Raw genomic sequence first — 72,089 nt, 5'->3', positions numbered from 1 at the left:
CTGATCTGGCTGCAATGCCGTCTGCATATCCCAATAAGTACGGTCTTAGACTTCACCCCTTTTCCGTCTTTTTTCATTTGTCAAATTTACTTTTTCCAGGACCAAACTATAAATAATTAGAAGGCAGCGGTGAAATGGCATCCCTTGGTCTGACACCTGTCCTGATGCTGAATTCCTTGAATAACTCCCCTGGTATGTTACCATGCCTTTTGTCTTTGCTGAATACACCTTCATCAAGTTAATTAACTTCCTTGGTATGCGAAGCCCGCTAAGGACGTTGTACATACTTTACTGTGTATGTTATAATACGCCCTCTAAAAATTTACAAACCTTACCAGGAACCGATGGCTGAATTTCCAGAAGTTGTCCCAGATTTGTCACATAGTGCATATTTGATCCATGGTTGATCGTGCTGCCCAAACATCACCGTGGAACTCTCCAACAATATCTTCACCAAAATTCTTTAGCTTTTCAAGAATTATTAATGATAACACATTATATGGCACGCATAACAGAGCAATACTTCTATCATTACAACAGTTCTTTTTACTGTAAGTTTTGGGCAGTGGGATAATGGTAGCTGAATTCCACTCTTCTGGGATCTCTTCCTTTTTCCATAATTATGATATCATATATCTCTTTCTGATGTGTGCCACCTCCTGCTTACAACAGCTCTCCCGTTGCCCTGTCTTCTCCTGGTGCCTTATTATTCGCCAGTTTCTTAATTGCTCTATCTCTATCATGTTGATGTACCTCAATTTCTTCTTCCTTCTGGGAAGATATTTTCAGGATCCCAGCATTCGCCAAATGCTCAAAATATTGTGTACACCTGTCCACCTGTCGTGAATTATTTGACTGCCCGTTAGCATGCCTCGTTACAGGGCCCAAAAAATTCCAAGCCTGGCGACGGAAGACGTAGTTCAAAACTGGTTGGGGCACATCAGCAGAAGGAAATTCATATCCTTATACTTACAGAATGAAAACAGAAACGTGAATCCACAGCATCGCTATGTTATTTTATTAAGTAATATATCCCTCGTAAACGGTTATTTTATTCTGTAATATATCTCTTATAAAGAGTTATTCATGACCACGAAAGGGAGTTGTGTCTTGGAACAAATTTCAGACGTCTGCCTCTAGACAGCCCTGTAGCAGAAATTCAAACGTCTAGGTTTGTTGCTTACGGACAGAAAATGGTTCCACTCTCCTTACTCTGATCTTCTTCTCTTCCACAGCTCACACGCCTGCCGTGTTACAAAACAAATAACTTTCCCCGACTGGACAATGTGAAGCAGAACAAGCCGCACTACACGTACCTAAACGGCGCATCAAATATTTTCTTCTTCCAAGTTTAACTTGTTATTAAATGCCATGAAGTCTAAGTATGAATATAGGCGTAAGCTTCCGCGGCCATTAGCACATTCAGTATTGTCAATATATGTAAAACTACAGAAGTTTCGATCCCTGTTGCAAGCGGCGTTATTCCTTCTTCACGGTGTCTTTACCTTATTTAGAGTGTTTTTGTTTACATTAAACAAAAACACTCTGAAGAAGATCGCTTGCAACAGGGATCGAAACGTCAGTAGTTTTATATACAGGGTGAGTCACTTAACGTTACCACTGGATATATTTCGTAAACCACATCAAATACTGACGAACCGATTCCACAGACTGAACTTGACGAGAGGGGCTAGTGTAATTGTTTAATGCAAACCATACAAAAATGCACGGAAGTAAATTTTTTAACACAAACCTACGTTTTTTTAAATGGAGCCCCGTTAGTTTTGTTAGCACATCTGAACATATAAACAAATACGTAATCAGTGCCGTTTGTTGCATTGTAAAATGTTAATTACATCCGGAGATATTGTAACCTAAAGTTGACGCTTGAGTACCACTCCTCCGCTGTTCGATCGTGTGTATCGGAGGGCATCGAATTACGTAGGAATCCAAAGGGAACGGTGATGGACCTTAGGTACAGAAGAGACTGGAACAGCACATTACGTCCACATGCTAACACCTTTTTATTGGCCTTTTTCACTGATGCACATGTACATTACCATGAGGGGTGAGGTACACGTACACACGTGGTTTCCGTATGATAGTGACATCTGTTAGCTGGTGCCGTAACTGATAGCACGTAGCAGGGTCGTAACATCACACATCTGTCACGAGGTAACTTTAAACACGTCGTCTGTATGATGTTACTGGAAATCGTCCGACTTCAATACGAGTGATGTATGGCGCTCCACCATGGACTTTAATATATTTTCATATTTATCTCTGAAATGACGGCATTCACTTTATGTGCGCTGCAGTATTTTTTTCTGAAATTACAGAAATTATTCCAGAAAGAAGGTCGTGCAAGACCGAAGAAGTATGGCTTCACCTCCCACATGTTCTGTAACTAGTTTTAACAGAACCCAGACTTTTACACACCGTACAACTCTGTTGCTGAAGAATTAACAATAACTTTCGAATAGATCGCAGAAATTAATCATGCGCGAGACCATAACTGTCTCTTCCGGGTTGGACATTTCCTAAGATTGCTACAGGATGTATGCTTTCAGATGTTTCACGCCGTACACCCAGAAATTCACCTGTCATCTGAGAAGTCCACTTGGCGCCACCCAGTAGATGTCCAGTTGAAGTAATGGCGTCAAAATTCCAGCCTGCAACGGCGATGAACAACTGTGCATGCATGATCCAGGTGCCTGCTGCGGAGGGCCGCACACACCAACATTCGCTGAACGGTCTTCGTGCAGTCACTGTTGGTAGTCCCTGGCTTCATCTAGACGGTCATTTACTCAACTTTTGCACCGCTATTCTCCACTACACATCTCCGCAACCGTCGAATACCCCAGTTATCTATGGCCTGTGGTGCATTACAGTTTCTCAAATCACGTTTTTGATTCCCCCCCCCCCTCCTCGACACGCTTTATACACTGAAGAACCAAAGAAAGTGCTACATCTCACTCATAGCGTGTAGGGCCCCGCGAGCACGCAGAAGTGCAACAACACGACGTAGCATACACTCGACTAATGTCTGAAGTAGTGCTGGAGAGAATTGCCACCAAGAATCCTGCAGGGCTGTCCATAAATCCGTAAGAGTGCGAGGGGGTGGCCATCTCTTCTGAACAGCACGTTACAAGGCATCCCAGATATGCTCAATGACGTTCTTTTCTGGGGAGCCTGGTTGGCAGTGGAAGTGTTTAATGTTCCTGGAACCATTCTGTAGCAATTCCGTACGTTCAGGGTGCCGCATTGTCCTGCCTCAAGTGCTCATGTCCGTAGAAATGCGCAATGGATATGAATGGGTGCAGTTGATCAGACAGGGTGCTTACGTGTATGTCAACTGTCAGAGCCATATTTAGACGTATCAGGGATCCTATATTACTCCAACTGCACACGCCCCACGTCATTACAGAGACGCCACTAGGTTGAATAGTTCCCTGCTGACATGCAGGATCCATGAATTCATGAGGTTGTCTCCATACCCGTACACGTTCATACACTCGATACAGTTTGAAACGAGACTCGTCCAACGAGACTACATGTTTCCAGTCATCAATAGTACAATGTCGATGTTGACGGGCCCAGGCGAGGCGTAAAGCATAGTGTCATGCAGTCCTCATGGGTACAAGAGTGGGCCTTAGGCTCCGAAAGCCCATGTCGGGGATGTTTTGTTCAATGATTCTCACGCTGACATTTTCCGATGGCCCAGTATTTACGAGGTGCATTCAAGTTCTAAGGCCTCCGATTTTTTCTCTCCGGACTGGAAAGAGATATAAACACGCGCATTGTTTTAAAATGAGGCCACGTTCATTGTCAATACGTTCCAGAGATGGCAGCATCGTACGGCAGATGGAATTTTACCGCCAGCGGCGAGAATGAGAACTGTTTTAAATACTTAAAATGGCGACGTTTCCCTTACTTGAACAGCGTGCAATCATTCGTTTTCTGAATTTGCGTGGTGTGAAACCAATTGAAATTCATCGACAGTTGAAGGAGACATGTGGTTATGGAGTTATGTATGTGTCGAAAGTGCGTTCGTGGGTGCGACAGTTTAATGAAGGCAGAACATCGTGTGACAACAAAACGAAACAACCTCGGGCTTGCACAAGCCGGTCTGACGACATGATCGAGAAAGTGGAGAGAATTGTTTTGGCGGATCGCCGAATGACTGTTGAACAGATCGCCTCCAGAGTTGGCATTTCTGTGGGTTTTGTGCACATAATCCTGCATGACGACCTGAAAATGCGAAAAGTGTCATCCAGGTGGGCGCCACGAATGCTGACAGACGACCACATGGCTGCCCGTGTGGCATGTTGCCAAGCAATGTTGACGCGCAACGACAGCATGAATGGGACTTTCTTATCGTCGGTTGTGACAATGGATGAGACGTGGATGCCATTTTTCAATCCAGAAACAAAGCGCCAGTCAGCTCAATGGAAGCACACAGATTCACCGCCACCAAAAATATTTCGGGTAACCGCCAGTGCTGAAGAAATGATGGTGTCCATGTTCTGGGACAGCGAGGGCGTAATCCTTACCCATTGCGTTCCAAAGGGCACTACGGTAACAGGTGCATCCTACGAAAATGTTTTGAAGAACAAATTCCTTCCTGCACTGAAACAAAAACGACCGGGAAGGGCTGCGCGTGTGCTGTTTCACCAAGACAACGCACCCGCACATCGAGCTAACGTTACGCAACAGTTTCTTCGTGATAACATCTTTGAAGTGATTCCTCATGCTCCTACTCACCTGACCTGGCTCCTAGTGACTTTTGGCTTTTTCCAACAATGAAAGACACTCTCTGTGGTCGCACATTCACCAGCCGTGCTGCTATTGCCTCAGCGATTTTCCAGTGGTCAAAACAGACTCCTAAATAAGCCTTCGCCGCTGCCATGGGATCATGGCGTCAGCGTTGTGAAACATGTGTACATCTGCAGGGCGATTACGTCGAGAAGTAACGCCAGTTTCATCGATTTTTGGTGAGTAGTTAATTAGAAAATAAATCAGAGGCCTTAGAACTTGAATGCACCTCGTAAATCTGCAGCAGTTGGCGGAAGGATTGCATTTCTGTCACGTTGAACGATTCTCTTCAGTCGTCATTGGTACCGTTCTTGCAGGATCATTTTCCGGCCACAGCGATGTCGAAGATTTGATGTTTTACCAGATTCCTGATACTCAATGTACACTCATGAAATGGTCCTGGGAAAAACCCACACTTCATCGCTACCTCGGAGATCCTGTGTTCCATCGCACGTGCGCCGACTATAACGAAACGTTCAAACTCACTTAAATCTTGATAACCTGCCATTGTAGTAGCAATAACAGATCTCACACCTGCGCCAGACACTTGTTGTCTGACATACAAGTTGCCGACAGCAGCGCCGTATACTTTTTATGTATCCCAGTATTTGGATATGTATGCCTATATCAGTTTCTTTGGCGTTTCGGTGTATAGCATCCACTACTAATGCTGCCAGAGACCATCTGTGAATGGATATTGCACATTGATATCGCAGATAGACCGTGGTCACAATTAATGTGACTTAACAGTGTATTTATGAACACTGCGCAATCTTTCATTTGCTAACTATGCCTATCAGTAGTTAGTGCCTTCAGTAGTTTGAATCTTTTATTTAGCTGGCAGTAGTGGCGCTCGCTGTATTGCAGTAGTTCGAGTAACGAAGATTTTTGGTGAGGTAAGTGATTTGTGAAAGGTATAGGTTAATGTTAGTCAGGGCCATTCTTTTGTAGGGATTTTTGAAAGTCAGATTGCGTTGCGCTAAAAATATTGTGTGTCAGTTTAAGCATAGTCTTGTATAATTGTTCAAAGGGGACGTTTCAGTTGTTTATCATGTAAGCATTTTACCTATTCTTTATGCTTTATATGGGAGTGTTTTCATTTTATTTTTGGGTTTTATGCTTCTCTGCATTGGTTTGTTTATATGAATTTTAATTACTAGTTTTAGACTTTTCTTTTTCGAAAATGTGCCTTAAGCCGATCATTCGCGCCAACTGGGTACTTCTTGCCGCACTATATGCGGCTCCTGTTTCTCCGTTTGCCACACTAATTTTTGTGTGCGCGCCAATACACACTCTGTGCCGTGTGCGGTTCATACCACTGTTTTGCAGCCGTGGCCCTACTTGTACTGCCACGGCGGAGCCGACTGGTGCGCTCAAGGTAACATACATTCCCTACCTTAGTAGTCTAACTGATTTTCAAAGTTGTTCTACGGCATCACATCTTAAATGCTTCGATTCTGTCACAGTTTTCCCACAGTCCATGTTTAACTACCATATTTTGTTGTGCTACGGCCTCGCCACAGTGGTAACACTTGTTCCAAGTTAAGCGCTGTCGAGCTGGGCTAACGCTTGGATGGGTGACCATCCGGTCTGCCGAACGCTGTTGGCAAGCGTGGTGCACTCAGCCCTTGTGAGGCAAACTGAGGAGCTACTTGACTGAGAAGTGGCGGCTGCGGTCTCGTAATCCTACATACGACCAGGAGAGCGGTGTGCTGGCCACATGCCCTCCTTATCGGTATCAAGTGACCTGTGGATTGAGGATTGAGGATTGAGGATGACGCGACTGCCGGTCGGTACCGTCAGTACCGTTTGACCGTCATGGCCTATTCAGGGGGGCGGGAGGGTTAGTTTTATGTTTTTGTGCTCCAGACGTACATCCTCAGAAATTTCTTCCTCAACTTAAGACCTATAATACTAGTAGAATTCCGTAGACCAGGAATGCCTCCTTTTTCAGTGTTATTCTGCTTTTGATGCCCCCCTTGCTCCGTCCATCAAGCCTAAGTAGCAGCAATCATTAACGTCATCCACTTCGTGAACACCAATCCTGATGTTAAGTTTCTATCATTACGTCTTTCTTCGGTTTACTCTCAATCCATATTCTGTACTCATTAGACTCTTCATTCCATTGAGCAGACCCTGTAATTATTCTTCATATTCACTGAGCACAACAACAAAAACAGCGTAATATGCAGGAAGCTCATTTTGGCCGTTTACAATATGCGTTCCTTGATGTGATGCCACCGACAAGGAAGCGTCATATGTTCTTAGATTCACTAGCATCCATGTACAACAGTTTTTCCTGCCTGCGAGGCACCAGAAGACTCAGATAGAGCCTCTTACTCCAAGTTTCGATTCGTAACACTCGCCGTGGCGTAGTTGCACTAGGTGGGAGGAGTGTCAGGACGTGTAGGTGAATCTTCCACTCGGTCCTGTCGCGTCGAATTGGTTCGCCTGTACTGGCAGACAACACAGTCAACGGATTTTGAAAGTGGGTTAACTGTCGCACCTTGCCGGGCATTTCATGTCACAGACGTCAATGAATTTCATGCACGTTTTGACGCATAGTGCGTCAGAAACTGTAGCTGTATCTGGCACCTGTAACGCGAGTGAAAAAAGTAGGGAAAAGCTATAGGGAAAGGCGAACAATACACAACGAAGAGGCAAAATATATGCACAGTGGTAGTAATGGGATGGTCGTCTTTGACGGTCAACAACGCAGGTAAAGCACGTGTCGCGTTGGACAGTGCGTGTTCAATACGGACTGGGCATCAGTGCAGGTTGTTTACGAGTAGTGCATACTTCGTATATGCATTCAGACGAAGAGGTCAACGTGAAACGAAAGACCTAATACCATTCCAAAGGGAGCTGACTGTGGGGGCCCGATTAGCTGTATGAGCAGTAACCAAGACAGCCAACTTATTGGATGCTTCAAGAGCAACTGTTTCAACAGTCAGGCCAGCCTACACAAGACATGGAAAGACATAATCATGTAAACGTAATTGTTCGCCGCAAATCAAAACTAAGTGGGAGAGATCGTCGTACGCTAACATGCATTGTGTCAAAAAACACAAAACTACGGCGGCTAAAGTGACTGTAGAGCTCAATAGCCATCTATGAGACCCCCTATCTATCGGCACTGTCCGCCGAGAACTCCATAAAGTGAATATTCATGGACGACCTGCTATACCGAAACCACAGTGAGGACAACCGACGCAAAGGAGAGTAAAATTTGGTGTCAGAAGCATAAATCGTAGACGGCTGATTATTGGAAACACGTCTCACCGTCTGACGACTCAACGTTTTAGTTGTTTCCAAATCGGGCAGGGTTTACGTCTGGAGAACGCCAAAAGAAGCCTACGATTCTGAGTGCTTGATTACAACGCTTAAGCATGGAGGAGGAAGTGTGACGGTGTCCCGGCCGGGGTGGCCGAGCGGTTCTAGGCGTTACAGTCTGGAACCGCGCGACCGCTACGGTCGCAGGTTTAAATCCCGCCTCGGGCGTGGATGTGTGTGATACCCTTAGGTTAGTTATGTTTAAGTAGTTCTAAGTTCTAGGGGACTGATGACCTCAGGTGTTAAGTCCCATAGTCCTCAGAGCCAATTTTTCGTGATGGTATGGGCAACCATATCGTGGTATTCTGCTGGTCCCACCATTACTCTCAGTGGCCGTGTTACAGCCGACGATTATGTGAACATTTTAGGTGTACAGGTGAACCCCATGATTCAAATGCTGTTCCCCAACAATGATGCCATATTTCAGGACGAGAATGCACCCATTCACACAGCCAGGACAATACAGTATTAGGAGCATGCAACATGCTTCTTCCCTGGCTATCACAGTCCCACTGGACTTGAATATTATCGAACCTTTGTGGGCGGTATTGGAGAGCAGACTCCGGAGCAGATTTCCGCATCCCTCGTCACTACAGGAGTTAGAATAGGTTCTGATCGAAGAAGGGGATAACACTCCACCGAGACTATACAATCATTGTATGCCAGTATTTCAAAAAGAATCGCAGTTATATTACGGGCAAGTGGCGGTCCGACGCCTTATTAATAAACCGTTCCCAATTAAGTGCAGGTGTTCACATCATTTTGACTGTCCCTGTACAATATGTATAAGCGCCAAGAGATAACCATAAGAGTGGAAGACCATTACAGAAGTGCTCGGATTAAAAAGGATGTAAGACAGTCATGTAGTCTTTCGCCCCTACTGTTAGATCTGTGTATCGAGGAGGGAATGACGAAATAAAAGAAAGTTTCATCACTGGAATTAAATTTCAAGGTGAAAGGATATCAATGACAAGATTCACTGATGACATTGCTATCCTTAGTGAATATGAAGAATAATTACAGGGTCTGCTCAATGGAATGAAGAGTCTAATGAGTACAGAGTGTAGATTGAGAGTAAATCGAAGAAAGACGTAATGAGAAGCAGCAGAAACGAGCACTGCGAGAAACTTAACATCATGATTGGTGTTCACGAAGTGGATGAAGTTAATGATTGGTGCTACTTAGGCATGATGGACGGAGCAAGGGGGGCATCAAAAGCAGAATAACACTGAAAAAGGAGGCATTCCTGGTCTACGGAATTCTACTAGTATTATAGGTCTTAAGTTGAGGAAGAAATTTCTGAGGATGTACGTCTGGAGCACAAAAACATAAAACTAACCCTCCCGCCCCCCTGAATAGGCCATGAAGGTCAAACGGTACTGACGGTACCGACCGGCAGTCGCGTCATCCTCAAACCACAGGCGTCACTTGATACAGATAAGGAGGGCATGTGGCCAGCACACCTCTCTCCTGGTCGTATGTAGGATTACGAGACCGCAGCCGCCACTTCTCAGTCAAGTAGCTCCTCAGTTTGCCTCACAAGGGCTGAGTGCACCACGCTTGCCAACAGCGTTCGGCAGACGGGATGGTCACCCATCCAAGCGTTAGCCCAGCTCGACAGCGCTTAACTTGGAACAAGTGTTACCACTGCGGCGAGGCAGTCGTCGTTGGTCCCGTCCTTGCAGGATTTTTTTCTAGCCTCCATCCGTTATGAAACGTCTGAACCATAAAGTGGATCTAGTGAAAGGAGAGAAACAGCCAGAACAACACAGAGAAAGTACAAATATGTGGCGGGAAAATTTTGCATGATTATGGTAAGTCTACATTTTATAACTTATGTTTCTTTATTTTAACGATTAGGAATATGTCTTTCTCTTGTTGGCGATGCGTAAGACTGCCGCAGATCCAGATACCTTGAAGTTTTATCGATTCAGCACGCATACGCTATGGATGTAGTACAAAAATTAGCTGTTTTACTCCGTGTCTTAATGACATATTGTTTTTCGAAGTGAAAAAAATGATGAACTTTCACATGTAAAAAAATTTATTTTGTTATTTTTTTTGAACTTCCACTGCTATGATTGTGAATCCTTAATTCTTCTTGGTCATGCTGACAAAGTTTTATGAATTTATTCGTAAAAGTATAGACAGTGGAAATTAAAATGACCTGTGGTGTCTCTCTTGCTCCAAGACGGTCCGTTTGACATCGTACCCCCCTTTTATTACTCTTAGTTCACATTGTCTGCTTAGCCGTGCAAGATAGGAGCATCCTCTTTTCCCCCATTTGTATGTAACTGGTTTTTTTTCTTTTTTTTATGGACAATCTGATGATGCGCCAAAATAGTGGAACGCCTCATTGACATTGATTTCGCAACCGAGACTGTTTTTGTTCTTAAACATTTTATATTCTGTTGATTGCTACGTGAACCGATTATGCCTACAAAGAAAAAGTATAGTACCTTTTTTTAGGCATTTTAATGTAGTTAAATTTTGTCCTGTCATAAGTTTTCCCTAGAAGCTACAGATTTAAAGTTATTCAAGAAAAAACGTACAAAAAGGACATTCAAACGCACCTTCACCCCACACTCATCCCTCACTACTTAGGATTTCTGCTACGTTGTTCGTGGGACCTACCACTGTACAAAAATTTTCGACTACACAAACTTCCCGATATCCGACCGTTTGTTATCTCTATTGATTGGGCTATTATGCTACCAGTATTGTTGGACAATTCGTTAACGTGACCGTTAGAGCAGCTGAAGAAAAATGACTTTTTTAAACTTTGCTCTAAAGCTAATGACTCTAACAATTCGGTTCAATCTTACACCTTACGAGCAAAGTAGTTTTGTACTACGAAGATCTGACGAATACAACTGTGTAATTGCTTATCGTATACTATTAGAATCCACGAAAGTATTAGGTAAAACCTAGGCAAACTTCAGTTTTACAATTTTAAGCGCATGACTAAGCCAGTAGGGTAATGATGCCAACCAATTAAGACCAAAATAGGTGATGAAATGTGGTAAATAATCCGTGCAATCGCAAATATTCGTGCAGTGGTATGAAGGAGTATCGTAAACAGCAAACTAGAAATCTTCACCAGTTGAGACGGAGTGCGTTTGGAGGTCACTTTTGTACGTTTCCCTCGAATAACTCGTAAACTTCGGCCTCTGGCGAAAACACTGAATTTCCTACAGAAAGGTTTTGTTTATTTTTCCATAGAGCTAATAATTTTCGAGCAGCGAGCGAGAAAATATGAAAATCTCACTCGTGGTTTACGAAGGCCACCTATAACGTTTCGGGTTGCATAAAATAACAGTGGTTGGGGCAGCTGAATCACACTGTATATTTTTTAGTGTCAATATATGAACGAGCAAAAGAAGAAGGCAACAAGTGTTAATCATCTTCAAGCTTTTACTCAGGGCAAGTGGCCCAGGCCAGGTAATCCGCCGTCACGTTAAAGCAATAATTATTGACAACAAACAGTATCACGCTACTGCTGCTCGCGTTGGTCGAGATCCAATGACTGTTAGCAGAATATGTAATCGGTGGGTTCAGGAAGGTAATACGGAATGCCGTGCTGTATCCCAACGGCCTCGTATCACTAGCAGTCGAAATGACAGGCATCTTATCCGCATGGCTGTAACGGATCGTGCAGCCACGTCTCGATCCCTGAGTCAACAGATGTGGACGTTTGCAAGACAACAACCGTCTGCACGAACAGTTCAACGACGTTGGCAGCAGCATGGACTATCAGCTCGGAGACCATGGCTGCGGTTACGCTTGACGCTGCATCACAGACAGGAGTGACTATGATGGTGTACTCAGCGACGAACCTGGGCGCACGAATGGCAAAACGTCATTTTTTCGGATGAATCCAGGTTCTGTTTACAGCATCATGATGGTCGCATCCATGTTTTGCGACATCACGGTGAACGCACACTGGAAGCGTGTATTCGTCATCGTCATACTGGCGTATCACCCGGCGTGATGGTACGGGGTGCCACTGGTTATACCTCTCGGTCACCTCTTGTTCGCATTGACGGCACTTTTAATAGTGGACGTTACATTTAAGATGTGTTACGAGCCGAGGCTCTACCCTTCATTCGATCCCTGCGAAACCCTACATTTCAGCAGGATAATGCACGACCCCATGTTGCAGGTCCGTTATGGGCCTTTCTGGATACAGAAAATGTTCGACTGCTGCCCTGGCCAGCACGTTCTCCAGATCTCTCACCAACAGAAAACGTCTGGTCAATGGTGGCCGAGCAACAGGCTCGTCACAATACGCCAGTCACTACTCTTGACGAACTGTGGTATCGTGTTGAAGCTGCATGGGCAGCTGTACTTGTACACGCCATCCAAGCTCTGTTTGACTCAATGCCCAGGCGTATCAAGGCCGCTATTACGGCCAGAGGTGGTTGTTGCGGGTACTGATTTCTCAGGATCTATGCACCCAAATTGCGTGAAAATGTAATCACATGTCAGTTCTAGTATAATATATTTGTCCAATGAGTACCCGTTTATCATCTGCATTTCTTCTTGGTGTAGCAATTTTAATGGCCAGTAGTGTATAACGGAATGGACCTGATCAGCCAAAATGGTCTGACAATCCTCGGCAGTAATGCGACCCCGTAAAGGAACCACGGTGCCAGTGAAATACCAGGATATGGCAGACCAAATCCTCACCGGACTACCGCTGTGTTTCAGTTTTGGGACATAGACTCGCTCAGAAATTGGAAACAGCTTTGGGAGGAAAACTGATCCTAAAACTTCCTACAGTATTAAAACTGCGTGCCGGACCGAGACTCGGGCTCAGGACCTTGTCTTTCACGGGCAAGTGCTCTGCCATCTGAGCTACTCAAGCACAAACAACGCCCGTTCTCACAGCTTCATTTCTGCCAGTACCTCGTCTCCTACCTTCCAGACTTCACAGAAACTCTCACGCGGACCTGACAAAACTAGCAAATTTCGAAGCAAGAATATATGCGGAGACATGGCTTAGCCACAGCCTGGGAAATGTACGAGTCAGTCCGGCATTCAGTTTTAATCTGCCAGGAAGTTTCATATCAGCACACACTCCGCTGCAAAGGGAAAACTTCATTCTGAAAACTAATCCTACCAAGTGGCTTACTTCCATTCCACCATTTTTTCAGGTTATATGGTCTCGGTAATACGTTTTCCTTTTATGGGCTTCCTGTTTTTTGCAACAAGTCCGCAGTTCGTGGTCGTGCGGTAGCGTTCTCGGGTTCCCGGGTTCGATTCCCGGCGGGGTCAGGGATTTTCTCTGCCTCCTTATGACTGCGTGTTCTGTGATGTCCTTAGGTTAGTTAGTTTTAAGTAGTTCTACGTTCTAGGGGACTGATGACCACAGACGTAAAGTCCCATAGTGCTCAGAGCCAGTTGAACCATTTGTTGGCAGGTTTCACAATGATAATGAAATTCAGTTCTAAAGTGACATTTTCAGCCCTCATCCTCTTACTTTTCGTCGCAATCCTCTTCAATGGGCGTCTGTTACGGTCACTCGACATACACTTTCATCAGCATTGACTTAGCGGATGACCTTTTGCCGCTTTCCGTATATGTAGTATAAATCTTTGATACGACGCCTCTTCAGACATCAAATATTTGATACACCATATTTACAGAAGCATCCACCATCAGAGGACCAACAAACCTCCCTATTTGCAATTCACTTATCTCCGACATAATGCACTCAAAAATACACTGAACACCGTGGTGAAACACAACAGTGCAACGTGCAGGCTAGGCTAGCACCCGAATTTATGACCAAGCACTCATTGGTCTAGTGGTTTTTCCCCCTCGTACGTACTTTGTGCTTCTAAGCATCAACGCACCATGTTTTCACTTTTATTGTAGTTTAATAATTTTCTCCCTGTGTCTTATCCTATTTGCAGGTCAAGTGGCAGAAGGAGGAGCTAGGTTTCCACCACGCCTTCATCTACAAGACGGTGAACTTGGACAAGGCACTGAAGGAGGCTGCTCCAGATGGCGTTGACGTCTACTTCGACAACGTGGGAGGCGAACAGAGTATTGCGGTGATCAGCAACATGCGTCAGCGCGGCCACATCTCCGTGTGTAGCTGCATCTCCGTCTGCAACGAGAGGAAGGTGGTCATGGCGCCCGTCGTCCAGATGCACATGGTCGGGAAGGAACTCGTAATGGAGGGTTTCATGGTGACCAGGTGGCTGGATCCGTGGAATAAGGCCTTCCTCGAGATGGCACAGTGGATCAGGGAGGGAAAGCTCAAATACAGGGAGACCGTCACGGAGGGCTTCGAAAACACGCCGAAAGCTTCCATCGGTATGCTCAGGGGTGAAAATTTGGGGAAAGCTGTCGTCAAGGTGTGACGTCATTCGTATGTTTGGCTGGAATTCGAGGATTAAATGGCTCTGAGCACTATACGACTTAACGTCTGAGGTCATGAGTCGCCTAGAACTTAAAACTAATTAAACCAAACTAACCTAAGGACATCACACACATCCATGCTTGAGGCAAGATTCGAACCTGCGACCGTAGCGGTCGCTCGGTTCCGGACTGTAGCGCCCAGAACCGCACGGCCACTCCGGCCGTCCGCCGCTCGTGGTCTCGCGGTAGCGTTCTCGCTTCCCGAGCACGGGGTCCCGGGTTCGATTCCCGGCGGGGTCAGGGATTTTCATCTGCCTCGAGATGACAGGATGTTTGTGTTGTTCTCATCATTTCATCATCATCCAGGACAGTTGCGAAATTGGACTGAGCAAAGATTGGATAATTTTACGGGCGCTGATAACCACGCAGTTGAGCGCCCCACAAACCAAACATCATCATCATCATCATCATCACTCCGGCCGGCAATTCGAGGATTACATCACTGATTTAAGGTAACTGGGAGGAAATACTTGTGCAAAATTAGGCGCATACTACAAATGTAAACACAGTCGCCAGGTAATATTACTGTGGGTTTTCAGCAATACTATGATTTTTGTAAGTAAGCAGTATAGTTGATTACATTAGTCCTTTGTGTGAATGTAAATTTGTTATTTCTCCCTTAGAATAAAGAATAACTTTGTAATGACAAGTGAGTCATTTCCAATTTACTCCACACATTATTTTGACCTTCCGTTCTCCCTATCCTAAAATTATTTACTTCTTTGCTCCTCATTTTTTTGCTCTTATTTTGGAACGACGTTTTCAGTCAAAGTGGAGAGTTATTATTTTTAAAATTAATCATTGCTTACTCTTGGTTTAAAAATTATGAAAGAAGATTTTATGTGTAGAAGAGACCTGGTTACACTGGAATGTTTTATGGTCAAATGGTTCAAATGACTCTGAGCACTATGGGGCTTCACTTCTGAGGTCCCCTAGAATTTAGAACTACTTAAACCTAACTAACCTAATGACATCACACACATTCATGCCCGAGACAGGATTCGAACCTGTGACTGTAGCGGTCGCTCGGTTCCAGACTGTAGCGCCTAGAACCGCTCGGCCACTCCGGCCGGTGGAATGTTTTAGTTTGATCATATAAAGGTTCGACAGAGATTTCGAAATCACACTTTTAACTCCAAAATATTTCCAGGGGCAAATGTTGACTCTGACCATAATTTATCGCTCATGAACTGCACATCTGAACTGTGGAAATTTCAGAAATGTAGGAACGTAAGCAGATGAGACCTAGATAATATGAGGGAAACGTTGTTGAGAGTTTCAGAGGGAGCATCAGGACAGGGTGGGCTGAAACGGGGAAAGAAATACAAAAGAAGACCAAGGGTTAGTTAACAGAAATGAAATAGGAAAGTCAGCAGAGGACAGATAGAAAGCTCCATCAAATCAATTTTTGGGTTGAAGACCACGGTAACACTAACAACATCTACAGTGCAAAACTATAGTATATGGTTTTACAATTTGTGTACAAATACTTCCAGATTTAGCAAAAAAAAAAGTAAGACGAAAAAAGCCGCTACGACATTACGCTAGTACCTGTTGCGACTCCCACGTGGTCATTCACATATGTTTAGGGATATATTGCTCGCAAAAGGTATATCGAAAACAGAAAAATCAAGCAAAATAACGCTACTCTATCCTCTGAAGCTCCTCATAGTATAACGTTTCCCCATTTTAAGCACCCGATGTAAATAACTAACACTGGCAATAGTGCAAAAATGTCCTATGTCACGCAGACACTATGAAGTTACCAATAGCACTGGACGAGAATGATGGTATACCCCTCCCATCCAAGCCATACGAAGCTCTCTGTTTGCCTCATTTCCAAAAAGTGTGCTTGGCCTAAGAAGTTGAAGAAATGTGACTGGATGAGCTGTTGTTGGGATTTGTCTGAGGTAAACATTTGCACTGGCTTAGAAGCTCTCTGACTGGTCTACTTCCAATGAAGAGTGCGGAGTCTAGAGCTAAGAAATGTAATTAAGCAGTAAAATATTGAGATGTTATTCACAGAGCGTACACAGGTGCCAGGAAGGTAAATGCAAAGAAATAACACCGGTAACAGGAGAAATACTTCACTTGATCGACGAAAGAAGGAAGTACAATTATAAAAATATTCAGGAAAATTCAGAAAAACAGAAATATACGCCTCTCAGGAATATAGTGTAAATAAAATGAGGGAAGCTAAGGCTGAACGACTAAGTGAAAAATGTGAAGAAATCGAAAAAGAAATAATTGTCGGAACGACTGACTCAACACAGAGAAAAGTCAAAGCGACCTTCGTTGAAGCTAAAAGAAAGGGCGGTAACATTAAATGTGCAATGGTATCTCTGCTGTTAAATGCAGAGGAGAGAACGGATAGGTGGCAAGAGTGCACTGAAGACATGTCTATGACGGGGAGGGGGGGGGGGGGGGAGTGGAGGGGAAGACTCAACTGATAACGTGATATAAGAAGAAACAGGAGTCGACAGCAATGAGGGAGGGGATATAGTATTAAAATCGGAATTTAAAAGAGCTTTGGACGACATAAGACAAGATAAGACAGACGGGAGAGATAACATTCCATTGGAATATCTAAAACCATTGGTAGACGTAGCAACCAAACGACTATTAATGATGATGCGTAGCATGTTTGAGACTGGCGATATAACATGAGACTTCCGAAAAGGCATCATCCACACAATTGCGAATATAGCAAGAATCGGCCAGTGCGGAAAGTATCGCAGTCAGTGTAACAAATCATACATCCAAGGTGCTGACAAGGGTGGCACACAGAAGATTGGGAAAAAAAATTGAGGCTACGTTAAACGGCGACTGGTTTAGCTTAGCTGCAGAAAAAGCCACCGGTAACAGACGGTCAGTCCTGTCACTGCTCGTGATTGTGGTAAGGTAGGCGAGTGATCGACTTCGGATTACTGGGAGAATTGTAAGAAAGTTTGGTTGTTCGGTAAAGGATCCCGTTTATAGGACACTGGTGCGATCCGTTATTAAGTACTGCTCGACGGTTTGGGACCAGCACCAGGTCCGATTAAAGAAAGAAATAAAAGAAACACACAGGCAGGCTGCAAGATTTGTACGGTACGTTCGGACAACACGAATGTATTACGGAGAAGATTCGGGAGTTCAAACTGGAATGTCTGGAGGGAAGCGATGTTCTTCTCGACGACCACTACTGAGAAAATGTAGATAACTGACGTTTGAATCTGACTGCAGACTGATACTACTGCCTCCAACATACATTTCACTTAAGGACCACGAATATAAGAGAAATTAGAGCTTGTACGGAGGCATAAAGGATGTTGGAACATGTTATTTTCGAACGTTATGAATTACTTCGAAGTGAACGTTCTATTGACACACAGTCAACACGAATTTATAAAACATCTTTCTTGTAAAACACGACTAGCCCTTTACACACACAAAGTGTTGAGTGCTATTGACAAGGGATTTCAATTTGATTCCGTTTTTATAGATTTCAGAAAGGCTTTTGACACTCTACCGTACAAGCGACTTGTAGTGAAATTGCGTGCTTAGGGGAATTATCATCTCATTTTGTGACTGGATATGTCATTTCTTGTCAGAGAGGTTACAGTTCGTAGTAATCGAGTAAAACAGAAGTGATATCTGGCGTTCCCCAACGTATGTAACAGCCCTCTGCTGTTTCTTATCTATATAAACGATTTATCAGGCAATCTGAACAGCTGTCAGTTTATCTGCAGAGAATACTGTCGTTTTTCGTCTAGTAAAGTCATCAGAAGATCAAAACAAACTGCAAAACGATTTAGAAAGAATATCTCAATCGTGCAAATACTGGCAAGTGACCCTAAATAATTAAATGTGTGTGGTTATCTACATGAGTAACTTTGGCTACACGATAAATCAGTCTAAACATAAAGCCGCAAATTCAACTGAACACCTAGATATTACACTTACGAACAGTTTAAATTAGAAAGAACACATAGAAAATGTTGCGGGGTAGGCGAACCAAAGACTGCGTTTTATGGGCAGGACACTTAGGAAATGTGACAGACCTAATAAACAGACTACCTACACTACCCTTGTCCATCCTCTTTTGAAGTACTGCTGCACGGTCTGGGACCCTTACCAGATATGATTGACGGAGTACATCGAAAAATTCCTAATAAAAGAAACACGTTTTGCATTATCACGAAATAAGGGAGAGTGTGTCACGGACATGGTTCAGGATTTGGGATGTACGCTATCAAAATAAAGGCATTTTTCGTTGCGGCAAAATTCCCCACGAATATCCAATAACCAAGTTTCTCCTCTGAATGCGACAATATTTGGTTGCCATCGACCTACATAGGGACAAACGTTCATCATAATAAAATAATGAAAATCAGAGCTCGATGGAAAGATATAGGTGCTCGTTTTTCGAGCGCCCTGTTCGAGAGTGCGGTAATAGAGAATTATTGCGGAGGTGGTTCGATGAATCCTCTGCCAGGCACTTCAATATGATTTGCAGATTATCCATGTAGATGTACGTGAAGATGTAGGCAATTATAGTCGTTTTTCCCTCACTCCAACTGAGAGTTGAATAATAGAGGAAATGACTATTTCAAAACACATGACATCTTAAATACTGCGAAGCGTAAAAAACTAACTTCTCTTAAATCGAAGGGCAAATTACGAAGACTTCACTCATCCAGTGTTTAATAATGAGGGCGCTTAATGACTTACAACAAAATTTAGAAATGCTATTTTCTATGTGAGAGATGGATTCTTTAAAGACTCGGCGGTGGTGTGGTACTGCTGCTAATAATACATCGGGCAATAAACAAGATATCATCATTGCGGTACAAGGAAGTTATTCGAAATGTTACGACGCTCAATACGGCACGTCGCAATGGGACTTCGGAATATGCGGAGGACTTGGCTCGCTGATATGCTTGGATGACGCAGCGGTTCCTTCTCTGCCGGTCCGTACACAGATGGCGGGCGCCTCGCAGCTACCCTAGTGTCCTTGACTATTGCATCATCAAGCCACCTGATATAAGAGACCTGGCTCGGCGTATAACCTTGCAAAAGACTTCGCGTCGGCAGTAGCTACGTGAGCGCTTCAGCTACGACAACACCCGACTGATTCCATCTTAAGGCAGCTAAACAAGTCGCGAACACTACCGTACGTAACTGACGCAGCAGCCATCTATGTCGAAGGCACGCAAGTTCGTCATTGCAAGTCTCTTCAAAGGAGAGCCGAAAGTAGACGACTTCAGTATCGAGAAAGAAGAACTACCATCACTGAAGAATGGGCAGATACTGTGCGAGGCGGAGTACATCAGCGTCGACCCCTACCAGAGGGCGTACACGCAGAGGCACAAGGTTGGGGCTACCATGATCGGATCACAGGTTCGTAGTATTTACACTTGTCTGTGAAACTTAGCTAACTGTTGCACTAAATTCCTATTCATTCTTCCGTCCCATCTGACACTACCTATAGAAACACAGCTATTTCACAACCCAACCCTATGAAATTCTTCGTTCGTAACGTGATGAATTCGATGGTAGCACTCGATTTCAGATCTGTAATCCGGAAGTTCACTTGTGCTGTGGCTGTTGTAAGTATTATCAGAAGTCGCTCATTCCTAATACTGGACATGCTTCCTTGGGTTTTCCAGATTACTTTTGCTTGGTTTTCACAAGAGTTAGACGAACTGACGATATGCGCGGGAAAACGGGTTAAACCTCGAACGTGGAAACTTAAGAGATAAGTGTTGCCATCTGTTCCTAGGTACGGGAACTATCAAAATATCCTAATATCCAAATATCCTAATGGGATTTTTAGACGTGAGACCAATGTCAGTTTTGATAGTTCCCGCAGCCAGAAACAGATGGCATCACTTATCTCTAAGTTTTTACATTTGAGGGTTAGCCCGTTTACCCGGGCATGGCTTAAATTGTACATCAGCCTGACCTATCGCAACATTAACTCACTGTCAACTGAAGCTTGGCGTCTACAAAAAATGTTTTTAAAGACGTGTCCCTCTCCACCAGTTTAAGGAAAGTTCTGTCACAAAACAATGTAAAAACAAATATTAAGTAATATAATTAACCTACTTAAAGTCTTCTTCATTTATGTTAATACTTACTTCAGTCTTTCGTTGTCTATTAAATTCGGTTTCATATATAATAATGTATTAGTAAGCATAGTTGATTGGCATTTGTCACATGTTAACAAAACATTATAAGTGAATATCTCGCGAAACTGAAAGGGACTCCCAATTTACGAGTGAAGTGCACCATCTTAAACGAATTTTGGTTCTGATTCCAAAACTGCTCTTGGATTTTTAGTGTCTAAGCTATATTAATTCATCTAATGTATTTGGATTACTAACAAATGTGCACTACATGATCCTTTTGTCTTCCAGCATCTCCTGAGTAAATGTTAGTTCTCATATCAGGCTTTTAATTCAATTTGAAATCATGCAACAATTTGCGTTGGTTTGTATCTGACATAATTTACAAATGAGCCAAATGAGTTGGTCCCACATGGAACTCATTATCCTACTAAGGTGATAGTTTTAGTCGATACTCAGTTCATGGTAACACGATATGGGGTGATGAATTAAACTGGTTTCCACTTTTGACATATGAACGCTAACCACTATTTCATAATAAATTCGTATAAATTCAGAAAATCTCGTATTACTTTACCTAACGACAAATACTTCTGCTAAGTCAGTGTTACTAAAATCAATACACGTGAAATGCTTGCAAACACACTAAGAAGTTGGTAATAGTCACTTTAGTCAATTAAATGTTCAGTTCACCAGCAATTTGAAATTACTACACTTTTTCTCATTTTTACTTAGCCCTGGAGGTTCCAGCATCAGCACTACAGTGCACAATGCGCTTTAGTTAGTTAGTACTGCACTGCGTTTTATGAACTGATTGAATTTAAGTTAAGTGTGTAGAGAGAATGTCTCAGTAGTGTAACGAAATTAAGGCTTAACATGCTGTGTTCCACAGTCCTGTCGCGAACTGGGCCATATGTAGAGAAAATGATTCTCAGGGATCTACTTTGCATTATTTTGACAGTGGATTTCGACAATTTAAACTAACCAAAAATCGTTTTGCTTTCAAACTTAACGAATGTAATAACGCCAAACTTTGGCAACGAACACCTAATGAACTTAAAACACGAAAATTCTTCAGATAAATTCGTATTAAATAAGAAATGGCTATAATATTGTACAATTATAACTATAAGAGCCAAATAAATCCGCACTTGCTTATGAGTAAGTCGTAAAATAATGACTTATTGAAAGTAAGAAACTATCAGCTGTCAGATTCGAATGTCTCACCAGTAGCGTGCCTTGCAAAAATGGCGGACGAGCCGCGTAACTGGAACTGGTCACCAGGCCGCTGTGACCGAGCGGTTCTGGGCGCTTCAGTTCTGAACCGCGATGCTGCTACGGTCGCAGGTTCGAATCCTGCCTCGGGCACGGACGTGTGTGATGTCCTTAGGTTAGTTAGGTTTAAGTAGTTCTAAGTCTAGGGGACTGATGACGTCAAATGTTAAGTCCCATAGTGCTCATAACCATTTGAACCATTTTTTTTCGGACTGGTAGGGGGTCAGAATTTAATGCTAGTGTCCATCATAACATAGGCGGGATGGGACATTCCGCAACAAAACACGTAAATGGGCCAGATACGCTCGTTAAAAAGGTTATACACATGCATGAGAACACACCCCATGAAAATAATACATGATACACCTGCAGTAACAACCACAATAAAACGAATAAATAAGGAGTTGGTAGTAAGTGGCAACGGGTAATATTAATGGTGGATCAACAATGTCAGCATAGATAGTAACACACTTCACTGAAATTACAGTGATTTCCAAGGAAAACAAACATTGCGAAAAGTTTATCGCAATAGAGAAAGACATTACATTTGAAACTACACGAAATTCTTTGATTCTTTACAGGGACACAGAGCTTAGCGTTGCGGCTTATCTTTTTGTAGACGACGCACTGTGACGTCAGCAGCCACTCAGTGATGCTGGCAGCCTAATTATTGTAGCCCCATCAACCATGAAATTACAAAGGATAAATCCTCTTCCTCAGTGTATGATAATATTATCTTGCGCTGCATCTGTTTTGTCGTCAACCAGTTAGACGTAGTTGGTGTTGTATAAATTGACATTAATATGTGTACGACTATTACATTCTTTACACTCGTGTTTCTGATTCTAACGTCCCGTACACAGTTTCAAAACAGTGTAGAAAGCACATTTACTCGCCGATCGCGAAGTTACAGTCCGTCCGATTTTAGCAGTCACAATCGCAATTTCAAAGTCCTGGCGGAAACAGAACCATACGTTATAAACACTTCAAAAGTCTCCCCGACAAACATCCATGTTTTAACGCACGAGGCAGCTCATTAAGTTCCACACAAGATAACAAGTTCAAAGTACATTAACTCGTGGAAATCAGTTACGTGCAAAACAGTACTGTTCTAACAGCGATATTTACAGTCCATTCGCTTGAGCATTATCACTGATGGTTGTAGTACTCAATGATGCTCACTCTATCCACTGTCCACCATTTCGTTTTGTAATGTCCACGTCGAAATTTAGTTTACACAGGGATCGAAAAAATAAGAACGCGGCCATAAATTTTCAGCTGCTTCTTTCTAGAACGATTTCGCAACCCAGGCGCGCACACAACGATGGTGCACTTAATGTCACTCTTCCATTGCCATCTTTCCATATTGCTCCAGTAACACACTGCACATAACTGTGCTGCGTATTACATATGTTTTCACACACAGCGGATTTCACAAAAGCATTACACAGAAGATCAAATATACGTTGACACTTTTGCATACTCAGGTAAAAGAGACTGATGTAGCAATATCAATTTAAAAAATCAGTTTTTGGTTTCATATTATCGAAAAAACAACAAATATTCTAAAACATCAAAGACTAAACGAACTAGAAGGAAAGAAAGAAGAAAAAGAAAAAAAAATATCTCTCATAATTATCAATATAAAAAAAATACTGTCTTGGGTTCAGAGATTTTTATTTTCAAACTTCAATTACTCGTTTCGCGGATGGTAGACACCTACCACACCCATGGCCTAGGGGTAGCGTCTTTGTTTAGTCCTCGCTTACGGGTTCAGAACCCGCCCACGATTAAATTTTGATTAATAATAAGCATTGGCGGCGGAAAACTTTCGGCTTAAGAAGTAACCCTCATCCTGCCAACGTCCTTGTCAAAGAGGACGTTGTAGCGGACAGAGGTTCAGGGCACTCTCCTGTCCTAGGGGTGGGAAACTGCCCCTAAAAAGGGAAGAATCAGCAATGATCATCGCGAAAAGGATGCAAAAGGGAATGGGAACCACTGCATTCAAGACCCATAATGTTTATCCACAAGACATTTGACCTGTAATAGGAAAAGTATCATGCTGATATCTCCATTGGCAAAAGTTACCGGAATGTTCCCCCATTCGGATCTTCGGGAGGGGCTTGCCAGGGGTGAGGGGAACATGAGAATGTCAGAAGTTTCAAGGTGGTGTGGAAGCTATAAAGTCTGAAATGGGAAATGCAAATGCTCAATCTAGATATAGTAGGGGCCAATGAAATGTAAAGAAGACAAGGATTTCGCCACATGAGATAGGGTAACAACAACACTGGCAGAAAATGGTATAACGGGAGTAGGATTCGTTATCAATGGGGAGATAGGGCAGAGAGTGTGTTACTATCAACAGGTCAGTGACAGCGTTGTTCTTATAAGAGTCGACAGCAAACCAACACCGACAACGACAGTTAAGGTAGACATGCCGTCGTCGCCAGCTGAAGACGAAGATATAGAGAAAGTATATGACGATTTTGAAAGGGTAATACAGTACCTAAAAGGAAATGAAAATCTAAGAGTCACGGGGGACTTCTGTAGGATAAGAAGTAGAACAAAAGGTTACTGAAGAATATTGGCTTGGGACAAGGAATGAGATGAGAGAAAGACTAATTGAGTTCTGTAATAAATTTCAGCCAGCATTAGACAGTACTCGGTTCAGTAACCACAAAAGGGGGAGGTATACTTGGAAAACGCCGGGTAATACAATAAGATTTCAGTAAGATTACATCATGGTCAGAGAGAGATTCCGAAATAAGATGCTGGATTGTAAGACGTATGCAGGAGCAGATATAGACTCAGATCACAATGTAGCAGCGATGAAGAGTAGGCTGAAGTGATTGGTCAGGGAAAATCAATACGCAAAGAAGTACTAAGGAACAACGAGGACGCAATAAGGAACAGCTGAGAAGGCAGTACACTTGTAGAAGAATGGACATCTCTAAAAAGGGGGATCACAGAAGTTTGAAAGTAAAACATAGGTACAAAGAATGTAGCTGCGAAGAAGCAATGTGTAACAAAAGAAATATTTCAGTTGAAATAGGAATGAAAGAAGTACGAAAATGTTCAGGAAAATTATGGAATACCGAAATACAAGGCACTGAGGAATGAAATAAATAGGAATTGCAGGAAACTAAGAAGAAGTGGCTGCACGAGACATGTGAAGAAATCAAACAGATATGATTGTCGGAAGGACTGACTCAACCTATAGGAAAGTCAAAACAACCTTCGGTGAATTTAAATGAAAAAGACGTACCATTAAAAGCGCAACGGGAATTCCATAGTTAAATGCACAGAGAGAGTAGATAGGTGGAAAAATTACATTGAAGGACTCTATGAGGGGGAAGAATTGTCTGATGTAATAGAAGAAAATGAGTCGATTTGGAAAAGATGGAGGGTTCAGTATTAGATTTTAAAAGAGCTTTGGAGGACTTAAGATCAAATAAGGCAGAAGGGATGATAACATTCCACCAAAGTCATTGGGGAAGTGGCAAAAAAGCCACTATTCACGTTTGGGTGTAGAATGAGTCTGGGGACGTGCCATCCGACGTTCGGAAAGCAATCATGCACACAATTCCTAATACTGCAGGAGTTGACAACAGCTCATGCATCCAAGTTGCTAGCAAGAATAACATACATAAGAATGGAAAAGAAAACTGAAGAGGTGTTAGATGACGATCGGTTTGGCTTTAGGAAACGAATTCTGAGGTTGCGGTTGATAATGGAAGCAAGACTAAAGAAAAATCAAGAAGTTTCATAGGAATTGTCGACCTGTAAAAAGCGTTCGACAGTGAAATGGTGCAATATGTTCGGAATTCTGAGAACAACAAAGGTAAGCTATAAGGAGAGACGGGCAATAATATACAAAAGACCCAACAGGGAATAATAAGAGTGGACGACCAAATATGAAGTACTCGGAGTAGAAAGGGTGTAACACAGGGATGCTATCATTCACCCCTACTGCTAAATCTGTATACCGAAGAAGCAATGATGGAAGTAAAAGAAAGACCCGGAGTGGTATTAAAATTCAAGGTGAAAATTTGATTACGATTCGCTGATGACATTGCTGTCCTGAGTGAACGTGAAGAAGAATTACATGATCTGCTGATGGAATGAACAGTCTAATGAGTACAGAATATGCACTGAAAGTGAATCGAAGAAAGACGAAAGTAATGAGAAATAGCAGAAATGAGAGCAGCAGAAACTTAACATCAGATTGGTGGTCACCAAGAAAGTGAAGTTAAGGAATTCTGCTACTAATGCAGCAAATTAACCAATGATGAACGGAGCAAGGAGGATATCAAAAGCAGACCAGCACTAGCAAAAAGGTCGTCGCTGGCTAAGAGACGTCTACTAGCCTTAATTTGAGGAAGAAATGTCTGAGATTATACGTCTGGAGCACAGCATTTTATAGTAGTGAAGCAAGGACTGTGGGAAAACTGGAAAAGAAGCGAATAACGTCATTTGAGATCTGGTGATACAGACGAGTGTTGAATATTAGGTTTATTAATAACGTAAGGAATGAGGATGGTCGGCGCAGAATCGGAGAGGAAAGAAATATGTGGAAAACACTGAGAAGAAGAAGGGACAGGGTGATAGGACATTTGTTAAGACATCAGGGAATGACTTCCATGGTACTAGAGGGAGCTGTAGAGGGCAAAAACTGTAGAGGAAGACGGAGATGGAGTAAGTGCAGCAAATAAATGACGTAGGTTGCAAGTGCTACTCTGAGATGAAGAAGCTGACACAGGAGAGGAATTCGTAGCAAGTTGCTCAAACCAGTCAGAAGACTGATGAATCAAAATACCAAAAAAAGGCATCTTCACACTACAGAAACTGGTCACTGCGCACGCAGTCCAAAAAACGATGCAAACAATTCGGTAAAATGTGATTACGATACAAAAGAAACACTTGGTTCAAGTATCATGAAAGAAAGTTGTATACATAGAAGAAGCTAGGAGATACTAGAAGGTATCAGATAGATTATATAATGGTAAGAGAGAGATTCAGAAACCAGATTTTTTAATTGTAAGACATTTCCAGGGGCAGATGTGGACTCTGACGACAATATATTGGTTATGACCTGTAGATTAAAACTGAAGAAACTGCAAAAAGGTGGGAATTTAAGGAGATGGGACCTGGATAAACTGAAAGAACCAGAGGTTGTACAGAGTTTCAGGGAGAGCATAAGGGAACAATTGACAGGAATGGGGGAAAGAAATACAGTAGAAGAAGAATGGGTAACTTTGAGGGATGAAGTAGTGTATGCAGCAGAGGATCAAGTAGGTAAAAAGACGAGGGCTAACAGAAATCCTTGGGTAGCAGAAGAGATATAGAATTTAATTGATGAAAGAAGGAAATATAAAAATGCAGTAAATGAAGCAGGCAAAAAGGAATACAAACGTCTCAAAAATGAGATCGACAGGAAGTGCAAAATAGCTAAGCAGGGATGGCTAGACGCCAAATGTTAGGATGTAGAGGCACATATCACTAGGGATAAGATAGATACCGCCTACAAGAAAATTAAAGAGACCTTTGGAGAAAAGAGAACCACTTGCATGAATATCAAAAGCTGAGATGGAAACCCAATTCGAAGCAAAGAAGAGAAAGTTGAAAGGAGGAAGGAGTATATAGAGGGTCTATACAAGGGCGATGTTCTTGAGGACAATATTACAGAAATGGAAGAGAATGTAGATAAAGATGAAATAGGAGATGTGATACTGGGTGAAGAGTTTGACAGAGCACTGAAAGACCTGAGTCGAAACAAGGCCCCGGGAGTAGACAACATCCCACTACAACTACTAACACCCTTGGGAGAGCTGGGCCCAACAAAACTCTACCAGCTGATGAGCAAGATGTATGAGACAGGTGAAATACCCTCAGACTTCAATAAGAATATAATAATTCCAACCCCAAAGAAAGCAGCTGTTGACAGATGTGAAAATTATCGAACTATCAGTTTAATAAGCCACGACATCTACATCTACATCTACATCCATACTCCGCAAGCCACCTGACGGTGTGTGGCGGAGGGTACCTTCAATACCTCTATCGGTTCTCCCTTCTATTCCAGTCTCGTATTGTTCGTGGAAAGAAGGATTGTCGGTATGCCTCTGTGTGGGCTCTAATCTCTCTGATTTTATCCTCATCGTCTCTTCGCGAGATATACGTAGGAGGGAGCAATATACTGCTTGACTCTTCGGTGAAGGTATGTTCTCGCAACTTTGACAAAAGCCCGTACCGAGCTACTGAGCGTCTCTCCTGCAGAGTCTTCCACTGGAGTTTATCTATCATCTCCGTAACGCTTTCGCGATTACTAAATGATCCTGTAACGAAGCGCGCTGCTCTCCGTTGGATCTTCTCTATGTCTTGTATCAACCCTATCTGGTACGGATCCCACACTGCTGAGCAGTATTCAAGCAGTGGGCGAACAAGCGTACTGTAACCTACTTCCTTTGTTTTCGGATTGCATTTCCTTAGGATTCTTCCAATGAATCTCAGTCTGGCATCTGCTTTACCGACAATCAACATTATATGATCATTCCATTTTAAATCACTCCTAATGCGTACTCCCAGATAATTTATGGTATTAACTGCTTCCAGTTGCTGACCTGCTATTTTGTAGCTAAATGATAAAGGATCTATCTTTCTGTGTATTCGCAGCACATTACACTTGTCTACATTGAGATTCAGTTGCCATTCCCTGCACCATGCGTCAATTCGCTGCAGATCCTCCTGCATTTCAGTACAATTTTCCATTGTTACAACCTCTCGATACACCACAGCATCATCTGCAAAAAGCCTCAGTGAACTTCCGATGTCATCCACCAGGTCATTTATGTATATTGTGAATAGCAACGGTCCTATGACACTCCCCTGCGGCACACCTGAAATTACTCTTACTTCGGAAGACTTCTCTCCATTGAGAATAACATGCTGCGTCCTGTTATCTAGGAACTCCTCAATCCAATCACACAATTGGTCTGATAGTCCATATGCTCTTACTTTGTTCAATAAACGACTGTGGGGAACTGTATCGAACGCCTTGCGGAAGTCAAGAAACACGGCATCTACCTGTGAACCCGTGTCTATGGCCCTCTGAGTCTCGTGGACGAATAGCGCGAGCTGGGTTTCACGTGACCGTCTTCTTCGAAACCCATGCTGATTCCTACAGAGTAGATTTCTAGTCTCCAGAAAATACTAACACAAATTCTTTACAGACGAATGGAAAAACTGTTAGAAAATGACCCTCGCTTCCATACATGGCTAAACTCCATACAAATCCTTTTAGAAACGACTTCCTGACACTTAAATCTATACTCGATGTTAGCAAAATCCTCTTCTTCAGAAACGCTTTCCTTGCCATTGCCAGTCTACATATTATATCCTCTCAACTTCGACCGTCATCAGTTATTTTGCTCCGCAAATAGCAAAACTCATTTACTACTTTAAGCGTCTCATTTCCTAATCTAATTCCCACAGCATCACCTGATTTAATTTGATTGCATTCCATTATCCTCGTTTTGCTTTTGTTGATGTTCATCTTATATCCTCCTTTCAAGACACTGTCCATTCCGTTCAGCTGCTCTTCCAGGTCCTTTGCTGTCTCTGACACAATTACAGTGTCATGGGCGTACCTCAAAGTTTTTATTTATTCTCCATGGATTTTAATTCCTACTACGAATTTTTCTTTTGTTTCCATTACTACTTGCTCAATATGCAGATTGAATAACATCAGGCATAGGCTGTCTCACTCCCTTCCCAACCACTGCTTCCCTTTCATGTCCCTTGACTCTTGTAACTGCCATCTGGTTTCTGTACAAATTGTAAATACCCTTTCGCTCCCTGTATTTTACCCCTGACATCTTCAGGATTTGAAAGAGAGTATTCCAGTCAACGTTGTCAAACGCTTTCTCTAAGTCTACAAATGCTAGAAACATAGGTTTGCATTTTCTTAATCTATTTTCTAAGATAAGTCCTAGGATCAGTATTGCCTCACGTGTTCCAACATTTCTACGGAATCCTACCTAATACTCCTCGAGGTCGGCTTCTACCAGTTTTTCGATTCGTCTGTAAAGAATTCGTGTTAGTATTTTGCAGCCGTGGTTTATGAAACTGATAGTTCGGTTATTTTCAAATCTGTCAACATCTGCTTTCTTTGGGATTGGATTTATTATATTCTTCTTGAAGTCTGAGGGTATTTCACCTGTCTCATATATCTTGCTCACGAGATGGTAGAGTTTTGTCAGGACTGGCTCTCCCGAGGCTGTCAGTAGTTCTAATGGAATGTTGTCTACTCGTGGGGCCTTGTTTCGACTTAGGTCTTTCAGTGCTCTGTCAAACTCTTCACGCAGTATCATATCTCCTATTTCATCTTCATCTACATTCTCTTCCATTTCTACAATATTGTCCTCAAGAACATCGCCCTCGTACAGATCCTCTATATATTCCTTCCACCTTTCTCCTTTCCCTTCTTTGCTTATAACTGCCTTTTCATCTGAGCTCTTAATATTCATGGTAGTAATTCCCTTTTCTCCACAGTTATTTATAATGCAATTAAATATCAGAGGTTAAGGTAAATTTTTACGTATTAGTACCATTGATACTTTTTCTAGCATCACAGAAGTTTGAAACCCTCCCCACCCACCCGCTCCCACCACCGTTAGGATTAATGGTGGGAGGTGGAGATCAGTGTTTGACGTTCCGTCGACAACGAGGTCATTGGATTGGAGCACGGTCTCTGATTAAAGGAGGATGGGCAAAGAAAGCGGCCGTGCCCTTTCGGAGGAAAGATCCCGGAATTTGCCTTAAGGTAATTCGGGAAATCAGGCAAAACTTGAACCAAGAAGCAGATCACGGGTTTTAAACGTCGTCCTCCCGAATGGCAGTCCAATAGTCCAACGTGCTAACCACTGCGCTACCCTGCTCGGTAGTCGAGATTATTACTGCTCCTCGCAGAAGAAAGCAGAAGCAGTCATCGCTGCAAGCAGAACGCAGCACCTGGAAGTTGGTTGTCCAACGTGCGGCTTCGTGGTAAACTGTCGGGAAAGAATGATTGGTTCAGTAAAACGATGCCGTAGTAAAGTACTCAGGCGAAGCAGTCTGGAGGAGGAGTGGTTTCAAATATTTGTTGTAAGTCCTGAAGTCGAAATCTGCTCGACTGCCGCCTCCGAGACTGATGACGAAGTTTTCACGCCAGCGTACTTCTTAGTAGACGAAAGAGTTAATACTTTCGCAAGAGGGATCGCGCCCTCAAACTCAACTGATTTGGTGAAAGAATTAAAGCACCAGCAGAAATTAACAGCAGACCTCTGGGATAGTTAGAGCAACGAGTAATTCATCCTACATACGAACTTTTATCACAGTCCGACCGTCTGTGGAAGCAAGAATATTACAATCGTCCTCATCGTCCAAGAAACCTTGCCCCCAACATACGCAGAAAAGGCGGAGGGTAAAGGACTTACGAATTGCCCGGCAAGGAGTTTATCGGACTGTTATTCTCACTTCTTTGGACGGAAGAGAGTTTGTGAGGTTAATCCAACAGATTATATTTTGCGGGCTGTCCAGTGTAACACGATAGCTTATTATAAAGGGGAGAGACACCTTATTCAATCACAAACATGGGAGCGCGGACGCACAGGTGGCGGCTAAGATCGGTTCATACTCGTGTTGACAGCCGAAATCAGCTTGGCAAGAGCACGTGGAGGGCCAGTTTCACCCTGTGCTCCGCAGATGAGGTTATCTCTGGACGTCCACCGGCCGCTAAGGTGACCGCGTGACTGTGAAAACCCGTAGGTTGGGCTGCACAACGGCTGCTCGTTTCTCACGGCCGCTTTTCGAGTGCAGTGCAAAAATAAACCTTGCCTCAAAATTAATAAATATCGAGCCATATATGAGTGAAGACGTGCCTTCGATATCCGCGCTAGTTTATAAGTTATTCCTGAGTTGTGGAAATAAATACCTCGGCAACGCATTATGCTATTGAAACTAACGAGGTGTCTAAGGGTACATCTGGTACAACTGTATCGGACTGTGATAGAAGATTCACTGAAATTATTCACATATTTAGATGAGAGGCCGAGAAGTGTATTTCACCCAGTTAATAACAGCTTTTCTTACTGAATAAACAGAAAAACATTAAAAGTAGCAACAGTAATGTAAACTTTAGATATACAGGAAATGATTTATAGTATAATTTAAGTTGTTTGTTAATACTTACACTTATAAACCCGTAAACGGAGGAAAATCATAGAAAGTATTGTTTATAAGCAAACTATGGCAGACAAAAGATAACTGATAAGAGCATAATATTTATCGGAGAATTTCCTTGTGATCTGATGTGTCGTATGTGTATAAAAGTTTAAAATTAAGAGTATCAGCGGTTTTTATATTCGCGCGAGGGATTAGCCGAGCGGTCTGGGGCGCTGCAGTCATGGACTGGGTGGCTGGTCCTGGCAGAGGTTCGAGTCCTCCCTCGGGCATGGGTGGGTGTGTTTGTCCTTAGAATAATTTAGGTTAAGTAGTGTGTAAGCTTAGTGACTGATGACCTTAGCAGTTAAGTCTCATAAGATTTCACAAACATTTCAACATTTTAGTTTTTGTGTTCAGTAGTTTAAGTGACTTCAGTATTCCTGGAACGAGATTTCTCGGGTGAACACCGGCATTTTGCAGGGGAGTCTAGCTTCGGACGCCGTTGGACGGTGTCAAGCTGTGTTAGTGTGTGTTTCGAGAAAGTTTTATCTGATGAGCGATGAAATAGGTGCTAGTTCGCGTTTGTGAATTATTCTGATTGGCTTGTTGTTTTTCGGATTGCATGTGATACAAGCTACACTTAGAATGTTTTACTGTGTAGCCCTTGTGGAATTATAGTTTGAGCTACTGTGGAACTTTGACGATTTTCTAAAGAAAACTCATGCAATTAGTCGTGTTTTGAAATAAACTCGAAACTCTGAAACTTTAAAAAATACGTTAATGTGTATGCGAATTTTGCATAGCAAATTCCGCCTGCTTTCACATTAAATACAGTTGTGGAACATTGTGTACATTGCGACGAATATGATTTGGTGCCCCATAGACGAAACGTAACCGAACTTCTTAAGTCAAACAACATTTATGGGGGCTCATTAGAGTGTTCGCGCTGTGTAGTGTGTGGGTAAATACACTCCTGGAAATTGAAATAAGAACACCGTGAATTCATTGTCCCAGGAAGGGGAAACTTTATTGACACATTCCTGGGGTCAGATACATCACATGATCACACTGACAGAACCACAGGCACATAGACACAGGCAACAGAGCATGCACAATGTCGGCACTAGTACAGTGTATATCCATCTTTCGCAGCAATGCAGGCTGCTATTCTCCCATGGAGACGATCTTAGAGATGCTGGATGTAGTCCTGTGGAACGGCTTGCCATGCCATTTCCACCTGGCGCCTCAGTTGGACCAGCGTTCGTGCTGGACGTGAAGACCACGTGAGACGACGCTTCATCCAGTCCCAAACATGCTCAATGGGGGACAGATCCGGAGATCTTGCTGGCCAGGGTAGTTGACTTATAGCTTCTAGAGCACGTTGGGTGGCACGGGATACATGCGGACGTGCATTGTCCTGTTGGAACAGCAAGTTCCCTTGCCGGTCTAGGAATGGTAGAACGATGGGTTCGATGACGGTTTGGATGTACCGTGCACTATTCAGTGTCCCCTCGACGATCACCAGTGGTGTACGGCCAGTGTAGGAGATCGCTCCCCACACCATGATGCCGGGTGTTGGCCCTGTGTGCCTCGGTCGTATGCAGTCCTGATTGTGGCGCTCACCTGCACGGCGCCAAACACGCATACGACCATCATTGGCACCAAGGCAGAAGCGACTCTCATCGCTGAAGACGACACGTCTCCATTCGTCCCTCCATTCACGCCTGTCGCGACACCACTGGAGGCGGGCTGCACGATGTTGGGGCGTGAGCGGAAGACGGCCTAACGGTGTGCGGAACCGTAGCCCAGCTTCATGGAGACGGTTGCGAATGGTCCTCGCCGATACCCCAGGAGCAACAGTGTCCCTAATTTGCTGGGAAGTGGCGGTGCGGTCCCCTACGGCACTGCGTAGGATCCTACTGTCTTGGCGTGCATCCGTGCGTCGCTGCGGTCCGGTCCCAGGTTGACGGGCACGTGCACCTTCCGCCGACCACTGGCGACAACATCGATGTACTGTGGAGACCTCACGCCCCACGTGTTGAGCAATTCGGTGGTACGTCCACCCGGCCTCCCGCATGCCCACTATACGCCCTCGCTCAAAGTCCGTCAACTGCACATACGGTTCACGTCCACGCTGTCGCGGCATGCTACCAGTGTTAAAGACTGCGATGGAGCTCCGTATGCCACGGCAAACTGGCTGACACTGACGGCGGCGGTGCACAAATGCTGCGCAGCTAGCGCCATTCGACGGCCAACACCGCGGTTCCTGGTGTGTCCGCTGTGCCGTGCGTGTGATCATTGCTTGTACAGCCCTCTCGCAGTGTCCGGAGCAAGTATGGTGGGTCTGACACACCGGTGTCAATGTGTTCTTTTTTTCCATTTCCAGGAGTGTATATTCGTGCAATAGCACGCGGGTGCTCCGAGCTGACATAGCACTTGTGAACAGTTTAAAAATTTTCACTGACTTGATGAGAGATACTGTGATTTATTTCGCCACCCACACCACTTGCAGATTCCAATACAACCCATGTGGTCGCACCAGGGTGCGAAGGATTTCGCAGCACACTGAGGTTAAGTATTGTTTTCCGTTACCCAGTACTGCACGAGTATGTATTTATTCAAATCTTCTAACCCATCTCCTTCTTCCCACTCTGTCCATATTCACTTCTCAGCACTCTCCGTCCATTTTCTTCTGCCCTTATCCCTGTCTATCCGTTTCCCCCTCCACTCTCTCTCCATCACCTCATTCCCACCTCTAAATTCATGTCCCCTTCAGCCCTCTTAAGTTCATCTCATCTTCCCCTGACTAAGTTTCTCAACCTCAACCACCTTGCGTCACTTTTCTCCGCCCTCCTCTCCCTGTCCCTCTCCTCCTCCCCCTCTTCCTGTCAACATCCTGATCCCCACATCTCTCTGTCCATCTCTTTCTGCCCTCCCTCTGTTCATTTTCCCCTCCCCCTCTCGCTGTGCGTCCCAACCTCTTCCCTATCACTGTCCGCTTCCTCTTTCGCCTCTCTCTCTCCACCATCTCCTCATTCATGTCCATGTCCATCTCATCCTTCACCCTTCTCTGCCCATCCCCATCTCCCCACCTTCCGTCACCAAGTTATCACACCCACCACAATCGCAGGCTTATGGTTATTACGCGCACAGTACAACTTTCCAGAAGTAAGTAGTATGTGTACCAAGTTTGGTTAAAATCGATTGGAAACATTAGGAGGAGCTTTTTCCCATGCCTTGCCAAATTGCACACATGTCACATATAGAGGGAGACAATTACTCAATTACTCGTTTACGAAAAAAACGTACTAACTACGTTGTGCACACACTTTATTCAGTATGTAAACGACACTACATATATTTGAATTTGGGTTATGACATGTTCGATATGGCTGCCATTATTGGCGATGATGTGGCGCAGACGAATAGCGAAGTTCTGCATGACCTAATGAAGTATCAGACCATCGATGCTGTCGAGGACCTCCTGAATAGCTGTTTTAAGCTCAGCAATAGTTTTGCGGTTCTTGGTGTATACCAAACCTGTAATGTGGTCCCACAGAAAGAAGTCGCATGCGCTCAGATCCGGAGAATATAGTGGCCAATCGAGGTCCATACCAGTGGCCTCTGAGTACCCCAGAGCCAGAGTGCGGTCTCCAAAGTACTCCTCAAGGACATCAAACACTCTCCTGCTGCAATGGGGTCGAGTTCCATCTTGCTTGAACCACACCTTTGAGAAGTCATGGTCACTTTGGATAATGGGGATGAAATAATCTTCCAAAATCTTCGCGTACCATTTGGTAGTCGCCCTGCCACCAAGGAATATCGCACCCATTAATCCGTGACTGGACATCGCACACCACAAAGTCTCCCATTGAAGGGAATAGGCTTCTCGATCGCGAAATTCGAATTCTCAGTCACCCAAAAGCGTCAAATTTGTTTATTAATGAACCCATCCGAATGAAAGTGGGCTTCGTCGCTGACCCAACCATATTCACATCAAAATCCTGTTCGTCAATTCGGTGGTTTTGGCTAAACACAACTGCTGTTCCATGGCCTTAGGGCCTAATGGCTGACGGATTTGAATTTTGTGTAGGAAGAGTTGCAGGTCTTCAACAATAACTTGTCGCAGTGGCTCCCAGTTGATTCCAATCTGTTGTGCAATTCGTCTGATCGATTTCCTGGGGCTAGTTTCAAACACAGTGTTTGTCTTCTCGATGTTTTCAGGCGTTTTCACCCTTTTTGGTTGACTGACATTGCCAACACTGTCGTTACGAACGCTACCCATTCTCTCAAACTTTCGAATCAAATTCTCGATTGTTAGCACACTTGTACCAGTTGTCTTCAGTTTGAACTCGGTTGCAAATTTCCTTTGAGCCGCAACTGGTCTGTTATTGCTCGCACAGTAGGCCTTCGCAAGCGCTATATTCTGAGGTGCGTTCTGCCGTGACACTTTCACGTTCAAATGGCCAAAACAACTAATTCCCATCATGCCTTGCGGCCAACGGTATAGTTAAAACGTCCTAGTACACTGTTCAGAAGTTATGATGATTTTATTTCATATAGTTCAATAATTGTCACGCTATATGCCTGATCCGTAGCGAATTTCACTATGCTGTTTCGTCTTCATCAGCTCAACATTTATGACGTCGTATTTCCTGAACAATGCGTTGCACGATGATATACCATAAAGTCATGCATGATGTGCAATTTTTCGCCCATTTCAATTTTTACGACGTCATGTCTGCTGAACTAGGTGCCGTAAAATGACTTAATTTAGTTGGTACATGAAGTGGTATGTCTGGGTACCGTCTGAGCTGTGTGTTGTGAATAGAGTTTGTAGTAAACAAGTAATACATTAAAACGTTGTGCATGATGCCACACTTTGCCAAACATGTCTGTATTTGACGTCATATCTCCTCCACTACTCGTCGTACTATGATTACTTTCGTAGGTACATTCAGCGGTAGATGTGTATACCTCCTGCGAAAAACGTTGTGTGTAGATTAAGTACCAATGAAGTAAGAAATTTAAATGTCTTGCGTATGGCTGCAGTTTATCACGCGTCTCAGCGTTTATGAAGTTATGATGAGTTATATGTTGTTTAATGATATAACTTTTCTGGTACATTCAGTGGTATATGTGAATACCGCCTGCAAAACGTGTCATAAATATAGACAGTGGTAAAGAACTTATAAATTAAAACGTCGTGTTTCATTCGGCAGTTTCGCTGCATGACCAGTGAAAATGTAATGAGCGATAAACTTTTTCCTTTCATCATTTTGAGGAGGGTTTTCGGGGAGAAATAGTTTCCTAAACGTTTTAAATGTTGTACAAAGTTAGTTTCAAGTCACTCAGCGTTCTCATTCTCAAGTAATGCATGACCAAGTTAGGGATATATCCGCGTCGTGGGATACACTTGTTTTTCATCCTCATCCTAGACCCTCTGAAAGCTACATTGTTCTAACCCCCACAGTGGTTCTTTCCAAGCAGTAAGTGATATCTGTACCAAGTTTGGTTGAAATCCGTTAAGTGGTTTAGGGGATGTGGAACATACATACATACATATACAGGATATTTCACAGCTAACTTTGTAGAGGTGACATAGTAGAGAAAGGTTTTCATACGAACCCACATCCAGAAACGTCATCCATCGATACTACAGAGCATCAAAGTTATTGGCCCAGTCACCTGTAAATTTATGTATGTGCAGGGTGATACTGTGATGATGTTACAAACTTTCTGGGGTGATGGAGAGGGATAAATGCATCACTTTGAGGTGGCGACAGTTATAAGCGGAAACGTTCTGATACTTCTGACAGTGGAATACAGGGGATGGGCAAAATAATGTGAACACCTGTGCTTACTTGGGAATGTTTTATTAATAGGATGTTGGACATCCATGTGCCCATAATACGGCTGTGATTGTTCTGGGAATACTGGCATATAGTGATTATATAGTCTCCAGTGGAATGTTATGGCACTCTTCGATCAGAACCTCCTGCGCTTCAATGTCCTACACAATGGTTCGATAATGTTCAAGTCCGGGAACAGTGCTGGCGAGAGAAGACGCTACAGTTCATTTGCACGCTCCTCATACCTAGATTGTACTGTCCTGCCTGTGTAAATGAGAGCATTATCGCCCTGAAATATGGCATCATTGTTGGGGGACAACATTTGAATCAAGGGGTGCACCTGGTCACCTAAAATGCTCACATAATCGCTGGCTGTAAAATGGCCTTGAGAGCAATGAGGGGACCAGCTAAATACTATGATATGGCTGCCCACACAATCACGCTTCCACCTCCATACTTCACCGTTGGAATCAAGGAATCAGGATTGAAGGGATTTTCTGGCGTTCTCCAGACTTAAACCTGGCCAGATGTTGGAAATATCGAAAACGTTGACTCGTCGGACCGTATGACGTGTTTCCACGAATCAGCCGTCAGGATTTATGCCCCTGACACCATGTTTTACGTGTCTTTGCGTTGGTTGTGGTCGCTACTGGTTTCGGTATAGCAGGTCGTCCACTAATATTCGTTTTACGGAGTTCTCGGCAGACAGTGTCGTTGGTTACAGGGTCTCGAAAATGGCTATTGAGCTATGCAGTCACTTTAGCCGCCGTAGTTTGGTGTTGTTTTCACACAATTCGTGTTATCGTACGACGAACTATCTCATTTAGTTTTGATTTGCGCCCACTATTACGTTTACCCGATGATGTCTTTCCATGTTCTGAGTAGGTTGTCATAACTATTGAAACCGGTGCTCTTGAAGCATCCAATAAATTGGCTTTCTTGGTTACTGCTCCTCTAGCTAATCAGGGCCCCACAATCTGCCCTGTTTTTAAGTCTGTTAGGTCTTTCACTGCAAGTCGACCTCGGCCTCTGAATGCAAGTACGAAGTGTGCACTACTCGTAAACAACCTACACTGATGCCTAGCCTGTACTGAACTTGCACAGTCCAGCGCGCCACGTGCCTTACCCTCGTTGTTGACCGTCAAACACAACCATCTCGTTGCTACCACTGTTTGCATTGTTTTGCATATCCCCTGTACATGTTACGGTACTGTTGTTGTTAATGTAAGGTATGCAACTTTCAGAGGTGATAGTATGGACCAAGCCAAGACAATATATTCGGGATACATGGGCTCTGAAACACATACTTTAAAGAGCTATTTGCAGTTGTTTAATAAAGATGTTTCACATTAGCGAAGATGATCAAGTGTTCCTCAGGTTTACATTTTAGAGCCATGTTTACTGGACATCTTTTCTTGTTTTCTTACCGACAACAGCAGCAGTACATTGTCGATGAGCTCCTAAATGGCTGTTTTCACCTCATCGATGGTGTCGGCGTTATTGCTGCACGCCTTGTTTCTAATATAGTCCCACAAAAAAGGAGTCGTTACGTTCAAACCATCCTGCTCGACGAACATCCGCAACTGAGCATTATACTAGAGGTTAAAGACATAGTGAAGGAAAACCGCCGAGTGACACTGAATGACACGGCAACATGCTTACAGATTAGTCGTGGGTCAGCACATCACATTGTGCATGATGTGCTCCAGTTTCACAAACTGTCTGCAAGATGGGCGTCACGGTAACTGACTCCTGAAATGAGAGAACGACGTGTTGATGCTTGTGAAGAACCTCTTCGGCGCTTTGAACGAGAAGGTGATGGCCTCCTTGCAAGAATAGTTACTGGGGACGAAATCTGGGTTCACTTCCACCAAACGGAAACGAGTGGCTTCCTTATCCGCCATACTCACCAGACCTTGCTCCAAGTGATTTCCATATGTTTAGACCACTCAAAGACGCCATGGGAGGAGAAAAGTTCCGTTATGTTGAAGAGGTACGCCACGCGGTGCATGAGTAGTTGCGCGGACTACTAAAAGAATTTTTTCTAAAGGAATTTATGCACTTTGTAAGCGCTGGAGGACTTGCATTGAGCGTGGGGGGAGATTATGTAGAAAAATGATACAGCTTTGTACCACTACTGCACAATAAATAATATTTAAAAAATATTTAAAGTTTTCATTTGACTCACCCTCGTATTATTACGACCGGTTTCGGGCTCTCATAAGCCCATCCTTAGGTGTCGCAACTGTGCTGTGGCCCCCGAGCGCCCCCGAGTGGACGTGTAATAGGTGCGGCTTGCTACCCATGAGCGCAGAACAGACAGTCACTGTTCTGCGCTCATAGGTAGCAAGCCGCACCTATTACACGTCCACCGTGGCGCTCGGGGGCCACAGCACAGTTGCGACACCTGAGGATGGGCTTATGAGAGCCCGAAACCGGTCGTGATAGTAAAAGAAATTTACTACCGAAGCGGTATTTTCAACATCTAGCGCTTATGTTCAGTTCCGGAGAATATGGTGACCAATGGAGGTCCATGCCAGTGGCACCTGGGTACCCCGGAACAAAAAATGCGATCCCTAAAGTGATCCTCCAGGACATCACTCTCCTCCTTCGATGGAGTCGAGCTCCGTCCCGCATGAACCACTTCTTATCAAAATCTGGGTCACTTTGGATAATGAGGATTAAATCGTCTTCCAAAACCTTCACGTACCTTTCGGTAGTCATCGTGCTATCAAGGACTATCGCGGCGATTATTCCGTGACTGGACATTGCACACCACACAGTCATTCGTTGAGGGTGAAGAGACTTCTCGATGGCGAAATGCGGATTCTCAGTCCCCCAAAAGCGCCAATTTGGATTACTTACGGACCCATCCAAATGATAGTGGACTTCGTCGCTATACCAAACCCAGTGCTTACTAATTCTCATCATGTGCCGCGGCCAACTGTGCAGTTTTAACTCCCTAATGCAAACTATTCAGAAGTTATATAGTCATATAGTTCAATAATTGACACCATGTAAAGTGACGTTTCTGGACATGGCTTACTATGTAAAACTGTACTGTAAAAATGTACTATGTACTTTAAAAATGTACTATGTCCTCTCTACAGCCTCTGTAAACATTTAGCAAAACAAAGAAATATATAAATGAACATGTGAAATTATATAGAGTACACAAGTTTTAAAACGGCCCAGACTACACTCGGATGTTGATGGACTCGATCCAGTGGAGTGCCTCGTGGAGCTTCTCGATGCCAATTCAAGGGAAGCGTCTGACTGGACAGTCATTCACATTGTGGCTCATTATTTGAGTGTCACCACAGTCACACACACTGTCACTTGAAAAGCCCCACTTCTGCATGTTGTATTTGCACCTACCCTCTTCAGTCCGATATCTGTTTAGCTGCTCCCACACCTCCCTTGGTTAGTCGAAGCCTGGACCTGGAACTGTTGGATTGTCTACAAGTTCGTGGTTGTGGGTACTTGTAGCTTGCCAATCGCGTTTCCACTCTGCGTTCTGGTCGAATCCTGTGGAGAGCATTTCGACTCCCATTTCATATGCTGATCTTTTAGATTTGAGCCGTTTCCTGGGCAGTGATCGCAAATCGTCATGAAGAGGGATCGAGTGGTTTTTAGAAACTTGCTGACAGAGGTCGTAAAGAGAAGCTTTTCGACGGAGGTCTGGTGTAGGCCAGACTGTACCACTAATTACTCTCATAACTGAGTTCAGTTGGATGCCTACTTTCACTACGTGGGAGCTTCGGAGCCAAATTGGTGCACACACCGGACTGTACTACCAATTACTCTCGTAACTGAGTTCATTTGGATGTCTACTTTCACTACGTGGGCGCCTCGGAGCCGAATTGGTGCACAGTGTTCTGCTGCAGAGTATACCAGTGCAAGAGATACTCCTCGGAGGACTGATGTGGTTGCTCCCCATCTACCGCTGGCCAGCTTCCTCACAAGGTTCACTCATGGTTGTATCTTCTTGGCCAGGTTGCAAAGGTGTTTTTGTATGTTAAAGTTCTGTCCAGAGTGATTCCCAGGTATTTTGTGCTTTCGTTTTATCTGACTGTGCCAAGAGGGCCGAACTGTGGACTGATCTTTGCTGATGAAAGGCGATTAGAGAGGTGGAACAAGTTTACCTCGGTTTTAGAAACATTTGGTCTCAGTCGCCATGTCTCAGAATACTCATAAATTTTAGTAAAGCTGTTCGTCATGTGTTCTTCACATTCATAAAGGTCTTCACTCTGATATGAAATTGCCACGTCACCTGCATATTGAAATTTTCGGCGTGTCAAATTGGGCAGGTCAGCTGTGTAAAGGTTGAATAACACTGGAGCAAGAACAGAGCCCTGAGGTAGTCCGTCACTGAGTACATGTCATCTGCTTTTCTCTTCTCCTTGATGTACTTTAAACCGCCGATTGCTTAACATGTTACTTAAGAGGTTGCCTAGAGTTCTACAAGTTATTGATAATTCCAACAGTGATTACGAAATTAACAACAATATGAAACTTATACAAATGGCGCTTTTCAGAGCCAACCTGGAAACGTACTTACTATATAACTGTTACAGTATGTGTGGGTAATATGGTCTCAGTAAGCGAGCATGTTGTAAATTTAAGTGGCATGTCTTACTTACATAACACGGAGCTGTACCAAACAGAAGCCATTTCAAAAGCCCAATACCGTGTTATACAGACATGTGGTCTCCTGCGATTGAATTTCTTTTTCAGCCTTGGTTCCACTGCTGTCATACTGGCAGCTAGTTTTCGGTCTGGTTGGTTCCAGGTGGCGCGTATCGTCGAGAGCCGTTCGCCAGAGTACCCAGTTGGACGTCACGTGGTCGCGTCACTAGGATGGCGTGACCAAACAGTGATCAGCGTGGCGCCGACGGATGACGACAACCTGCCGCCGATGCTGGTGCCAGACTACGGAGACCTGCCACTGTCGCTGGCGCTTGGAGTGTTGGGCATGCCGGGAGCCACCGCCTACTTCGGACTGCTCGACATCTGCCACCCCAAGCCTGGGGAGGTGGTGGTCGTCAGTGGCGCGGCGGGTGCCGTAGGCTCCATAGTCGGCCAGATAGCGCGCATCAAGGGCTGCAAGGTCATCGGCATTGCGGGCTCCGACCTAAAGGTAATCATTTAGTGTGAGTTCTCCCATTTAATTCTGTTCCCTTTTTATTTGCCAATTTCCTAAGAGTGAAGACTACTTCGTTAAGGCCGAAAAAATGACACTACCATCCATGCAAGAGATATTTCCGGTACGAAATTTTCACTCTGCAGCGAAGTGCGCTCTGATATGAAACCTCCTGGCAGATTCGAACTGTGTTAGGCACTGAGACTGGAACTCGGGACCATTGCCTTTTGCGGGCAAATACTCTACCAGAAGAGCGTCTGTGAATATTGGAAGGATGGAGAGGAGGTACTGGCAGGATTGGAGTTGTGAGGGCGGCTCGTCGATCGTGCTTCGGTAGCTCAGTAGGTAGAGCACTTGCCTGCGAAAGGAAAAGGACCCAGGTTCGAGTCTCAGGCTCTCACACAGTTTTAATCGGCCAGGAAGATTCATATCAGCGCACATCCGCTGCAGAGTAAAAATTTCATATTGGAAACGTCCGCCAGGCTGCGGATAAGCCATGTCTCCGGAATACTCTTTCTTCCAGCAGCGCTAGCTCTGCAAACTTCGCAGAAGAGCTTCTGTGAAGTATGGAAGATATGAGACGAGGTACTGGCAGAACTGGAGCTGTGAGGGTGGATCGCGAGTCGTGATGGTGAGCTTAGTCGCGAAAGGCAAAGCTCCCGAGTTCGAGTCTCGGTCCCTCACACAGTTTTAATCCGCTATTAACTTTCATGGAAGAGGTACTTTAAAACAGAGTGGGGCATATCAGCAGAAGGGAGTTCATATTCTGATAATTACAGAGTGGAAACGGAAACTTAACTCCATTCTATCTCTATGACATGTGGCACACCGTGTATCCCAGGAGGAATCAATAATATTCACGGGTACTAAGGGGACGATCATTTGAATCGAAAAACTTCACCCTGACATATGCCTAGTTCCGAATGGTTTCCAAGATTGAACACATTTAATCTTCTTTGTTATTCGGCATAGAAAAAACTACTTTTGAACCTGAATTTTACGTGCGCATTCTATAGAGCAGTCCCAAATCAGTCTAATGCGGTACATTTTTTATCGATATGAATCAGCTGGGAGAGTAAAACATGAAGGATAACCCGATGTTGTGTGGCGGTAACAGTCAGCGTGGGCTAGGGCGGCCATGTACTCGTTATTCTTACTTTTTTAGTGTTCCTGCTAATAGATATCTATATAACAGAAGTATTACACTAAACTATATCGAATGGGCAAATAAAATTCCTCTTTAGAAATAGTTCTTCAATATCGGATAATACAGAAAATAAATAAAAATATACATTAAATTCGCTATATATCCGAAACCATTTGGAATAAGGGTGTATGTCCACATGAAGTATTCTTTGCTTCAAATGATCATATCCCTGTCATATCCAACAATACTGACCATTTCTCCTGTTTCACCCTGTACAACGTATCTGTTATTAAGGGTTATTCTCAAGTAGGGGAGAGTCCTGAAACTTGAAACACTAATAGTCTTTAGCGTCTAGTTAGTCTTTATTGGGAAATACAAGAAGTACTCTGGAAAAGTTAGCAATTTACAAATATGAAAAATTTTTACAAAGTAGGAGTACTTAGGAAAATTATAATGTTCAGCTGTAAATGCGTTACAATCGGCTACTCAATAATAGGCAGTAAGTGGAGTCGAATTAAGAAGAAGTATTATAAAAAGACAGTTGATGTTGTTGTTTTTGTGTGGTCTTCAGTTGAAATATTGGTTTTATGTAGCTCTCCATGCCGCTCTATCCTGTGCAAACCTCTTCAATTCAGAGTAACTACTGCAACATACATCCTTCAAAATCGGCTTAGTTTATTCATCTCTTGGTCTCATTCTACGACTTTTAACCTCCACATTTCCCTCCAATACTACATTCATGATCGCTTGATGCCTCGGAACGTATCCTACCAATCGATACCTTCTATTAATCAAGCTGTGCCGCAAATTCCTCTTCCTCATTAATTGCATGATGTACCCAGCTAATCATCAGTATTCTTTATTAGCACCAAATTTCAAAAGCTTGTATTCTCTTCTTGTTTAAACTGTTTATCGTCCGTGTTTAGCTTCCATATACGCCTACACTCCTTACAAATACTTTAAGAAAAGACTCCCTGACACTCATGTAATGTTAACAAATTTCTCTTCTACAGAAACGATTTTCTTGTTATTGCCAGTCTGCATTTTATATCCTCCCTACTGGACCATCATCAGTTATTTTCCTTCCCAAATAGCAAAACTCGTCTTCTACTGTATGTATCTCATTTCCTGATCTAATTCCCTCAACATCATTTGATTTTAATTCGACTACATTCCACTATTCTCGTTTTGCTCTTGTTCATGTTCATCTTATATCCTCGTTTCAAGACACTGTCCATTCCATTCAAATGGTCTTCCCTGTCCTTTGCTGTCTCTGACAGAATTATAATGGCATATTCGAACATCAATTAAATTTCTTCTTCCTGGAAAATAATTCCTACTCCAAATGTTTCCTTTGTTTCCTTTGCTGCTTGCTCAATACACAGATTGAATCACATTGGGGATAGACTACAACACTGTCTCACTCCCTTGTCAACTACTGGTTTCCCTTCGTGCCCCTGAACTCTTACAACTGTCGCCTGGCTTCTATACAAATTGTAAATAGCCTTTCTCTTCCTGTATTTTTGCCCTGCACCGTCAGAACTTAAAACAGACTATTCCAGTCAACATGGTCAAAAGCTTTCTCTAAGTCTACAAATGCTACAAACGTAGGTTTGCCTTTCCTTAACCTATCTTCGAAGATAAGTCATAGGGTCAGTATTGTCTCAAGTCTTCTTACATTTGTACGGAATCCAAACTGGTCTTGCCCGGGGTCGGCTACTACCAGTGTCTCCATACGTCTGTAAACAATTCGTGTTAGTATTTCGCAACGGTGACTTATTGAACTGATAGTTCGGAAATTTCCACAATTGTCAGCACCTGCTTTTATTTGGAATTAAAATGGCAGTTATAATTTAAAAATATTTTCAGGCAGTACCTACTCCCAGCTAACATAAATTTCCATTTTCAGTACACGGAAACCTGGTTAGACATCGATGAAACATAGTTCATTTTCTAAGTATCATATGTTCCATGGTAAAAAGCCTACTGGCATTTCAACATAGAAGATGGTGCACGTCTGACGAAGTATGGCTTAACCACCCAAAATATGGCTGCCCAAATCATAACCGACCCCCACCATGCTCCACACGTGGGACGTAAACTTGGCCAGAAGCTGGAAACGATGTGCAACCAGACTCATCCGTCCGAATATCATTTTTATCTTGCTCTTTTGACAGTGTTTTAAGGTTTCAGCTGCATATTTTCTGTTACGGTCATTTTATTGTGACTGATACCTGGTTTTGGAACTGCAGCTCGCCCTGCGATTCCCTGAATATGTTGTTTTGGTGCTGACAGGTTTCGCGAGTGGGACATTCAATTCTGCAATCCATTTTCCGTCACAGTTTTCTTAAATTTCACAAGCTGCGACATTGTCGCGAGTAAAACAATGACCCGAATATATAATAAATTTCCTTTACTTTAGAACTTTTAACATTGCAGCGCGTCAGCAATCGTGAATAATTTAATGATTATAAAGAATCCGCCTTGACTGCAAATTGAAACCGGATGTTGACCTAGGTTTCGGCGCGGATAACCACGGTTTCATCGGAACACGCTAAAACTACAAACTGCCTATAGAGGCATGGTCCAACATGAATACAGAACGCCCAAAAGGCAAAAGACTCGCATAAGATGTAAAATAAACGGTACGTGTGTACCACGTCAATAGCTGTGCTTATCTCAAACGTCAGAAGGGTGCTTCCTCACCCCAGCCAACGTTCGGTGGGCCGCGGGCACTCAGGTAAACTCTACCTGAGAGCTAGTACAGCTATTGACATGGTACACACGTACCGTTTATTTTACATCTTATGCGAGTCTTTTGCCTTTTGGGCGTTCTGTATTCATGTTGGACCATGCCTCTATAGGCAGTTTATGCGAGTCCTTTGCCCTATTGGGGGTTCTGTATTAATGTTCGACCATGCCTCTTTAGGCAGTTGGTAGTTTAAGTGTGTTCCGAAGAAGGCGTGGTTATCCGCGCCGAAACCTAGGTCAACATCCGGTTTCAATTTGCAATCGAGGCTGATTCTTTATAATCCTTTGCTTTACATACATGGTCACAAACTTTTTGTCAACAGATTACCGGTTTCGGTCTATAAGAACCATCTTCTGATCCGTTTTATAAAAACAATGTCCTATGGCAGCAGTACATTCGGACACTGTTTTTATAAAACAGATCTGAAGATGGTCATTATCGACCGAAACTGATAATCTGTTGAAAAAAGATTGTTACCAAAGACGAAAAGTAAGGAAATGTTTTATTCAACGACCATTTGTCAAGATCAGTCACCACATACATTCTCCGCGTTGTCACTTAGCAGATGTTGTTTCTCCACTTTCCTTGTATGCGGTATAAATCCTGAATACGGTACCTCTTGAAACTTCAGCAACTTTAAGTATGGAAGCATCCATCATACAAACAGTTTGCCAACGTTCGATTTCACTCACCTCCAGCATAATCCACTCGCCACTACACAGACCAGTGGTTCTGGTCACGACTGTCATTTGTGACGTTTTGAGGAGATTCACAGATGCCGTTGGTGACCAAATACAACAGCGCAACAAGCGTGTTTCGCTAGTTCAAAAAAATGGTTCAGATGGCTCTGAGCACTATGGGACTTAACAGCTGTGGTCATCAGTCCCCTACAACTTAAAACTACTTAAACCTAACTAACCTAAGGACATCACACACATCCACGCCCAAGGCAGGATTTGAACCTGCGACCGTAGCAGTCGCGCGGTTCCCCACTGCGCGCCTAGAACCGCGAGACCACCGCGGCCGGCTGTTTCGCTTGTACTTGCACTGAAGTTGAAGTATAAATTTCTAGCTGTGTTTCCAAATTTTTGTCCAACCATTGTATTTTATATGGTCTTCACACTACTAATCGTGCATGACGCATGAATTTGTCCTTTTTTTACATGTAAATAATTTTCTTTCTCTGTTGCATTCTATCTGCAGGTCAAGTGGCTGAAGGAGGAGCTAGGTTTCGACCACGCCTTCAACTATAAGACGGCGAACGTGGAGAAGGCGCTGAAGGAGGCTGCCCCAAATGGCGTTGACGTCTACTTCGACAACGTGGGAGGCGAACAGAGCAGCGCGGTGATTGCTAACATGAGGCACCGCGGTCGCATATCCGTGTGCGGCTGCATCTCCACCTACAACGCCACCAAGATGGCCATGGCGCCCGTCGTCCAGATGCACATGGTCGGGAAGGAACTGAAGATGGAGGGCTTCATTGTGACCCGGTGGCTCGGCCAGTGGGACAAGGCGTTTAAGGAGATGGCACAGTGGATCAAGGAGGGAAAGCTCAAATACAGGGAGACGGTCACAGAGGGCTTTGAGAACACGCCAGAGGCTTTCATCGGCATGCTCAGGGGCGAGAACCTGGGTAAAGCTGTCGTTAAAGTGTGACATCACTTGTCCGTGTATCTGGAATTCTAGAGTTGGAGCACTATATTAAGGAACACTTCGGCAAAAGTGGCACATACTATAAATGGAAAGACAGTCGCCAGCTTGTGTTACAGTGGGTTTCCAGCCATATCACGACTTTTGTAAATAAGTGGGATTGTCGACTCCGTCAGACCTTTGTATCACAATTAATTTGTTATTTCTGTGTGGATATAAATAGAAACTTTGTAATAACACAGGAGTCGTTACAAATTTCCCCTCACACCACTTAAACCTACATTCTACATATGCTATAACTAATTTACATTTTCTTCACCATTTATATACTCTTCCATTAAAACGACGTTATCAAACAAACTTAAGAAGCATAGTAATTACTTTTTAAGTGCTTTATTGCCTGGTACAGTCAGACGAGTTGTAAAACGAATTACGGAAGCTTCATATTTGAGCTTTGTGTTAATTCTTCACAAGTGCTATTATCAATGTGATTTACAGTAGAGCGTCGATTATCCGAACGTCGGTCAACCGAACGACCGCTTAACCGAGCTTTGTACTCGCTCGCACCTGTTACTCTCCCACCATACCGTCCATCATCCCCCTCACTCCCAAACCAAGTTACCCACAGTAGTCGCCGCACTGCGCCACCGCTGGCGAACACTGCTTCTAATGGGGCCTTCACAAGGCGCTGCTGACCGGCCAAGCCGCCAGTCGCAGTGTTTCAACTATCAGCACACTTCTGTCGGCTTGGCACTGGCAGTAGAATTAGCGGCAGTTTATTTTATTTAGCGTATGGCTATACATGCAACATTAATACATCAAGTGTTAGACATTAAAATCTTATAACAATCATGAATATAAATTATGTTTATATTGGTCAGTTAAAAGGTTATATCGAGGTTTGAGATCCATTCTAGCGCCGATGGGGATGCCTCCAGGAAGTCGGACCATTTCCCTGCATATGCTCGCAAGGAGCATTCACCATGGATGTGTTGGATCGTCTGTCTAGGGGCACCGCAGTCGCATTCTGGTGACACCGCTCTTCCCCATTTGTGTAGTGAATCCGCACACCTGCCATGTCCAGTACGTATTCGATTTAATGCGGACCATGTTTTCCGTGTTAGTTCCATTCCAGAGATGTTGCAATTATAGCTCTCAAACCAGGTCTGTAGTTGGTCATTTATCTTTTGGTTCCAATCTAGTCTCCATTGTTTCATGTGGTCATAGTTATTATTTTGAAGCTGCTCAGCTGTGCGTATGGGTGGCTTTCTTGATTTCAATAGAGCGTGTCGCAGTTGTGAGAATTCTTCTTTAATTGGTAGTTCTGGTTTTGTCTCAATCTTTCTGAATTCGTGCTGTAGGGCCGCTTTTCTACGCAGGTCCGGGGGCAGAATATTACATAGCACCGGTAGCCAGTACGTGGGCGTTGATTTAACGGTTCCAGAAATCAACCTCATTGTGTTATTTAATTGCCTGTCAATAAGTTTGGTGTGACAGCTATTAATCCAGACTGGAGCGCAGTACTCAGCCACAGAGAACACTAAGGCGATAGGTGAGGTGCGTAATGTTTTTGCGTTAGCTCCCCAAGTAGTACCGCTAAGTTTTTGAATGACGTTATTCCGTGTTCCAATTTTTGCAGTGGTGTTCTCCAGATGTTTTCGGTAAGAAAGAGTGCGATCCAATGTTATACCTAAGTACTTTGGAAACTTATTATGTTTGAGGTTGGTGTTTCCGAGTTTTATGTTAATAATTTCATTTGCCATTTTGTTAGTAAGATGGAATGTAGATACTTCAGTTTTGTTAGGGTTTGGCTTGAGTCTCCATTTCTTGAAATAATTGTATAGTATTTCGACGTCATTATTAAAGACTTCCTCTGTATTGAAGAGATACTTGTCTCTGGTAGCCAGTGCTATGTCATCCGCATTGCAAAATTTTCTTGACTTTGTGTTTGGGAGATCTGCTATATAGAGGTTAAACAGAAGAGGGGCCAGTATCAAAGCTTTTCACAGCAACAGCTGCGCCAGCTTAGAGTTGAGGCTTGCCGCTCCGCGCAGTTTGTAATACTAAGAGAGATGCCTGTTTCTGTGAATAAATTTACTGTACAGTACTTGATTTTGGCAAATAAACATGAACAGTTCGATTATCCGAACAAACCAGTTTTCCGGACACCCATGTCCCCCAATTACTTCGTATAATCGACGCTCTACTGTATTAAGATATTTGCTGGTACGAATGAGATTGGGCTTTTGCTCGGAGGCCTTCAATTTTAAGTGGATGAGTTGTTAAACGGAGTTTTATTTTCGCTCACGTGGCTATTTTCATAATTTGCATCAGTTCCTTGTACTTCTACTTGGTGAATTATGGTCTCTTGCCAGCTGCTTTTTTATGGTGTTGATTGTGTTGCTGTGTGGGATTAATGTGTATATGTTGGGCATCAAAAGATACCAGTTTTTACATTTTAGATCTATACATCTTATATATTGTGGCTTAATTCGGAATAGTTTTATATACTTCCATTCTTCTCTATTTTTTAATGTGCAGTTAAATGTTAGAGAGTGGACTTTGCAATGTGGTGTGTTGGAGGGCTATTGGAACTGATAACTAGGCTCATGGGGCTATTGCTATTACGCAATTTGGGCAGGGTTCGGAGTTTTTGTGATGTTGACTCTTTTTTTTTTTTGTGACTGAGACATTTTACATTTTGAATGTTTTTTGAGTTTCATTTGGTCTCTAATAACAGGATCAGAATTTATTTCTTCAACAATGTATTCTGAAACATATCTTTGTTTTATTCATGTATTCTTTTATGTTTATGAACATTTCTGTGTCATTTTGTCATATTCTGTGGCTGTCTACTCTCTTCCCTGTAGCTTACTGTTTCTTTATTAACTTTATTGTTAATGCTTCTTTGTTTATCTTCCTGATTTTTTTATATCAGTTTTAATCCTTTTGATGAAGCCATTTACCTATGGAAGTGTTAACTATTTCCATGTACAGGTGTGAGGGTTATAAGTGCCGATATTTTTATTCATTACTGACGACTGTGTAATGGACAACGTAACATCGGTATTTACTTCATTCACAGACTAATAATTATAGCTTTCTGGAGTAGTATGTTTTTAGGTTGGGTAGTACCTCTGAGTATATGTGGCAATATCAAGCCACCAGTTCTTATTTTCCCCTGGACAGCAGGTAAGTTCTTGAAGTGTGGTCACGTGCAAGCAAATATTGTGAGTCTATACTGCCATGTGTCGTCCACTTAGTGGTGAAGTTATGTCCATGCAGAAAATGTCAGGAAGTACATTATTTAACATGTTTGCAAGAGGACTTTTAGACACAGAGTAGAAAGAACTAAAAAACTGAAGTGGGTAATTATTAGCATACCGATGATCACAGTATCTCGGCTTGTACCCCAAACGCACACACACACACACACACACACACACACACACACACACACACTCATACACACAAGCGTGTGTGCACTTATTCTCTCCTGAACATATTTAAATTTTTTGTGTTTTCTGCTGTTGTGTTGATATATTCTTAGTTACCTTAGCTTCTTTCCCGATCTTATGGAATAAGAAAGTAACGTTGTAATGGTAAGTTGCTACCTATAAGTTCAAACTATTAGTTTTTATAGTTCAAACTTTTTTCATATTATTGTCTAATTTGAATATTTAATATTTACTTATAATTAAAGTTAAACTTTCAAAGCGCTGTAGAAATAACACCACTTGTCAGAATGACGTCAAATTTCAACGGAATATTATCGGAGAAGGGGGAAAACGTATGGCATCAGAAAAGTAAATAGTTCAAAATTTAGGAGTAGATGGCATAGTAAGCATCATAATTTTGGTCGACTCCAAATAACAAATAAATTATACAACAATGCCTCAGGTGTACGTATGACATTACACAAACTGTACAACTCGGTGTGGATGGGTGTACAGGTGTGATACTGCTAGTTACTTAAGTCAATCCAACACGGCAAGGTCATATCACATCGGATGGGAAAAATCGGTTTTTGATTGTCCTGAGGCTAAGAACCTCATGGAAGGCATCACTCACATCGGTTTTTAATTGTCCCAAGGCCAAAAACCGCACAAAAAGCATGAATCAAAATTGAATAGGATTATTAATTTCCATGTGAATGGTTCAAAACATGTTCAGTATGCTGTCCACTGTTTTCTACAACAAGTTGAAATCGAGAAACAGGATGTTCCACAACCGATTGAAGTGTTTCCGGGATGACGTTCAGATTGTGTTGCGCAGTGCGTGCATTCAATGCAGCTAAGTTTGCAATCGGAACACTGAACACAACATCTTTCAGATAGCCTCACAGCCAGAAGTCACACGGATTAAGATCAGGTGATCGGAACGGCCAGGCTGTAGGGAAATTGCAGCTGATAATTCTAGAATTTCCGAAATGGCGCTTCAGTAGCTGCTTAACTGGATCTGCAACGTGCGGATGTGCGCCACCTTGCATAAAAATGATCCCATCCACATGTTCACGCTGTCGGAGAGCTGAAAAGACGTCGTCGCGCAAAATACACCCCTGGCGCTTACCAGTGACGGTATAGTTAACAGGACCGAAAGCAACTGTCTCTTCGAAAAAATATGGCCCTATGGTAAATGATGCCGTAAACCCGCGGCACACAGGATGAATTGGTTCTGGTTGATTTGCGTGTGAATTTTCCGTTACCCATATTCGATAATTCTGTGTATTAACGTATCCTGTCAGATGGGGTTCGTCTGTCGACAAAATCCTTCACGGCCAATCATTGTCCACTTATACGTGAGCAAGAAATCCTAAAGCAAAGGTCTCTCTTATTGGCAGGTCAACAGGAAGCAAGTCGTGGACGTGGGTAATTTAGAATGGATAGCAAAGAAGAACGTTTCGTAGGATTTTACGCACCGTGCCCACGGGTGTGTCCAATTCTCCGTGCACTACACGTTTGCACACCACCACTCGTCTCCTCCCGCAGTGCTGTGGCCACTGCTTCCACTGACGTCGAATCAATTCGTTTCCTCCCTCTACCAGATTGCACACCAAAAGAACACGTCTTTTCGAATTTCCTAATCAATTTCTCCACACCCACGGCAGTCATCGGGCAAACGCCTTTATTCAAACCCTTCAGCGTCCGGAACTTCTGCAGAGCGATGTGTGCACAGTCATCATTCTTGTGATACAACTTTACGAGCAGAGCGCTGTCCTGTATTGAGACAGTCACGGTGAATGTCGCGGACGCGAAAAGAGGAAAAGCAGTGCACCCGGCGTTTTTATACCAACTTCAACGGCTCGTGCGCATGACAGGTGTTTTCGTTTACGTATTCTGATACATACAGCGCCATCTATTGATCAATTTTCATACTACTTCTTTTTCTTCTGCCATATGTTATATCTACAGCGTTTAGTAAGTTTAACTTTAATTATAACTTCTCAGTATATCGATAGATCTCTGTGCTCCTAACTAAGCTTTATGTTGCAGGGAAACGCTAATTACTTTTAGTTAAGTACAACTTTGAACTGAATGATTTTGATTACACATTTTGTTGATTCTTGCCCTGTGGAGTCTGATGATTGCTATCTTGTAGGAGTTGTAGGGTTGCAATGGAAGTGCTTGGCAGGCAGTAATAATATTGTCGATTTCTGCACCCTCTCTTCCTTAGTTCATCATCATCATCATCATCATCATCATCATCATCATTTAAGACTGATTATGCCTTTCAGCGTTCAGTCTGGAGCATAGCCCCCTTTATACAGTTCCTCCATGATCCCCTATTCAGTGCTAACATTGGTGCCTCTTCTGATGTTAAACCTATTACTTCAAAATCATTCTTAACCGAATCCAGGTACCTTCTCCTCGGTCTGCCCCGACTCCTCCTACCCTCTTCCTTAGTTGCTAATTTAAATATGTACGATTCTTATGTAGATAAGAATAAGACGTTATCCATCCTGGTGTTACATAACCACAGGTTGGACTAAAATCGATAGTAACGAAATAACATTAATGTGACCACCTGTCAAACGCCTGAAAAGCCAGTTTTGCAGCGCCGATCACGGCAGGATGTTTAGAAAGAGAGTCAGTTAGGCTCTGCAAGATACCAACTGGAATGTGAAGTCATGCCGATTCTAGTGCCGTGGTCAACTGCGCTCGATATCTCGGGTGAGGACCCATGGCGCTAACCGAGTTAGTCCCACATATTCTACTTATATCTGGGGAGTCTAGTGGCCAGGGCTGTACGGTACAATCATCCTAATACTCTACGAACCACGCCAATACACTGTAAGAAGTGTGACGTGTTGCACTGGGCTCCTGGTGGATGCCATCGTGCTGAGGAAAACAATTTGCATGTAGTGGTGGGTATGGTCGTGAAGGATAGGTGCATGCTTGTGTTGATCAACCGTATCTTCAGAATGACGGCATCACCGTCTGAACGCCACGAAAACATTCCCCAGGCCATAATTCTACCTCTTCCGTCATGGACCCCTCCGAAGGTTGTGGCAAGTTGTTTTCAAAAATGGTTCAAATGGCTCTGAGCACTATGGGACTCAACATCTTAGGTCAGAAGTCCCCTAGAACTTAGAACTACTTAAACCTAACTAACCTAAGGACATCACACACACCCATGCCCGAGGCAGGATTCGAACCTGCGACCGTAGCAGTCCAGCGGTTCCGGACTGCAGCGCCAGAACCGCTAGACCACCGCGGCCGGCAGTTGTTTTCTTTTTCCGACGGAGCATAAATAGTGAGTCATCTGAGAAAACCGTCTGTCGCCACTTTGTGGTACTGGCGCGCAAATTCCACCTTCGTTGCGGATGAATATCAGTCAGCATGGGAGTATGATCTATGCGCTTGCTGTGGACGCCCATACGCTACAAAGTTCACTGATATGTCGTTGAGGAGACATTTTTCGTAGCTCCTTGATTCATATGGGCTGCCAGTTGCTCAACAGTTCCAGGTTTCTTTGCATGTACACATCTCCGCAGCCGTCATTCATCCTTGCCATCTTTGGCCCTTAGTGAACCCCAGGTGCCTCGCTCTCAGTTTTGGACAGCGCCATTTCGCCATGCACGGTATCCTTTAACCACGGCGGCACGCGACCAGTTTATAAACGTAACCGTTTTGAATTTGCTTCCACCCTTTGCCCGAAAGCCAATGATCAAGCCTTTTTGGGTTTCACATAAATCGCTCATTTTCCACAATATGACAACGACTGCACTGCTTTCCGTGTCGTCCAGGCGCACTTTATATTCTCGATTGCTAGTACAGCCACCTGCCATTTGTCAGTGGTTACTACATGCTGACTTCAAACATAGGCGGATTTCATATTAATGTGCCTCGACCTTCTATGTTAGCCAGTCAACAACGTCAGTCATATTTTTCTAATGTGGAACGTGATCTATTAGCTTTTCTTCCATAAAATGATGTTTGGTGAAGTTAAACTGTACTGGAAAACTTCTAAGAAAATCGGGCATTTAAGGTTCCTTGAATATTACGAAGGCTATTCGGAAAGTAATGTCCGATCGGTTGCCAAAAGGAAACTACTTTAAAAATAAAATATGTTTTATTTGCAACAGTTAGCTGCACCTTCAAATTACTTCTTTACCTAGTCATTTGTCGTAGCGTTGTACCCACTTTCAAAGACCCTCGTCATAGAAGGCAGCCACCAGCGCTTTCCGACAAATCGGTATGCTCGTCAATTACGAGCTGTACTGTGGGTGATCAAGCTGCCCCATCAAAAACGCTGCGATAACTTCTTCTACACTTCACACCTCCTAGAGCGCGACCGAGAATTGGCACGAAGAAGGAAACGCTTCACAGTAATGCTATGTGGGTTACATAACATCAAGCCAAATCTCTCACCAAGCCCTCTTACAAGGCGGGAGACACTATTTTCTAGGCATGTTTACGTGCTAGCTATGCGTTCAGAACTGAAAAGAGCGATGTGACGCTATCGACAGATATACTAGAGACACTGCTCACCACATATGTGGTGATTCTCACTGTGGTTTCCATTTCGCGCCTGATCGGGCCTTACTTGCCGAATAGCCCTCGTATGTGAAAGAACAGACTCTGCAAGCACATAGCAGACGACATTTTCATCAAATTTCATAGCATTCTACTTGGAATACAGTGACTTAACAGCGCCAATGTATGTTGGTATGTTGGAAATGCTCAATATTTGTTTGTTTGCGTGCGTGTGTGTGTGTGTGTGTGTGTATGTTCTCCAGCATTTGTTCTGTCATGAGCCCATTTAAAATATCTTTTTGGTTTCTGCTGTTCTTCTGATATTTTCATAGCTATCTGTTATGTTTCGTTTACCATGTATCATAGGAATATAGCACTGTCCCGTGAACCATGGAACTTGCTGAGGTGGGGAGGCTCACCCACCTGAACGACTGAGGCAGCCGTACCACTGGTGCAACAACGATAGTGGATTATCTGCAGAAAGCGCAGACACACCTGTGGTTCCCGAAGCAGCAGCCTTTTCAGGGATTGCAGCGGCAACAGTCTGAGCAGCTGACTGATCTTATCTTGTAGCATCAGCCAACATGGCCTTGCTGTGCTGGTACTAAGAATGGTAGAAAGTAAGGGAAAACTGCTGTCATTATTATTTTTCCCGAGGGCATGAAAATGTATCGTACAGGTTAATGATTACGGCATCCTCTTGAGCAAAACTTTCTGGGGATTAAATTGTCTCAAATTCAGATCTCTGGGCAGGGACTACTATTGAATATGTCCTGACGAGGAAAAAACAACTGGCATTGTAAGGATCACGGCATGGAATTTTAGATCCCTTTATCGAGTAGGTAGGTTAAAGAATTTTAAAAAAAAGGGTGGGTTGAAGTTAGATATATTGAGAATCAGCGCAGTGTGGTTGGAGGAAGAATAGGACTTTATGTCAAGTCAGAAAAGGGCTATGTACACAAAACCAAACAGGTACAGTGCAGGAGTAGGCCTAAGACTGAATAAGAATCTGAGTAATCTACTATGAACGGCATAGTGAATGCATCATCACAGCCAAGAGAGACATGTAGCGAACACCCACCCCTGTAACACAAGCTTCTCCACTAGTAAGTAGCTCTACAGAAGATGAAGATATTGACAAAATGTATGATGAGACATAGAAAATTATTCATATAGCTAAGGGAGACGCCTATTTAATTGTGATGGGTGACTAAAGGGTTGGGTTGTTTTGGGGAAGGAGACCAGACAGCGAGGTCATCGGGCTCATCGGATTAGGGAAGGATGGGGAAGGACGTCGGTGGTGCCCTTTTCAAAGGAACCATCCCGGCATTTGCCTGCAGATATTTAGGGAAATCACGGAAAACTTAAACCAGGATGGCCGTACGGGGGATTGAACCGTCGTCCTCCCGAATGCGGGTCCAGTGTCTAACCACTGCGCCACCTCGCTCGGTGGGTGACTGAAATTCGATACTAGGGAATGGAGGAGAAGGAAAAATAATAGAACGTCGCCTGAATTAAATGTATAACATCGTATAATTTTGCTCAGAGCATAAATTAGTAATCCCTTAGAAGAAACATAGCGCACTTGAATGTTTCAATTCGATTACATAACGTTTCGACAGAGATTTCGAAATCACATTTAGAGCTCCAAGACATTTCAAGGAGCAGATCTGGCTCTGACCATAATTTTTTGCTTATGAACTGTAGATTGGAACCGAAGAAATTGCGCAAATAAAGGAACGTAAGGAGATGGGATCCGTTATTAAGTTTATGTTGTATTAGGTTGCTTCAGAGGGACAATGATGATAGGATGAACTGAAACAAGGAAAACAAATGCAAAAGAAGTCGAAGAGGTAGATTTGAGAGATCAAATAGAAAAGGCAGCAGAGGGTTCAAGTAAACAAGCAAGGCATTTTAAAGCAGGAGTTATTGAATTGATAAAAATCGGTAACATAAAAATGCAGCACATGAGTCAGATGAAAGAGCATACATCCGCCTAAAAGTGAGATTGTCAAAAAGTGCAAAATGGCTAAGTGGGAATGACCAGAGGACAAATGCAAAACTTAGCACGATCGTGAATAGGGGAAACATAGGTTGTCCTCTCACATTAGTGTAACCGCCTGCCAAAAGCCTGAAAAGCCACCTTCCGCGGCGCAAACCTCTGCGTGATGTGCAGGAAGAGAGTCAGTGAGGCAGTGAGGTTCTGGAAGGTACCGACAGGGATGTGGAGCCGTGCCGACTACAGTACCGTGTCCAGATGAGATATTTCACTCGGTTAATGATACGTGGAACGAGTAGCCCGATCAAAGATGTCCCACAGATCACGAATCTGATAGATTTAGTGACCAGGGAAGTACGGTAAACCCACCCTGGTGCTGCGAGCTGTGACACGTCGCATTGTCCATCGCGCCGAGGAAAAAGAAAATGCATGTCGGGGTGTAATGGTTTCCAAGGTTAGACGCGGATATGGGTTCATCCATTGTGCCATCCAAAATGATGTGATCTCTCAGTGAATGACACGATAACATTCTCCAGACCATAGTGCCTCGTCCTCCGGCCTGGAACCTTACGACGATTGTTGTGGGGTGTTTGCTTTCAGACGTTACACGCATAAGACTTAACTCATCTGGAAATGCCCCATGTCACCACATAGTGGAGTACCACTTGTGTTACTGGAGTGCCAATTCCAGTTTTCATCACCGATGAACAACATTCAGCATGAGCTCATCATCCATGCACCTGCTTCGGAGGTCCGTACGCAGCAACATTCGCTGATCGTTCGTTGGGGAGACACTGTCAGTAGTCCCTTGGTTCATCTGGGTGGTCAGTTGTTCAACAGTAGCACGTCGCCGTTGTTCATCCTTGTCATCTAAGGAGCGTGGTGCATCAGAATTGCCTTGCGCCGATTTTGAATAGTGTTATTTGCCATGTACGCTATACTTCGAGTACAGTGGCATGCGAACAGTTTAGAAACTTCGCCATTTCAGAACCTTTTCCACCCTCGGCTCCAAAACAAATCATTATGCCCTCTTGGGCGTCAGATAAATAGTTCCGGTTCGCAATTACGACGACGGCTGTAGTGTGTTTCTGTTGGCTCCGACATGCGTTGTGTACCCTCTACTGCTAGTTCTGCCAGCTGCCGTCACTGAGTGATTATTGTGCGTCAGTGAGTGAGTGAGAGATTATTGTACGTTAATGAGTGGACCATGTAGACGTCAGGTCTCGAAAAATTAAAGAGACCTACCGAGAAAAGAAAAGCAGCTGAATGAATATTTAGGGCTGAATCGACAAGCCAGTACCAAGCAAAGGAGGGCGAGCTGCAAGGTGAAAGGAATATATACAGTCAATATGAGGGAAACAAATTTGAAGACAGTGTTATACAAGAGGAAGTAGGTGACGATGAGATGGGAGACACGATACTACAAGGAGACTTTAAGAAAGACCGAAAGATCTAAGTTGAAACAGGGTCCATGGAACAGGTAACATTCCCTCAGAATCATTGGGAGCGACAGCCGTAACAAAATTAATCCACATGGAGTGCAAGATGTATTAGACAAACAATATATCCTCATTCTTCAGGAAGAACGTAAAAATTACAATTCCACAGAAGACTGATGGTGAGAGGTGTCACTACAAGCAAACCATCAGTTTAGTAAGCCGTGGTAGCATCATATTGACACGAATTATGTACAGAAGAATGGAAAAATTTCGTAGAAGCAGAGACCTGGGTATATCAGTATGGGATACGGAGAAACAGGGACACGCATGACGATACTGACCCTATGACTTATCTTAGAAGATACGTCGAATGAAAGCAAACATAAGTTTAAATCATTTTCGAGATTTATAGAAAGCTGTTGACAGTGTTGACTGGAGTAAACACTTCGCAGTTGTGAAGAGAGTAGGAATAGAATACAGGTAGCTAAAGATTATTTACAACTTGTACAGAATCCAGACTGAAACTGCAAGAGTCAAAGATCGTGATAGTTAAGCGATAGTTCGAACGGAGTGGGAGAGGCTTGTAGTCTACGAGGTTGCATGATCATAACAAACAGAACTGTAGGTGAGAAAAGCGTATTGCGACAGTAGCCACTGAAGACGCTTTAAAATAATTAGGAAGACGTCTGGTCTTGATAAGACTCTTACTACAGTTGCAAAAGACTGAAATTAAGCTATACAACGTTAATAAACAGGTTACTCTCCTTTTTATGTGTGTCTTGTTTTGATTTGACTGATCGTTATAAAATGTAGATTATCAATAGCAAAAAATAATTGTAAAAATATTAGTTTAAATGTTAGAAAACTTTTTTCTGGTTGTATTTTTCTGGAGTGTGGCCTTGTACGGAGGTGAAAATGGATGATAAGCAGTTCTGACAAGAACAGACTAGAACCTATTGAGATTTGTGCTACAAGAGAAGGCTGAAGATTGATGAGTAGATGGAACAACAGACGAGGAGGTATCGAATCGTCCTGGGGAAAAAGAGATTTACAGTAACATTGGCAATAGTGGGAATATGTCCGTCATGCAGACATTATGAAGTTATCAGCATCACTGGACGAAAATGATGGTATAATTCTCCCATCCTTCCAATACAAAACTCTTTGATGAAATCATATATCAAATGTGTAAGATTTAAGAAAGAGTCGAGAAAATGTGACAGGATGAGCTGATACTGGGCTGCATATTCATGTCAGCTTAGAAGCTCAATGGCTGGCTTATTTCCAGGACAGAGTGCGTAATCTCGAGCTGAAAAACGTAGGATAACGGTGAAACATTGAGTTGCTATTGACAGAGTAATGCACAACCTCTATAGCCTACGTTGAATGATCGGTAGCGTCTTCCTCATACCCTCTGCAGCCTGGCTTTTACACCGGGCTTGTCCGGAAAAATGAATATAAGAAGTTTGGAATAGACGATTTTTGAAGGATGACAAAGTGAATACCTATGCGTTTAAGGGGTCCTGTAACGGAAAATGTAAACATTTATTTAAGAAATCATTACAGCCATATTTATTAATGTACAAATCTAAAATTTTGCATGTATGAAGCAAAATATCTGTGTTTCACCGGAAAAATATAATAAAATATGCAGGATTAATATTTTGCCATGAATTACAATTTTTTATTTCTTTATTATCTCTTTTGTAAAAAGCCATAACTCAAATTCTAATTATACAATTACTCTGAAAATTTTATTGTAGTGTCCTGAGAAGATTATAAGACCGCTGAAGTACAGTTATTAATTTATGGTGCAAATTGTATCATTAGCAGAGTTTTAAATTTCACACATCCAAAATTAACTATTTTTTTCTACATATAATCATCTAAATATCAGAATGTAATTGCAGGACCTGATATTTTTTAGTTCCAGGAAGACAGCAACACGTTGCGAATAGTTCCTGAAACTTTCATAGAATTACCGCATATACTTTTCGAGCAAAGGCTTCTATTGACAAAAAATGTAAAATAGAAAAAAATGGAGGTTCAAAGATTTTCTTCTGACACTTATAAAAGTAATAAGCTTACCTCAATTTTAAAATCCTCTTCTCTCCTCTTCGAATCTGTCTGGCCTGTATTTGCAAAAGACACTGATCTGTTAGCTTTCTTGACCTTGCTCTCGTCGATGGTGTACAATGCTTCTGTTGTAAACACACCAGGATCTATAACAATTCTCTTTAGCACTTCAATTCTGCCATTATTTCCGTTATTGTGACATAAAACTTCTAGTCCACGGAATGTCCTTTTGAACATCTAATCAAAATTAAATTATTAAGGCTTTCATTTGCATTTTGTGCCTTTCCGTGAAGACACTTCCTCAATAAATCGGAGTTTGCAAGAAACCTGAATGTGGTCGTAATTCCATTCATAACAGGGTCTGGCAATGAGTGTTTATGTGAATATGTCTCATTTCTGTTGTTGAACTTACACCAATCGTCTTCGGGACACAGAGTGTGCACTAGTGTTTGGTCAGTGGATAGTTTGTGGAAAAAAAGCCTCTAAACTATGTATTTCTCCTGATAGCTCTCCCATAAAACATTGAAGAGCATAAAGTCCTTTTAGAGTAAGCCTTCCCTTTCCTCGCAGTGGTTTTCCATCCTCAAGTACTTCACCTTGCTCCTCTTTCAGCAACTGATGAAGCATACCACCAAGCCTCTTTTGGAAGTGGCCAACAAATTCCAACTTTTCTATTGTTGTACTGTATGGATTTTTATCTGTTACAACTTTGAACGAAAACGTCCCTGTCTCCAAGGTATTTAATATATCTAACACCTTACTGGTCTTCAGATATGGAGAACATCCTCACAACTGTATCAGCCTCCTTGCCTGCACTTGAGCTACTATAATTTGTAGAGCATGCTACTGCATGCTTTTCTTGCCACAGTTTCTCACTGTTTTCATTCTTGGACATTTTCCTTGTTGCACACTGGTGGAAGTATTTACACATATTTTCTACATCTAAAACTCTACCTGAGTCAATACCAATAACAGATGGAACTCCATACAGAGATGTGTGAGCCCTTTTCATCCAGGTCCCATATACAGACACACTCAGGTGAGTAACATTTGAAGGAGATTCACTGTCATGAATATCTAGCCACGGAACTATTTCTTTTTCTGTTTATTTCCACCAATTATTCCACTACTTTCCTCAAAGAAACTTTGGCAGTATCGCATACAGCATCAGACATTTCTTTATTTATTTTTTCAAACCTTGCACAGGTGGGAGGCATGTTCAGGAAACCACACAATTAACTACCTCCTTCTCCGCCCTGTCTAAGGAATATCAGACGATATGCTGAACTACAACTGCTTTCGTAGGTAACAGTGTCAGTTTTTTTGAAGGAGGAAAATGAAAATTCATAGCACACGAATTACAAATTAATTTATAAATCACAAGCTATTCCCACAATTCTTTCTTCAACAACATTCATGCATTGCGCATTTTTACAGCTAACACATACTTTATAGCCTGGCAGAGAAGCTGTAAATCAATAGTTCTGAATCCAGTGGCATCCATATCAACATCATCCACACACCTGTTTAATTCTCCTGTCCCAAGTTTCGATGCTGAAGCTGAGAGCTTATGTTATTCATTTCGAGCTGATTCCTTCTTTTTGTTGGTAAACCGATTTCCAAGAAACCTCAGTTTTCTAAACACAGTTCTTCCATCATCCATTATGCATGAATCTCGACTTCCACGTGAAGGTTTGAGAATTCAACCTTCCACCTACTGATACGTATCAGTGTTGCCACATCGTAAATAAGCCACATGCAAGAAAGATTCCGACAAAGATATGGATGCCAGCCAGTGATACAGATGTCAGCCAAAGATATCGAAATAAAATAGCCTACAGACTGACAAAAATTCCGCTGAAGCAAGCAGTTTTCCAAATATCGGAAGAGGTGCGAGTGGCCACCAGTGCAGAGTTAATCAGTTCAACAATTTAAAGGCATTTCTAAAGCTGCTATCACGATTACATTCACATACAACATATGTTAAACTGTTTACATCAAGAAAATAATATTTTTGAAAAATCGGTTTTTTGGACCATAATCCATTACTATATATGAAGTTAGTAACTGATCTCGAAAAAACAGATACTATTGATGACCGTGCAGCTTCTCTAGAATAAATGATAATTAACTGAAACCCTCAGCTGCCGACAGGTGTTGTTGATATACGTAGATGGGGACAGCTGAAAAGGGGTGCCCCGACCGAGATTCGAACCCGGGATCTCCTGCTTACATGGCAGACGGTCTATCCATCTCAGCCACCGAGAACACAGACGAATAGAGCGACTGCAGCCTTGCAGGCTTCCCGTGAGACCCACATTCCCAACTGTCCACAGTCTACATACGTAATGTACCTAATGCGCATTTTCAGCTGTACCCATCGAGGTACATCAACAACACATCTTGACAGCTGAGGGTGTCAATTAATTATCATTAAAGATCAATTACATCCCCCCTTAAAGCTATGAAAAATAAATTGTAAGAAATGTTGATGGCAGGCTCAGATTAACAGAATTTTAAGACATGTAACTGATCAACAGAGCCGGCCGGATTGGCCGAGCGGTTCTAGGGGCTACAATCTGGAACCGCGCGACAACTACGAAAGCAGGTTCGAATCCTGCCTCAGGCATGGCTGTGTGTGATGTCCTTAGGTTAGTTAGGTTTAAGTAGTTCTAAATTCTAGCGGACTGATGACCTCAGTAGTTAAGTCCCATAGTGTTCAGAGCCGTTTTTTTGATCAACCGAAAGAAGTGACTTGCGAAACATTTGTTCGGCCGATTCTTAAATATGATTTATCAGTCTGGGCAACTAACAAAGTAAGATTAACAGTAGATATAGAGAAGATCGAAGGAAAGGCGACGACACGTTTCGTCACGGAGTCGTTTACTAAGTGTGAAATCATGTTCGAGATTCTCAACGAATTCCGATGCCTGTCGCTATAATAAAGGCATTTGTTATGGCGGGGAAGGCTACTGATTAATTCCGAGATAAGGATGAGTCAATAAATACTGGGATAGAAACGTCAGAACGGAGTGTGCCAGCCTGAGATTTGTTTTCCCTTTTCAGCACACTCCCCGTGTAAAGTTAAACACTTATTCATCATTCAGTAAGTCGTTAAAAGCCTGCAGCATAGAATTCCTGTGTCTGCGTTCACATCCAACGAGTGAACTTCATTTGGTACCTCAATTTTCTGCAACCTACAAGACCGATATTTCCTGGAGGTAAAGAAACATCCCCAGACGGGGAAGCGATGTGCCATCAAATGGTTCAAATGGCTCTGAGCACTATGGGACTCAACATCTGTGGTCATCAGTCCCCTAGAACTTAGAACTACTTAAACGTAACTAACCTAAGGACATCACACACAGCCATGCCATGCCCGAGGCAGGATTCGAACCTGCGACCGTAGCGGTCACGCGGTTCCAGACTGAAGCGCCTACAACCACTTGGCCACAAAGGCCGGCGTACTTTCCTCATTTTTCATAGTTTGATTCTTGTTTTCCGTGAATAGTAGACTTTCACTTTTCGTTGCATCCACATGTAGAACCGCACGGTCACACCGGCCGGCGATGTGCCATCACTGGATAACCATGACGACCAGGACGCTACTTGTTTTTTACTTTTTCTTTTATGCAGTTGACCACAGATTTCCGTGAAATACGGTAGAAATTTTACTATGGGCGTGCTCTGCGGACATTCCCTCGGCTCACAGTCGGGTGCACACACACAGCACACCTGCCCTGTTGGTCTGGCTGCTGGATATCAACCATTGGCCGCGGAATTCTGCGTGTCAGCTACTTTCCACGTGACATTTTCTGCCACCTTCCGTGAATGTATAGGCACGAAATTTAACACGATATGTATTACTGTGGCATTCAAGACTTATTTATTTACTCACTCTCGTCCTTTGGAAGATGAAATGGTTAACGTATTAACTCCTCCAGCATACCTCTCGTGAAATGACCACGACGAAAAAAAAAATCACTGAAGTTAGAGCTAATACGGATATTTATGCACAGTGTTTCTTTTCAAACTCCATTCTCGAAGTGGCAGAGAGTGGGGGAAATAACAGAGGTGCAGTCAGCCTCTTCCGACCATCGCTAGGTATGCTGCGGAATATCGATGTAGATCCAAAGAAATATGGAAATTTACGTTGCCAACTACCACAGCACTTTCTGTTAGTCAGCAGCGACAGAGCGATTGTGAAAGCTGAACCGTTGTCGGCGCCTTCCTCGTGCAGTGACTACACTGATTCTGAGCTATATGTATCTCATCAGTGTCGCCCGGCAGGAAATGTCAAATGCTCGATAAACCCTAATAGCGATAACAGGAAAGTCCATTCAGACACGTCGCTCAGGAAGCTCCACATCGTAACACAAACTCATGACGCTATATCAGAGTTTGGAACTTGACCTCGGGATATCTCACTACGCTGTTACTGAGCAGTTTTTGAGGGACATCCGCTTGCGCCACTATACGTAATCCGTGTCTAAATTCGATGCTTATTGTTTGTACTGCAACGATATGACGAATTGGAAACGTATTGGTTACCTAGTCGAGGCAAATATCAGATTGAAACCAATACGCCATTTCAATATACAGAGGTGTCGACGCACCGACAATAGGTGCAATTATGTCGTTCTTCTTCTAAGGCATCAAACCTGGATTAAGACATATGCTTAACTCTTTATGTAACCAGCAATAGAGTTACACTGTTATACTGAGTAGAAAGCTGGTACCTAGCTGATTAGCTGTTTCACTTGAAGAGCAGGGTTTATTGTAACATTCCTAGAGTTAACAAGTCTCCAGCGAAATCTTCAAGTTCATTTCTATTTTGCTTTCCAGAATACGCTGCTAATACTTACCTCATATTTGAATACACACACGTAAACAAAAGTTTTGCATCAACCCCATATTTCGAAATTTATGCTACAGAAAACAAAACTTGGCTTTGAGGCAGTCTTAACAATGTAGCCAGATCATCAGATCGTAACAAAGCAAACATTTTTGCGAAGACAAAATCATCAGTTTCCCACTGGAGGCTTTTTAGAACACTCCTGAGCAACGCGAATACGTGGTGGAACGTCCTCTTGTTCGGAAGGGACTTTGAATCCGTCGTGACATACCATTAATGAAATGAGTAGTTGTCTAATTTTTCAATGGCGATTCTACACAAGTTTCCCAGTGTGCGTCGTCGTTGTCGACATCCAAAAACAGCTTGTTTCAATCCATTCCGCAGATGTTCCATTGGGCTTATGTCTGAGGAATTGGCAGATCAATCAAGTCTGGTGATCCTAGCACGCTGAAGGAACGTGCTCGAGAAAACAGCACGATGAGAATTTGTCATCTGCCAGTGTGAAATTTTCACCAAAATATTGGAGATATGGTCCCACTATTTGTTCAGAATCTCATCCCTGCGCCGTAGAGCAGTGAGTTATCCCTCAAAAATTAGACGTCTGGTATCGCCTCACATAATGGCACACAAGAATATCATTAGACTATACCTCATTAGACTATACCCCCACCACCACCTTGTTCCACATATATTAGATAGAGGATTACGATATTACGACATTGTCAAAAAACAGGTTATTTGCGCTTATCGCGTTACAGTCAGAACCGAGTGTCGTCCGCAAATAATACCCAGCGCCAACCCTGGTGTGTCCATTCTGCATAATTTCCTGCCCATCTGTAACGGGGTCAATGGGGTTGTGGTGTACAACGTAACGACGTGGGGCTCGTCTTGGTCGTCGGGAACAGAGATTCGCGGCATTCAGTCTTCTCCTAACGGTTTGATCCGATGACGTCTTGTAGCCTCTTCAAAACTCCCATTCAGTTGTCGAGCATTCAGTTCACAGTTCCTGTGGCTAAAAAGTCGTAGATATCGATCATACTGTACACTTCTCGAACATGGATAACCGGTGCGATTTAAATTCTACATTACCTGCCAAATGGAACCGATTCCATGATCGCAAAACATCACTTTGACTCCAGAACACACGTAAATTCCATGGTTGACAAGCCTACTGTGCGGAACATGACGATGCAGGCAATGACCACAGGTCGCCATTGTTCTTCGTGGCGTGGTGGGTGTTCATTCTACTGTTCCGCAGTGTCTGTAATGCGTCCGTAATGCTGCAATCCTTTCAAGAGCGGCGTTCTACGCGTAGGGAGCGTCCATGTTAACTGCATGCAAGTTTGCAAACAATCACAATAGCAACATACTTTCAAGGCAAATCGCAATGGTGCAGAACTTTTGTGTAGCGTCAGTCGCATTTTGGATTACACATCTATCATTAAGAATTTTGTCTTTTATTTGTTGTGTAAATAACTAAAAGTGGGAAGTTCATGGATGAACTCACGTATTCCGGGGAGATACAGGGGAAGACTCCACTAAAGAGATGTAACTGCACCTGTTGTTAAGTGTGGCTGAAGTACATAACTAGCTCTTAACTCGAAAGGTGACTTTTCTATAACGTATACCATGAGGTGGGTTCTCTGCGACCCCTATATTTTAACAGAGATTTAAGGCAAAAATCATATGAAATATTTATGCTGTATAACATTAATCTTTACAATTATGTAAGTGTTGTTTAAATGCTCCTAGCCTATTTTATTGCAATAAACAAAGCCTGCAGCATTTTACTGTTTATCACACAAAAGCACATAATTTTGCATGGTTCTTTTAAATAGTACACGTAAACGGACTGTTACAGTACAGAACTTTTGAATTTGAAAAATTATAATCTCTGTAGAAAATAAATTTCCAAATAAATTTAAATTGCAAGGCTCGAATTTCCGCATAAATATTCCACCCGATAGGTACAAAAAGGAAGTCTGTCAAATTGACATTCATTGCTGGGAACTACATTTTTCTTACTCCCACTCAGAACACATTCGATTTTAACAGACACATTAAGTATTTCATTAAAGAAACAGACAGATCCCCATCACAACTTTCCTGAAGTTCTTCCTCTGAATGATACTTTTCTTCGATAGCAGAACTTTGATCACTAGCTAATGTAAAATCGTGGTCTTTTTCATTTATTTCTTCATCCTTATCACTGACACTTTCCTCCATTGATCGACTAACAATTTGATCGAACTCCGGAACGTTAAAAGTGACACATTCGCGAGAAGACATTTTGAGCTATAGGGTACCGTACTGAAGAAAACAGGTACGTAGTTCACGAGGCGCGGTCTAGGTGACTCTAATACCTATCAATAAATACCTATCTAATACCTATCAATAATACCTATCAATAATAGAAGGCGATAACGCAACCGACAACAAAACATCGTAGGCTTGACAATTTGAGGAGGGTAGGGGGAGTACAGAAGCATTCCACGACAATTGGCCTTGGGGAGCGAGTTCGAAAATTTTCGCGCGGTCTGAAGCACCACATCTCGTGAGTTAAGGGGTAGGAACCCTGTGACAGTGTTTCATCCTGTATAGGACACAGGCAACTGTAGACAAAAAAAATGATGTTTATTCCAAGCATTGCTTATCATGTGAGCCTTTTTTGTGGTCATCATTCTTCCGATTGGTTTCAAGCAGCCAGCCACTGTTCATTTTTTGTAGCTTGCTCACCACCCCACTTGCTGAAGACAGATCGTTATGACATTTTCTTCAATTATTAGGCACACCCATCTTTTGTGGATACACATCACGTGTCTTTAATTTAATGGTTTACATTATTTTCTAAATGATCATGCTGCTGATCATAGATCCGAGCTAGGAGAAATATATCTACCCTCTAACACTATCCGTCCTGTGCTCTCTTTGAATAGTCCGTTTGCAGAAAGATAGTGCCTCGTAATATTGGAAGGCTTCGGTCACCATTTATATCTACTTAATAATCTAATCTAATGTGAATGTGATAAGCGTCAATGAGTCATTCATTTAGCCTTTCATTGGGAACATGGCTAATATATCTTCGATTTACTGTATTTTGTCTGATAAAGTCAGAAATAAAAATGAGAAAATTCATGCAGAGTTCCGTTTTACACCCTTCAGTGTCGAAACTAGGGAACATTCGAGTTATGCATCGGCTGCACTTACTCCATCGCACCACAAAATGCTTATATTCTAGTTCAATAAGAAAAATATTATATACCACATGACGTGTGCGGCAAAGTCAGCCATCATATTAAATCTGTCGAATTACAATAAGCGTTCTGCACAATTGCCATCGAATTACAATCAATAGTAAGAGAGAAAATTACTTACACGTTGAATAATGACATTGATGTTGCAACATGGACGGGACTGAATATTTCTTGCTATGAATAAATGACGCAGTTAGCTGATCGTCGACCTTTATGAACCGTCAAGAAATACCCTTCCGACCCATCGCAATAAAAAAACAAAAACTGGCTAGAACACCAAAGTCAAAAATTAAAAATTAAAAACACCTACCAAGAATCCCAAAGGAAGACAAATGGCCGATCATAACCAGTTAACTATTGGATATACAAGCACAACCCATCCAGAGTGCCCAAGCATAAAATGTATGAAGTATGAGCAAGAGCACACATAGTAACAATAACAGTATGAACACGAATCTGTTGGGGAAATTTGTGTGATAATGACGTACTATAAATGGAGCAGACCACAGTACATGGACATGCAGACGGGAAAGTGGCCAGTTATGGACTGACTGATAAGCCATGTCGGTGGCGGAAAACAGGTCTACGCATGCGACGTGGGGCAATATGATAATAGAAAATTCGTGTGCCGTGGTCACATTCACCGACAAAAAATTGTTAGGAACCTGCCTCGAATAACATAACGCGATTACGGACAACAAAGAAACATGGGCAGGAAATGCACTGACACAGAAAAAATTGAAGCACCAAGAAGGAGTTGTGCGACAGAAAGGAAAGTTGGTAGAGCGTTTGTAGACCTGAAACACGATGTAATTTCCGATTTTGTTTGAGTCGCGTAAGAGGGACTCTAGTAGCGCCTCTACGAGGATGCAAATCATGTTTGCTTGAAATACACGTTTTAACGGTTGCGCGAGTTACTTACCTTCGACACTGAATGTGGTGAGTCGATATTAGTCAAGAAAGTCTTTAAGCCGCTATTATCAACACCCCACTGAGTATGAATGAGGCCTACACGGAGCTTCTCCGATATTGCAAAAAGATTTGGCAGGAATGCAACCGCTGAACATCATTGCCATTAGCGGTTGTCACTAGAATGTACGGTAGCAAGAAGACGGGGCTCTGGATGGCTACATGGCACTACCCAGAAGGAAGCCGTCGTGTGCGGCCCATGGCTCTGCCGCATCGTACCGCATCTGCAGCAGGAATTTGAGCAGTATTGGCATCAAAGCGACACAACGAACTGTTTCAAATCGTCTTAGAAAAAAGCTTTGTGGCGTGCATAATACTGACCCCAGACCACCGCCACTCACGAATTTAGTGGTTTCAAGTGAGAGCTCATTGGAAGGCAGGATGGACATCTGCCGGTTTTCTGATGAAAACTGATTCCGCCTCGGCGCTAGTGATGGCTGTGTATTGTCTAGAAGGAGGGCCTGCAACCAACCTTTCTGCTTTCTAGACACACCGCACCTACAGCAGGAATTGTGATCTGAACTGCGATTTATTATGACATCAGGACCACACTCGTGGCTTTCCCATGCACTTTAAATGCGAATTTGTATTCGACTCTACTGGTTCTACCTCTTGTGCTGCCATTCGTGAACAATATTCCAGAGAGTGTTTTCCAACAGGATAACGGTAGCCCACACAGAGCTGTTCAAGCCAAACATGCTCTGCACAATTTATGGATATCCATCTTATGGCAAGGACTTGGGATTTCAGCTGATAATGTATATCAGAAGAAGTACCACCACAGCTGAATCTTGAGAATGTCTTTGTCATACCAC

General features: G+C 43.0%; 1 protein-coding gene and 1 pseudogene across 1 annotated transcript; both read left to right on the top strand.

The window, feature by feature from the left end:
- Positions 1 to 14,519, top strand: part of LOC126093363 (prostaglandin reductase 1-like) — a 22,298-nt pseudogene extending 7,779 nt beyond the window's left edge.
- A 5,115-nt stretch (positions 14,520 to 19,634) lies between these two features.
- LOC126093314 (prostaglandin reductase 1-like) lies at positions 19,635 to 48,943 on the top strand. Its single transcript, XM_049908712.1, has 3 exons — positions 19,635 to 19,959; positions 42,807 to 43,154; positions 48,260 to 48,943. Exons 1-3 carry the CDS (start codon positions 19,759 to 19,761, stop codon positions 48,710 to 48,712), a joined length of 1,002 nt encoding a protein of 333 aa, XP_049764669.1. The 5' UTR covers positions 19,635 to 19,758; the 3' UTR covers positions 48,713 to 48,943.
- The last annotated feature ends 23,146 nt before the right edge of the window (positions 48,944 to 72,089 follow it).

Source organism: Schistocerca cancellata, chromosome 1 (genome assembly GCF_023864275.1).
Source record: "Schistocerca cancellata isolate TAMUIC-IGC-003103 chromosome 1, iqSchCanc2.1, whole genome shotgun sequence".
Taxonomy (NCBI): Eukaryota; Metazoa; Arthropoda; class Insecta; order Orthoptera; family Acrididae; genus Schistocerca; species Schistocerca cancellata.
Note: the sequence above shows the minus strand (reverse complement) of the source record. Positions and strands in the feature narration are given on the sequence as shown.

What these genes read in the sequence shown, in the direction of transcription:
- LOC126093314 (XM_049908712.1), top strand. Translation starts at nt 19,759, where the DNA reads ATGTCGAAGGCACGCAAGTTCGTCATTGCAAGTCTCTTCAAAGGAGAG. An exon ending in CTACCATGATCGGATCACAG is followed by an intron (nt 19,960 to 42,806) that starts GTTCGTAGTATT and finishes GGTTGGTTCCAG; the next exon opens with GTGGCGCGTATCGTCGAGAG. An exon ending in TTGCGGGCTCCGACCTAAAG is followed by an intron (nt 43,155 to 48,259) that starts GTAATCATTTAG and finishes TTCTATCTGCAG; the next exon opens with GTCAAGTGGCTGAAGGAGGA.